This window comes from Gymnodraco acuticeps, unplaced genomic scaffold (assembly GCF_902827175.1).
Source record: "Gymnodraco acuticeps unplaced genomic scaffold, fGymAcu1.1, whole genome shotgun sequence".
In the NCBI taxonomy this organism is placed as follows: Eukaryota; Metazoa; Chordata; class Actinopteri; order Perciformes; family Bathydraconidae; genus Gymnodraco; species Gymnodraco acuticeps.
In genome coordinates this window covers 278-72,366 of record NW_022990159.1, presented here as the reverse complement: position 1 = coordinate 72,366, position 72,089 = coordinate 278, and the positions used below count along the sequence as shown (strand labels likewise).

Here is a 72,089-nt window from a genome sequence, read left to right as displayed (position 1 = left end):
CCTCTTCCAGCTGTTACTAAGGACATGTCTCTGAAGTGTCCTGCTCCACACCCCAAACAGATCCTTGTAGCCCCCCCCCCCCTCTTCCAGCTGTTACTAAGGACATGTCTCTGAAGTGTCCTGCTCCAAACCCCAAACAGATCCTTGTAGCCCCCCCCTCTCTCTTCCAGCTGTTACTAAGGACATGTCTCTGAAGTGTCCTGCTCCAAACCCCAAACAGATCCTTGTAGCCCCCCCCCCCTCTCTCCAGCTGTTCCTAAAGAGCTGACTCTGGGTCAGTAGCTTCAGAGAGAGAGTAGATCTCATCAGGAGAACTCTCCCAGCAGAAACTCAGCTAAATGCTGCCGTGATGAAACTCCACATCATGTTCCAAACCACATCAAGGATTCTCTCTGAAACAGGATGGAGCTCAAACTCTCTCTCTCTCTCAGGTTTACCACAAGGTGACTTCCTTTTGATTTCCTGCTTCTTCACACAGACTCTCTCCAGTACAGGTTAGCTCTGAATGTTAGCATGCTAATGTAAACACAGACCATATTACTTCCAGAACACGACTCATTGTTTCTGACAGCAACGTTTCTGATTGGCCCGTGGGGGTAAAGCCCGCCCACATTTTTGTAATGTGGTCATGACGCAGCAAATCTGGATCAGCTCCGTTGTTCCCTGTTTTTAGAGATGTGGGTACGGAGGAGAAGAGAGAGGGTTTATTTCTGACACTTTGAGAGTCTCCTGACACACGGGGGACACACGGGGACACACCGGGACACACCGGAGACACACACGGGGACACACTGGGACACACAGGGACACACCGGGGACCCACCGGGGACACGCCGGGGACACACGGGGGACACACCGGAGACACACACGGGGACACACCGGGACACACCGGAGACACACACGGGGACACACTGGGACACACCGGGGACACGCCGGGGACACACGGGGGACACACGGGGGACACACCGGGGGGAGCGCGCCACAGCGTAAAGCATAAACTCCCAGACATTTATTGATTTGCATAGTTAGGTCTGGAACCGACATGAGGGCATAACACCGGAGCCCTGCTGCGGGGAAACTTTGGCGCTGTTCTGAGTTTCTAATCCGTCAAAATGACGGACTGCTTTCAGATTTTTCCGTTATTGTCAAAGGAATTGCGTCATAGACGGAATATATTCGGTTAACGCGACCTCTGCTTCAGACACACCGGGGACACTTAGTGATGTAGAGAAGACATAAAAAAGTGACTTTTGCAGGATAGGAGACCTTTAAAGACCTTTATATTCGATCTGTGCACATTTCGTTATTTGTATGAATAGTTTGACATGTCTGGAATCAGTTGTGGTTTTATGGGCTCTATATGCCGGGTGTCTGTTGGTGCTAAACTAAGCTAAGCTAAGCACCAAAGTGATTTCAAAGTGTTCCTTTAATGATCAGCTGTTTGATTAAACCCGGTTCTATAAGGTGCTGTCAACCTTCAGATCCCATCTGCACATTTCACTCACATCAAAAGAAATAATTTAAAGATGTTCTGAACAAAGTTATCATTTTGAATTTTTCAGAAAAAAGTAATAATGTTGTGATTTTTTTTGGAAAAAGTTAGAATTTTGAAGCAAGTTAGAATTTTACGAGGATTTGAAAAAAAGTTAGAAGATTGAGATTTTCTGAAAAAAGTAAAACATTTAAGATTTTGTGAACAAAGTAAGAATTTTGAGATGTTCATAAATGTCTCCTGAAGCTGCTGAGTGTTCTCTAGACGCTGCATGTGTTGCTGCTGACGATGTGTCTTCATGTGGAAACTTGTGTTCTGCATCCTTTCTCCTGATGGAAGAGCGATTGATCGTTGTGTGATCCTTGTGTTTCGTAACTCTTCATTCAAAGGACATGTCGACCACATTTACCACAACGTCAAGAAAGAGGTGCCATATTTGAAAGTCACTGCTCATGGAGAACATTTAGAAACACTGTAAGTGTGAATATAATGCAATCAGACACTCTTCACTTTGACTCCAACTGATTTGTGTGAAAATCAAATCTTTGAACATTTGATGATAAAAGTTTAACAAACTATTTCTGTTGATTCTTGAGAAAAAACAAAGATGTTTTCTTCTTGGGCCTCACAGATGATCTGATGCTTTCTGCTCCAGTGCTGTTGGTCTCTGGACCATGTGATCATCTCTATTGATATTAAAGGAATACCGATTAATTTCTCCTTCCATTCAATCTTTCCATATTAATGATATATTCTGATATGAAACACAACAAATACTGCCATATTGTATTTTTATTATTTGTAATGTTATAGTTTTCCATCTGTGTTATTTAATTTCAGTTTTACTTTTATGCACCACGACATCAAGTCACATTCCTCGTAAGTGGAGCATCCACTCTGGGCCTACATCAAAGGATAACCCCCCCCCCCCACACACACACAGACACACACACGCACAAACAGACACACACACAAACAGACACACACACACACAAACAGACACACACACAAACAGACACACACACAGACAGACACACACAAACATGCACACACACACACACAGACATACACAGCACACACACAAACATGCACACACACATACACACACACACACACACACACACGCACACAAACAGACACACACACACACAGACACACACGCACAAACAGACACACGCTCACACAAAACAGACACACGCTCACACACAAACATGCACACACAGACACACACACACACACAAACATGCACACACACAGACACACACACAGAAAACACACACACACAGTCACACACACAGCCACACACACACACACATTTTATACCAGCTGATAGCAACAGGTGTTTCTGCTCCATATAGAACACAGGATAGAATTTAAAATTCTTCTTCTCGCCTACAAAGCCCTTAATGGGCAGGCGCCATCTTATCTTAAATAACTCATTATACCCTACTGTCCTACTAGGGCATTGCGTTCCAAGAATGCAGGGTTGTTGGTTGTTCCTAGAGTCTCTAAAAGTACAATGGGAGCCAGAGCCTTTTCTTATCAAGCTCCACATTTGTGGAATCAGCTTCCAGTTTGTGTTCGGGCGGCAGACACCCTATCCGTTTTTAAGAGTGCGCTTAAGACCTTCCTTTTTGATAAAGCTTATAGTTAGGGCTGATTAGATCCAGCCCCTAGTTTTGCTGATATAGGCTTAGTTTGTCGGGGGACATCTTACTTCTTCCTTCTCTCTGTCTATACCTGTGTACTCTCATGTTCCGATTAACCCAGCTTCCCCAAATGTCTTTCTTTTTGGTGTCTATATACGCCGGGATCCGGAGTCATGGATGATCCTGCGCTCCTCTGTCCTGGATCGCAAGCCCTGGATCTTGAGTCGTGGCTGTGGTCCTGGATCATAGGTCCTGGATGGATATCCTCGTGGATTCATCTTCCTATTATACACACATGCATTTCCAAACATTTGGACTACCTATGTTGCAAATGTATTATCTTTTCAATTTACACACAGCATCTATTGCACGTCTGTCCGTCCTGGGAGAGGGATCCCTCCTCTGTTGCTCTCCCTGAGGTTTCTCCCATGTTCCCTTTAAACTGTGGGTTTTCTCCAGAAGTTTTTCCTTGTACGATGTGAGGGTCTAAGGACAGAGGGTGTCGTATTGTCATACTGATATTTTGTACAAACTGTAAAGTCCACTGAGACAAATGTAACATTTGTGATATTGGGCTATATAAATAAACATTGATTGATTGATTGATAAGCAAACTTGAGTCAAAGATTGCTGCAACTCCACCTCCTTGGCCCGTGCCTCGGGCAATATGAGTATTGATATGGCTGGGTGGAGTGGCCTCATTTATGCTGACATATTCTTCATGTCTCAACCAAGTTTCAGTGAGACAGCATATATCAATATTATAATCTGATATTAAATCATTTACCAATATTGCTTTAGATGCTAGAGATCTTATGTTTAAGAGACCACATTTAATATTCCTGTTTTGTTGCACTGTAGTAGTTGCTACATTTACTTTTATTAGGTTATTATGTATGACACCTCTATTAGGTTTTACCTTAACTTGTCCTTGGGCAGACACACACACCGCTAATACTGGGTATTGTATTGGGTTCGGGATTCCTATGGATGACTGCCTAGGAGAGAGCGCAGAGAAGCGTGTAAGACTGCGACTCCGCCTCCTGGTCTCAACTCCAGTTTGTCATGGATTAAGTCCACAAAGCCCTGAAATGTTTGCCGAAATGAGATGTGCACCTTCCAAAGTAGGATGAATGCCGTCTCTCTTAATCAGACCAGGTTTTCCCCAGAAGGCTGTCCAATTATTTACGAAGCCCACATTGTTTGCTGGGCACCACCAAGACAACCAGCGCTGAAATGATGACATGCGGCTATACATGTCATCATTGATCAGATTGGGGAGGGGACCAGAGAAGATTACGGTGTCCGACATTGTCTTAGCATAACTACACACCGACTCCACATTAAGTTTGGTGCATTCTGATTGGCGTATACGAACATCATTACCACCGACGTGAATAACAATCCTACTGTATTTACGTTTATTTTTAGCCAGCAGTTTAAGATGCGCCTCAACGTCGCCCGCTCTGGCCCCCGGAATGCATGTGACTGTGGAGGCTTCGGTCTCTAATTTCACGTGTCTCATAATAGAGCTACCAATAACCAGAGTTGGCTTCTCAGCGGGTGTCTCGCTGAGTGGGGAATATCTGTTAGATACGTGAACGGGTTGGTGGGGACCTGCGGGTTTCGCGTTATGCCCCTTCTGAACAGTCACCCAGTCTCCCTGCTGCTCAGGAGTTGCCGGGGGACGGCTAATAGGAGCTACCTTTTGCCGGTCCGCACCGGCTAACTGCTAGCTGAGTTAGGCTACTTTCTAAGTTAGACAGTTAGAGCAGGAAATAGCACCCGAGGGTGGGGAAAGAGCCATGGCTAGCTATCAAGCTAAAGTAGCTACCGTTAGCAAACCCGAAAAGAGTGTAGGCAACTGTGGAGTTACAGTCGCTAAGAGAAGAAGAGTTGTGAGAGCTTAAGTTATAGTAACGTGTGATTACAACGTCAGGCAGTTGCCGTGATCAAGAGTTTTAAAACGATCGATTAAGTTAAGATAATAAGCTATCAGCAACAGAACAGGCACACGGGATACCCGGAGATGACAACAACCGGAAGTTACAACATGCTTACCGCAATAGTGGTCCGTGTAGAAACAACACATCAACACATCCTGTGTGCATTGCATTAAGGCATACTAGTGTTCTTTCCTCCAGCATTTATTCCACTATGTTTCCGTTACTGTCTGTCTGGTTGCTGCCCCATAGACTGTTGTGTGCATTGAAATCACCACACCAGACTTCCTTCCTATGTTTATATTCTGCTATTTCTTTAAATATATCAGTGGTTAGAGTTTGGACATGGGTTGTATACATTGATTATCCTAATGTTATCTTGTTTTCTAGGGTTGCAGAAGTCCACTATAATACAGTCTATACCATCAGGAGATTGCACCTCCCTATATGCCACACCATCTTTGAGAAATGACTGCAGGATCTCAGGTCTGCAAAGTGGACAGGTAGGCGAGAAAGGCTTTTTTGAGTCTCAGAGACCAAGGTCCTGTACACTTCGCATACATATACTGCACGACTTCAGGTCTGCGATGTGGACAGTACACCTCAAATACATCACTACACAACCTGGGGTATTTGAAGATAAGGGAATGACATGTTTATAATATGCTGCAAAACACAACAAATATGCAGGGTTACGAGTCTGTTTCAACAAGTCCTCCAACTCATACGACCAATTATGCCGATTGTTCAGGCCCAATTATTACGACCAAATATGTCGTTTGTTCAAGCGCTTAATACGTCCTGCTCCCGTTGAATGCAAACGTTACAGATGGTTGTTTATTCACAATCAATCAATCAATCAATCAATGTTTATTTATATAGCCCAATATCACAAATGTTACATTAGTCTCAGTGGACTTTACAGTTTGTACAAAATATCAGTATGACAATATGACACCCTCTGTCCTTAGACCCTCACGTCGTACAAGGAAAAACTTCCAAAGAAAACCCACAGTTTAAAGGGAAAAATGGGAGAAACCTCAGGGAGAGCAACAGAGGAGGGATCCCTCTCCCAGGACGGACAGATGTGCAATAGATGCCGTGTGTAAATTGAAAAGATAATACATTTGCAACATAGGTAGTCCAAATGTTTGGAAATGCATGTGTGTATAATAGGAAGATGAATCCACGAGGATATCCATCCAGGACCTATGATCCAGGACCACAGCCACGACTCAAGATCCAGGGCTCGCGATCCAGGACAGAGGAGCGCAGGATCATCCATGACTCCGGATCCCGGCGTATATAGACACCAAAAAGAAAGACATTTGGGGAAGCTGGGTTAATCGGAACATGAGAGTACACAGGTATAGACAGAGAGAAGGAAGAAGTAAGATGTCCCCCGACAAACTAAGCCTATATCAGCAAAACTAGGGGCTGATCTAATCAGCCCTAACTATAAGCTTTATCAAAAAGGAAGGTCTTAAGCGCACTCTTAAAAACGGATAGGGTGTCTGCCGCCCGAACACAAACTGGAAGCTGATTCCACAAATGTGGAGCTTGATAAGAAAAGGCTCTGGCTCCCATTGTACTTTTAGAGACTCTAGGAACAACCAACAACCCTGCATTCTTGGAACGCAATGCCCTAGTAGGACAGTAGGGTATAATGAGTTCAATCATGAGAGACGTGATGTATGAAATACATGTTTAATACCAGACACGTGGTATAGAAAATTATGATTGACAGATTACAACAATGAATCAACTGATGTTTGGAGATTAGGCCCCGGTTTGTAGGATATCATTCAGGAGGGGAAAACCGCTCCGATGAACCCCCCGGGGTCTAGACACTGGTGGTGGTGATAATGGTTCGGTCTGGTCTGGAGGAAGAAGGATTAGCTTGGCCCTGAATTAGGAGACAGGAGGCGAAGGGGTGGAGGCGGGTTGTGCGTTGACACCTGAAATGACAACTGACAGAGAGGGAAGAGCAGATTTAAAGGGTTTAGCAGGTGCAATGATTGCTAGCTGGGGAGTACCGCCCCTGATTACTTAATGGGAGAAGAGCTTGCAGTGACGTGTAACACCAGGGGGTATGGTCTTCCTTCTTGAACTTGCGCTAAGCTTCATTTCTTTAAGGTAAGATGGCGCCTGCCCATTAAGGGCTTTGTAGGCGAGAAGAAGAATTTTAAATTATATCCTGTGTTCTATAGGGAGCCAGTGTAAGGCAGCCAGAACAGGAGTAATGTGGTCCCTTTTCCTAACTCTGGTTAGTACACGAGCTGCAGCATTTTGAATCAGCTGAAGCGACTTGACTGACTTCTTGGTACACCCTGATAATAAAGAGTTACAATAATCCAGCCTTGAAGTAACAAATGCATGGACTAGTTTCTCTGCATCGTTTTGAGGCAAGATATGCCTGATTTTTGCAATGTTACGTAGATGGAAGTAGGCGGTCCTTGAAATTGATTTTATGTGGGCGTTAAAGGATAAATCCTGATCAAATATAACACCAAGATTCCTTACAGTCTCACTGGAGGCCAAATTAATGCCATCCATAGTTAGTATATCCTTAGATAATTTGTTTCGTAGATTCTTCGGGCCAAGTACAATAACTTCAGTTTTGGTCGTGTTTAACATCAAAAAGTTTAAGGTCATCCACGTTTTTAAGTCCTTAAGGCAGTCTTGAATTTTATTTAGATGATTAATTTCATCAGGCTTGATTGATAAATATAGTTGAGTATCATCCGCATAACAATGAAAATGTACAGAATGATTCCTTATAATATTGCCTAACGGAAGCATATATAATGTGAACAAAATAGGTCCGAGCACTGAGCCCTGTGGCACTCCATGGCTAACTTTGGTTTGCGTGGAAGATTCATCATTGACACGTACAAACTGAGAGCGTTCAGATAGATAGGACCTAAACCAGTCTAAAGCAGTTCCCTGTATGCCAACTAAGTGCTCTAGTCTTTGCAATAGGATATCATGGTCGATAGTATCAAATGCAGCACTGAGATCGAGCAAAACAAGAATAGAGACACGTCCCTTGTCAGAGGCTATTAGAATGTCATTTGTGACTTTAACCAGAGCTGTCTCTGTGCTATGATGTGTTCTAAAGCCAGACTGAAAATCTTCAAATAAATCATTGTTTTTTAAGTAATCACACAACTTTTTTGCGACCGCTTTCTCAATAATTTTTGAGAGGAACGGAAGATTAGAAATAGGTCTATAGTTGGCTAAAACCTCTGGATCGAGGTTGTGCTTTTTAAGAAGCGGTTTTATCACTGCTACTTTGAATGATTGTGGAACATAGCCTGATAATAAAGACATATTCATAATATTTAATAAAGAAGTGCTAATTAATGGAAAAACTTCCTTCAACAGCTTAGTTGGAATTGGGTCTAACATACACGTTGATGGTTTAGAAGAGAGAATCATTGAATTTAATTGTTCAAGGTTTATGGCTGAAAAGCATTCTAGTTTACTATCTAGTGTAATATTAGAACTTACGTTTCCGGGAGCTGTTGATAACACTATACTGGTCAAAGGCAAGAGGTCATTAATTTTGTTTCTAAGAGTAACAATTTTATCGTTAAAAAAGCACATAAAATCATTACTACTGAGTGCTATGGGAATAGAAGGCTCAATCGAGCTGTGGCTCTCTGTCAGCCTGGCTACAGTGCTGAAAAGAAATCTTGCATTATTCTTATTCTCATCTATTAATGAAGAGTAGTAGGCTGCTCTCGCTTTACGCAGTGCTTTCTTATATTCATTGAGAGTAATATGCCCAATTAAACGAGATTCTTCAAGTTTAGTAGAACGCCATATCCTTTCAAGTTGTCTCGACTTTTGCTTTATTGTGCGGGTTTGGGCATTATGCCATGGAGCTAATCTATGTTGTTTTATTTTCTTCTTTTTCAAAGGAGCAACAGAGTCTAATTTTATTCGCAGCGCATCTGTAGCACTATCAACAACATGATCAATTTGGGGTGGTGTACATTTTGTATACGTTTCCTCCCTTACATGCAGACATGCTATCGAGTTAAGTATTGGTGGAATCTCTTCCTTAAATGTGGCTATAGCACTAACAGATAGGTTTCTGCTGCAGGAGCCTTTGACTAATGCTTTGTAGTCTCGTAACAGTACTTCAAAAGTTACTAAGAAATGGTCGGATAAAGCAGGATTATGCGGTTCGACTAATAGTTGCTCAATTTCAATACCATAAGTCAGAACAAGGTCGAGAGTGTGATTATAGCAGTGGGTTGGTTTATTTACACTCTGACAAAAACCAACATAATTTAATATAGAGTTAAATGCAACAGTAAGGCTATTTTTATCATCGTCAACATGAATATTAAAGTCACCTACGATAATTACTTTATCTGTTTTAAGAACCAAAGTTGATAAAAACTCAGAATTCAGATAAGAATTCTATAAGAATACTAGTGTTCTTTCCTCCAGCATTTCTTCCACTATGTTTCCGTTACTGTCTGTATGGTTGCTGCCCCATAGACTGTTGTGTGCATTGAAATCACCACACCAGACTTCCTTCCTATGTTTATATTCTGCTATTTCTTTAAATATATCAGTAGTAGTAATGATGCCCCTTCAATCACATTAGTATGCAAGAAAAGTGACAGGTGGTGTGACAGGTCACACCTCTCCCTACTTATGTTAATGAGCTAAGTCCCGCCTCCCATTGTTCGTGGTGGATGTCACACCTAGGTGTGAATTCACACGTAGGTGTGAGATCCTTTGATGTGAGGGGTGAGGTACATCACACGTAGGTGTGAAATGCCCCCCTGTGTAGTGCCTTTGTTAGAGATCCTTTTGTGTCATGTGAAAAGCCCCGGGCTAGCGCCTTTGTTGTCTAATTATTTGATGTGTTGATTAAGTCTCTTTGTGTTGTCTGGCCCCTTGTCTCCTCAGGGTTGTATAATCTAATTATGAAGTCTAGTCCTTTGACGGGAGGTGTTATAACACACCGGTGTGACTTCACACTGGTGTGTTATAAGCCTCTGATGTTAATTTAGGTGTTGATTAAGTCTCTTTATGCTGTCTGGCCCCCTGCCCCCTCAGAGTTGTATAATCTAATTATGAAGTCTAATCTATGAGGTGTTGTAAGCCTCTGATGTTAATTTAGGTGTCTCTTGAAGTGAGGTGAGACTGTCTACCAGCCCCCTCCTAGCCTCTCCCCCCTTCCGGGCTATGACGCAGGCAGATAGTGGGGGGTGGTGGAATTAGAAATATGCTCAAACTAATTAAAAAGACAGCAATTCCATTTACCTTTTCAAAAAGAAAAATGGCCAAGAGAAGCCTCGAATGGGTTTAATCAGTGAGACTCCAGTGTCAGCTTACCGTATCCGTCCTGAGCGTCAAGAAACGAATGCATCAGCAGCAATGCGGGGGTCTCTGTGCACAAACTTATCTCGCGCCCCCTTTTGGTCATGCGCGTTCATGTGTTTTGGAGGAGGGGCTCTGTGAGGAAGTGACAGACTTTCCCTGGTTTGACTGCAAATTCTCCAAATTATCTAACCCCTACCTTAAAGAACAATTCACACACACACACACACACACACACACACACACACACACACACACACACACACACACACACACACACACACACACACACACACACACACACACACACACACACACACACACACACACACACACACACACACACACACACACACACACACACACACACACACGTTAATTAAGACACTCTCTGTGAGTTAGTTTTTAAAAAAGAAAGAAACTCTAATTAAATAAAACAGCCATTAATTTTCACTCACCAAGACATCTAAAAACGTTATTATCCTCTCTATATTTGATTCAGGGTTTTGTTTTAAATGGTGTGTGCTGGCTAAGGATGTTTCTTTTCAAGTTTTTGTGAAACTGCTAAAGAAGTATCTGTTTTGCAAAGAGGTTATTTTCAAAAGATCTTATTTAGGTTTTAATAGTGATACCTAAGGGTATTCTCTTTCAGTATATGGATTTGTGAACTAATGTGTAATTACTTTTATTAACTATAATTGCACAGGATCATTCTAAGAAGAGTGAGAGGGCTAATGAGCCAGCACCATACCTCCTCTATGCATTTTCTTGACCTGTATCTGATCTTGAAAAACTTGACTCTTTTAAAAAAAGTTATTTTTCATCCATCATTTTCAACCATGCAGCAAGAGATCAAATTTAAGAATAAGTAATAGTTTGTCACGATTTTACGGGAAATAGTCAGTGCGCAATGTCACATCTTAAAGACAGCTTGAACTGGATAAATGGTTAGTCTTTTTTCAAACATACCGTACGTTCTGCATGTTAGTATATCTGGCCAATGGATTTAGACCCTACTGCCTAGACGCATGCCCTCAATAGGGAAGTCACGCTTTGGGAAGAGGTGTTTCATTTCACAGATCCACCTTGATTGTTGTGTGTGGGGTGAAGGAAGAGGGACGGGGGAGGACAATTCAGAGGATGAAGAAGCAGAAAACATAACTTGTTTTGTAAAACGGACAGCACGTCAGTTTCAAGAAAGACGACACCGTGTTTATGCATGACATGCAAAATATCTTGAAGCCCTGTAAAAAAAAAAAAAGGTACAAGTATATTGTGTTGAAAATATCGCAAAAAGTCGTAATTTTGTATAATGTATTAGTTGCATGTTGTATTTTGCTAGAAATCACTATGTAGTTTTTCAAAAAATATAACGGAAAAAGGAGAGAAAGACAAAAACAAAATATCACAGTATGTTGAAAAATATGAAAAAGTAATGTGTTTAAAATAACATGAAGAAATCAAAGTAACGCTTCTAAAAAACATATATTTTAGAAAAGTAATGTGAGTCATGTCAAGTTATCAAGACTGCTGTGTTTCATCGAAACAGTGTTAAAATCACAAACATAACGAAAACGAATTCCTTACAAATTAATGAATATTTTACCCGGTTAAAAAGGTTTGCATCCATTAAAGTGTAACTAAAGTATCTTAGTAACACAAGAGAAGAGAATAAAGCATTAATGTCAACAAAATTGATTGCTCCATTGAAATAGGGTTAAAATCAAAAAGTGCCTCTAAAGAAAATGTATTCAGATAAAGTATTTTATTTTCAGAAATGTTTAAGGTTTTGCATACATAAAAAGTGTATCTTACAGTTCCTTTTGTGAGAGAATTACACACAAATCTGCAGAGTGTCACTAAAAAAGTTTTACACAGGGACTGACATTCTGTATGGGGGTTTCACACGGACACAAAGTACTTCATGATCTACTTTTTCAGCTTTTATACACAAAAGTGTATCTTTCAGTAACTTTCTCAGAGAATTTAAGCATAAATCAAATGTTTCAAAAACAACCTTGTTTCACTGAAATAGCCTCAAAATCACAAACTGCCATTAAGAGCCAGATGCTTTACGGAATCTAATAAAAACAGAGTACTTTCATGGTAGTGGTCAGCTTTTAAAAAAGAAAAGTGTATCCTTCAGTAAAGTATAATGGAAAAGGAGAGAAAGACAAAAAAACAAAATATCACAGTATGTTGAAAAAATATGAAAAGTAGTGTGTTCAAAATAATATGAAAGAAATCAAAGTAACGCTTCTAAAAAACATATATTTTAGAAAAGTAATGTGAGTCATGTCAAGTTATCAAGACTGCTGTGTTTCATCGAAACAGTGTTAAAATCACAAACATAACGAAAACGAATTCCTTACAAATTAATGAATATTTTACCCGGTTAAAAAGGTTTGCATCCATTAAAGTGTAACTAAAAGTATCTTAGTAACACAAGAGAAGAGTATAAAGCATTGATGGAAAACAAAATGGATTGCTCCATTGAAATAGTGTTAAAATCAAAAAGTGCCTCTAAAGAAAATGTATTCAGATAAAGTATTTTATTTTCAGAAATGTTTAAGGTTTTGCATACATAAAAAGTGTATCTTACAGTTCCTTTTGTGAGAGAATTACACACAAATCTGCAGAGGGTCACTAAAAAGTTTTACACAGGGACTGACATTCTGTATGGGGGTTTCACACCTGAGCTGCTGGGGGGGAGGGCGTTGAAAAGGGGGGTGAGTATGTTTGGCTCTCGGGGGATGGTGTGTTAAGAGTCACAGTCTTAAAGAAAATCTGGTCAGAAAAAAGTACCTAACTTTCTACCAGTTGCAAGTTGTCATACATATAAAAAAAGTAAGAGACTTACTGTTTCCTTTGTGAGAGAATTACACATAAATCTGCAGAGTGTCTGTAAAAAGTCTCAAAATCACAAACTGTCATTAAGAGTCAGATTCTTAACAAAATCTACTGATACAAAGTACTTAATTATCTACTTTTTCAGCTTTTATACACAAAGTGTATCTTTCAGTAACTTTCTCAGAAAATTTAAGCATAAATCAAATGTTTCAAAAAACAGCCTTGTTTCACTGAAATAGCCTCAAAATCACAAACTGCCATTAAGAGTCAGATGCTTTACGGAATCTAATAAAACAGAGTACTTTCATGATAGTGGTCAGCTTTTTAAAAATAAAAGTGTATCCTTCAGTAAAGTATAATGGAAAAAAGAGAGAAAGACCAAAAAAAAACATACATTTTGTTTGTTTTTTGTCAACACTAGGCCAATAGATGGGAATTGTTTATTGTAAACTGTGAAAAAAACAAAATATGCTTAATTGCGGCTCCTACACTCTTAAACCCACTATGGGTTTTCTCCTGAGTGAACACGAAGATGTCTTTTGAGATCACTTGATGTAGTGAACGTTTTCCCACACTCTTCACACCAGTAAGGTTTTTCTCCAGTGTGAATACGGTGATGTGATTCTAGAGTACCTGATGTAGTGAAAGTTGTCCCACACTCTTCACAGCTGTAAGGTTTTTCTCCAGTATGAATATGTTGATGTATTTTGAGAGCACCTGATCTAGTGAAAGTTGTCCCACACTCTTCACAGCTGTACGGTTTTTCTCCCGTGTGAATATGCAGGTGGCTCTTTAAAGGTCCAGATGCTGTAAAGGATTTGTCACATTGCTGACAGCTGTGACGTCTCTCTCTTCCTTTCGGTTTCTAGAACAGACGGACAGAGAAAGAGAGAAAGTCAATCTAAAAAGCATAAATATACAAGTTAACACAATAAAAACTCACTTAATATAAACCTTGAGTTAACAAAATACTACTTATCAACTGTTTGTCTTTATTATATTTGATACAGTAATACAGCCATATTCTAACCAAAGTATATACCAGAGGTGGGGGACTCGAGTCACATGACTTGACTCGAGTCACATGACTTGCCTATATTTTGACTTGAGAGTTGCTTGACTAACATTGATAAAAGACTTGACTTTGACTTGGTATTCATGACTTGAGACTTAGGCTTGAGACAGATGACTCGAAAGGACTTTACTTTTTAAAATAGAATATTTGCATTTGTATTGTACGAAGCACTTAGAGGGCAATGAAAGAAAAAAAAGAGAGAGAAAGTCTCTTCTCGTTCGCAGGAGAAAGTAGGAAGTGGAGCGCACAGGAGACAGCCGTTTCATTGCAGACTGTTATGTTTATGTGGGGAAATACATACATTATTTGAGATATATTTCAAACTCGGACTTCATTTTAGGGACATTTCGGCCAGGGGTGTAGAGTTATTTGTTCAAGCACCGGATCGGCAAAACAGGAGAGTCTGTGAACCAGTCTGCCTTGACCTATGTATTCATGTCTGTGACTCTCTCAGTATCTGCTGCCCACAGCTGCTTCATAGAAGAAAACCCTCTGCAGCACCAGGAGGCAGCTGATGTGTTTTAACCACACACACGATTTAAATGCAGACTTCTGTTCCTCCATGTTTCGTTATCGTTTCACTGAGCGGACCCGCCCCTTTTTCTTTTTCAAACGCTCCCTTTTCCTTTTCCTGTCCATCTGCGGCGGTAACAGGTTTTGACCTATGTATTCATGACCTATGTATTCATCACACACACACACACACACACACACACACACACACACACACACACACACACACACACACACACACACACACACACACACACACACACACACACACACACACACACACACCACACACCACACACACACACACACACACACACACACACAACACACACACACACACACACACACACACACACACACACACACACACACACACACACACACACACACACACACCACACACACACACACACACACACACACACACTACACACACACACACAACACACAACCACTGTCTTTTAACTGATTTAAACTGGGGTTATTCATCAGGATTTCGTAGGACTTGACTTGCTTGACTCTCACCCCAGTAACTTGAGACTTGCACAAGTATGACTTACTCCCACCTCTGGTATACAGGAGACAGAGGGAGACGGCATCCTGTCACTGCGAGTCTCAGTATGCTCCGTTCCTCTTGTGTTTTGTTTTTTTGTCTAAACTTTGTCGTGTCTGTATGAAACGTCATTTTGAGAGATCATGCTTTTGATCCTGTGGATTACGTTTGCCTTCTGCAGACCATGTCTGGCCATTCAACTTTCCAAGACACACCTGAGTGACAGCACGAACAGGTATGGTGAGGAGCCCCGGCCTCTACGCTGCTACAGACGCGAGGCAATGCTAGAGCTACAATGCGATCGGCCTCCTACGAATACACCAAGCCATCTGTGCTCTTCGTTATTGGATGAAATCCCTCGGGAGCCGCTTAGAAACACCAGGAAAAAGAGACGAGGAAGGAGGGGAAGCGTTCAGAATACGGCGGAGATTCAGCCGGCCACCACTTCCATCCATCATTCTCACAAACCTGCGCTCATTGAGCAACAACGTGGACACACTAAGGACATACACAAGGTACTGTCATGAATTTCTCGAGGCCTCTTTATTGTGTTTCACGGAAAGTTGGCTCCAATCTACGATGCCTGAATCTCTCTTTGAAGTACCCGGACTCACCCTTGTTTGAGCAGACAGGGATGCGAACTCGGGGAAAACCAGAGGAGGCGGTATTTGTGTGTATATTAATGATCTGTGGGTAGATCATACTCAGTAAAATGTAAAACCTGCAATCCCAACGTAGAAATTCTCGGCATGACGTTAAGACCCTTTTATCTGCCTAGAGAATCCGGGTGTATTTGACTGTTTGTTGTTTACGTGCCTCCCAGCGGCAGAGGACACTGTGTTCACGAGCTGCAACTCAGCCACCCCGATGCACCGGCAATAGTGCTCGGGGACATGAAGCAATGTCGCCTGGAGACTGTGTTACCTGGGTTCCAGCAGTGTGTTAGGGATCACAGCAGGAAAGACAATATCCTGGACAAATGCTTTGTTAATGATAAAGGAGCCTATGTGTCTAAATACAGACCACCAATACTGAACTCTGATCATAGTGCTGTGAATATGATACCAGTGTATAAGACCAAACTCAAGGGAACCAGAAAAGAAAGTAATAAATCATATGTGACTAAGGACATAAAACAAAGACTATGGAGCACTTGAACAGACAGAGAAAGAACTGAAAGTCAAATTGAGGGAATCAAAACACACAGAGAGCTTTTGGGAAATGCTTTTGAAGCCAAAGACCCCAAAAAAGTGTGGGACACCATGAGAACCGTGACAGGAATGACCTCTTCAGCTAAACCTATTGTGAAGGACAAGACATACTTGATCCATACCAATTTGCCTATAAGCAAGGGGGTGGTACTACAAGGGACTGAAAACTCATCTCTTTCGACTCCACTTCGAGCGATAGAACTATTAACAAAGCACTTATGGCGCATTTCCACTGCAACGGGGTAGCCCCGTGTAAGCGTCCCTAAGCGTCCTCGCTCAGGCCTCGGGCTGCCTCGCTGGCCGTGGCGCATTTCCATTACAGTTTAGGACCTGGGGTAGCAACGCAGTGTAGGCGGGGCGATCGGCTTTTTTTTTGTTCACATTTCGAGGTTGTTCCGTTGAGCTCCCGCTGGATTTGATCATCCCCAATGAGATGTAGGAACGTCGTCACCTCCTCGGTCGACCACGGTGTGCTTTTCTTATTAGACGTAGCCATTTTTGTAGCTCATCTGTTTACAAAATGCTGTTTATAAAAATGCTGCAAGCTTGCTTCTAAATATATGCGACGCTAGGGATGAACTCGCGCGCGATCTTGTGACGATTCTCTCTGACCAATCAGCAGTCGAGAGTGTTGACGTCACTAGTTCAGCCCTGGCCCTGGTCTTATAGAACCACGATTTTATGGGGCCGGAAAAAGAGGGAAAAAGTACCCGCTAGCCGGTACTAGGCTATATGGAAAGGCCACTAAAAATTGTCCTGGCCGCTTGAGGACGGTTAAGGACGCTTAAACGGGGCTACCCGCTGCAGTGGAAATGCGCCATTATATACTAATAAAGGGCTGGCTTATCTAAAGCCAGTTGAGTAGCACTTGAAATGTTTTTGCTCTATGAAGCCTGATGTACTTTATGATTCTGTTTTCTTCAAGTTTGTATTTTGTTGGTCGAACGCACTTATTGTAAGTCGCTTTGGATAAAAGCGTCAGCTAAATGCAATGTACTGTAATGGTACTGCTGCTACTCTGGTTCACATCATCACTAAACATTTAGATAAACGTCACACCTATGCAAGAGCCCTCTTCCTAGACTTCTCAGCAGCAACACAATACAAGCAGACATCTTGGTGTCAAAAATGGAAGTAAATCCATACCTGATTTAGTGGTATGCCGCTTTCCTCACCAGTAGAGAGCAACTTGACCAAACCCTGTCATCTGCCATCACAACCAATGTAGGGACCCCCAGGGCTGCAGGAGTTCAGCTGTGCTCTTAGCTTCATTTGATGACTTTACTGAACTGCTGTCTGTAGTAGTGTTGCATGGTGTACGGATACTTGAAAGGTACCGCGATACCCTACCGTTAAAAACGGTACGATTCCTCCGTTTCATTAGTATCGGTACTTTAAGAATGACGGGGAAAAGTACTCCGGTGAGAAAGCGCTGTTTTAATAAGAGCCGTGTGTGTTCAGCGCTCTGCTTCCACTCCCTGCACTGCAGCCGTGCCTGCAGTCCCTCCCCTCTCAAGCACGTTCTAAGTCCCTCCCCTCTCTCGTGCATTCGGCCACACGATAGCTGCCAGAGCATTTGAGAAAACGAGAAGCATGGCTGCAAGTGGGAGTGTCAAGTCCTTCAGGTTTTTGGCCTGTACCAGTGCTTTAGCCTGACTTGAGAGGCTGGAGGGCAACAGAGGATGCTTGGACAACTCAGATGTTGTTCTTTTTGTCTATATTTATTTAAGAGAGCTCCAAGAATTCATCAGGTTGAAAACCTTCAAAACACAAAGTACAAACAAATGTTAGCACACATGCTACACAAATTACACATATTTTGCAGGCCTCACTGCATTCTCAATAATAATAATAATAGCAACACAAACCATGTTTTCATTAAAAGGATAACTTGTTATTTTAAAACCACATCATTAACTTAAATGAATTAATAAGAGTGTTTCTCTCCTTGGAGACAAGCACCAGAGAAAACCTCATCTGAACACCTGCGCTGTAATTACACAGCAAACAAACGGAGCACAGGCAGACCGCGCTGCGTAAAAAGCAGTCGATTGCGCAACAGCACTCTCGCAAAGTGAGGCAACAGATCAAGTACATAAACCACAATAAACACAATAAACACCGGAGAAACATACCAACGGCGTCTCCGGAGCCTCACACACACTGTCGCCTGGTTCTCCCTCCGTGGCTTTGGGAACAAGAGACCGGCCACCACAAACTACGCCCCTTATGTTGCCGTGTTACCGGAAGCGGCATTCATATTTTTTCAATACAGCTCACTTATAAAAGGTAGCCTTGGTCCAAAATAAAACGAATACCCTCTCCTGGTATTGAACAATACTATAATAATAATACTCTAAATGAAACCACATAATTATTTATTAGTCTGTTTTTCACAGATATTACTTTTTGACTTTCGTCTCGACAGGGAGTGCAACTTGCGCTGCGCCTCGGCTTGTTGACAAAAAAGACGCCAGAAGCGAAATGTGGAAGTATTTGAGCTATATCTCTGACAGTGAGGGCAAGCCTGCGGACACCACGAGGCCTGTCTGTCAGACATGTTTTAGATCCCTGCAAACCAAGGGAGCCAACACATCAAACTTGGCTAAGCACCCGCCGACCGGCATCCAGAGCTGTTTAAATAATTTAAAGACAGACAGGTTAGCGAATGTGATAGATAACATAATTACATCATGCTCAAGCCCATGCCCTCAAATCTAAGTCAAACAAGTGTAATTTATTTTGTGACAAACGAACGTTTTCGTAGTTTGACGAGGCAATTAATGGCAATGATAACTGTCTAATATGGTTATCTTTTTAGCTAACTTACCAATGTGGCTAACATCTGCAATATACATTTTGTCAATAATTATTTATATTACTGTACTATTACATGTTAATAAAATAAAAAAATTATATTTTATAAAACAAAAAAGTAGTTTTGATGCTTAATTTTATTTAATACGAATTATTGTCATTTATTTTGTTTATTGTTCTCATTGTTTAAAAGTTTGTGTTATGGTTCTGGTGTGAATAAAGCACAATAATTACATTTAAGACTGTTTCCCTTTTTTTAAGAAAAGTATCGAAAAAGAATCGGAATCGCAATTCTTGACTTGGTATCGAAACCAAAATGTTGGTATCGTGACAACACTAGTCTATAGTGTGTATTGACTTTGACCGTCTAGTCATTGTTGGTGATTTTAACATCCATGTTGACAACCCCCAGGACAGAGTGGCTAAATAACTGTTTTGTGTTCTTGATAACTATGGTGGGGACCCTCTCATGACATCCAACTATAGGCCCATCAGTATCTTACCCATAGTATCCAAGGTATTTGAGAAATTGATTGCCAAACAAATCATCAATCATCTCAACAACAGCTCCTTTCCACTGCATCCAATGCAATTTGGATTCAGGGCTAATCACTCAACAGAAACAGCGACATGCTTCTTCATGGAGAATGTTAAGGCATCAATGGACAGGGGTGGGGTTGTGGGGGCCCTGTTCCTTGACTTACGGAAAGCTTTTGACACTGTTAATCACAACATCTTATTGCAAAAAATACTCAACTTAAATGTTTCTATAGAATTCACGAACCTCTTTAATTCGTATCTTTCATCCCGCTCCCAATGTGTTCAAATTGAGAACCATAAGTCTAGTGTTTGTCAACTGGAGTACCGCAGGGCTCTGTATTGGGCCCAATCCTGTTTAGTATGTACATATATGATCTGCCTTCTGTGTGTGGAGAATGTGATGTATTAATGTATGCTGATGATACAGTTGTTTTTACTCATGGCAAAACCGCAGAAGAGGCTGCTACCAAGGTCACTGATGTGTTGGAGAATATTACATCCTGGCTTAACAATAATTGTTTGCAACCAAATGTCTCAAAGACAGTGTGTATGTTCTTCTCCAAGGGCCACAGCATTATAACAGAACAAGATGTTTTATTTTCTGGAAGGAGACTTCAGGTTGTCTCGGAGTACAAGTACTTAGGAGTACATATTGACACAAACCTCAATTTCAAAACCCATATCAAAAAGGTCTGCAATAAAGTAAAGTTCAATCTGTCAAATTACAGATACATTAGAAACTTCCTATCATCTGCAGCAGCTAAGCTATACCTTCACTCAATGGTCCTCTCCCACATCTACTACTGTCTGATCAGCTGGTCTAATGCACACTCTACAGCTCTAAGGCCACTGAACTAACTCCATGGTCCTCTCCCACATCTACTACTGTCTGATCAGCTGGTCTAATGCTCACTCTACAGCTCTAAGGCCACTGAACTAACTCCATGGTCCTCTCCCACATCTACTACTGTCTGATCAGCTGGTCTAATGCACACTCTACAGCTCTAAGGCCACTGAACTAACTCCATGGTCCTCTCCCACATCTACTACTGTCTGATCAGCTGGTCTAATGCACACTCTACAGCTCTAAGGCCACTGAACTAACTCCATGGTCCTCTCCCACATCTACTACTGTCTGATCAGCTGGTATAATGCTCACTATACAGCTCTAAGGCCACTGAACTAACTCCATGGTCCTCTCCCACATCTACTACTGTCTGATCAGCTGGTCTAATGCTCACTCTACAGCTCTAAGGCCACTGAACTAACTCCATGGTCCTCTCCCACATCTACTACTGTCTGATCAGCTGGTCTAATGCTCACTCTACAGCTCTAAGGCCACTGAACTAACTCCATGGTCCTCTCCCACATCTACTACTGTCTGATCAGCTGGTCTAATGCTCACTCTACAGCTCTAAGGCCACTGAACTAACTCCATGGTCCTCTCCCACATCTACTACTGTCTGATCAGCTGGTCTACTGCTCACTCTACAGCTCTAAGGCCACTGAACTAACTCCATGGTCCTCTCCCACATCTACTACTGTCTGATCAGCTGGTCTAATGCTCACTCTACAGCTCTAAGGCCACTGAACTAACTCCATGGTCCTCTCCCACATCTACTACTGTCTGATCAGCTGGTCTAATGCTCACTCTACAGCTCGAAGGCCACTGAACTAACTCCATGGTCCTCTCCCACATCTACTACTGTCTGATCAGCTGGTCTAATGCTCACTCTACAGCTCTAAGGCCACTGAACTAACTCCATGGTCCTCTCCCACATCTACTACTGTCTGATCAGCTGGTCTAATGCTCACTCTACAGCTCTAAGGCCACTGAACTAACTCCATGGTCCTCTCCCACATCTACTACTGTCTGATCAGCTGGTCTAATGCTCACTCTACAGCTCTAAGGCCACTGAACTAACTCCATGGTCCTCTCCCACATCTACTACTGTCTGATCAGCTGGTCTAATGCTCACTCTACAGCTCGAAGGCCACTGAACTAACTCCATGGTCCTCTCCCACATCTACTACTGTCTGATCAGCTGGTCTAATGCTCACTCTACAGCTCTAAGGCCACTGGAATCACTGTATAAACAAGCACTCAGAACACGAGACAAAAAGCCATTCCGGTATCATCACTGTCACATTGTTAAAAAGTATAATCTGGTCAGCTGGGAAAATCTCATAGTTTACAAAAACATCTGCTTAGTTTATAAGATCACTCGTGGGTTGGCTCCTCCTCCTCTGGCTGGCTGCATCAGCCTAAAGTCCACCTCAACCAGGGCTACTAGAGGTGCGGCTAGGGGAGACTGCACCATCCCATTTAGGAAGAGCGCATTCAGCCAGGCTGTCTTTCATTAATTACATATTTACATTATTAATGTACACTGTCCCTTGTTTTAAATAAATCAATTCAATGGACTGACTCAGCATGTGACGGAGCCCACGCACAATAAGGGGCACACTCTGGACTTAATGATCTCAAAGGGTCTGAATATCTCTGAGGTTGTGCTGACTGATGTTGCGCTCTCTGATCATTCCTTTGAGAGCTCTATTTCTGTTCACACAAATGTTCAGAAAGAGGTAACCACAAAGCCATATTTAACTGAAAACACTAGGGAAATGTTTACTCAGGATGTTTCTTCCACACTTGCCCCTGCTAACATCTCAGTAAATGAGCTAGCAGATCATTTTAATTCAAAAATAAAAATGTTATAGATGCCATTGCTCCAACTAAGGTAAAGGAAGTGACTGGCAGGAAAAGATCTCCATGGAGAAAGGCCATGACCGTGAGAACAGAGAAAAGAGAATGTCGAAAAGCTGAACGTAAAAGTCCTGCATTCAAAATGTTCCTCAAGTGAAAGTAGAAAAGTATTCTCATCAAAATATAGTTAAAGACAGTAAAAGTATTCATTGTGCAGATTGGTCCATCTCAGAATAATATATATGATGTGTTTTATCGCGGATACAAGCGGCCGAGATGGGTTTTCTCCGCAGGGTGGCTGATGTCTCCCTTAGGGATAAGGTGAGAAGTTCGGTCATCAGGGAGGGACTCGGAGTTGAGCCGCTCCTCCTTCGCGTCGAAAGGAGCCAGTTGAGGTGGTTCGGGCACCTAGTTAGGATGCCACCTGGGCGCCTCCCTAGGGAGGTGTTCCAGGCACGTCCAGCTGGGAAGAGACCAAGGGGTAGACCTAGGACCAGGTGGAGGGATTATATCTCTTCGCTGGCCTGGGAGCGCCTCGGGATCCCCCAGTCAGAGCTGGTTGATGTCGCCAGGGAAAAGAAAGTTTGGGGCTCTCTGCTGGAACTGCTACCCCCGCGACCCGACCACGGATAAGCGGGAGAAGATGGATGGATGGATGGATGTGTTTTATAATGATTGATCATGAAAGTGTTCTCAAAGCTGGTGAAGGTGCAGCTAGTCTGAATGACTTTGTATACTGCAGGGTAGCTGGTGGATTTACTCCAGGTGGAACTAAAGTCTGATTCAACACTTGATTAGATTTCACATCATTCATCCACATCTGTGAAGTAACTAAAGGTATTAAATACATGTAGTGGAGGAAAAGTACACCATGTACCTCTGACTTATGTTCACTGCCAACCTAAAAGTACCTAAAAGAATAGTAATCAATAATGTATTGAAAAGTTATTTGGCTGATTGTTTTTATATCGGCTCAGCCAGGTTATATGGGAGGCCCAGTCTACGTACACTCTAAAAACAAATGCCTGGCTTAACAAAGAGAATCAAGGCAATAGGTTGCATCGATGGTTATTGAGTTAAGACAACTTCTAATGAAATGTTGTTAAAGCAACAAAGTTATTTGAGTTAGGGGAGAAGGCGTCTCCTCTACAATCAGGTGTTTTCAATTACCACTTACTTAATCATTGGTAGCATAAACACAAGTTTTAAGTTGATTACTCCAAACGTTCAAACTTGTTTTACCGTAGGATTTAAATGTAATCTTAAGTTGTATGTACTTAATTACCACATGTTGAACATGAACACATGTTTTTAAGTTGACAGCCATTTGTAAATTAAGTTGCTCCAAATAATATTTTATTCAATAGTTTTTCTCTTAGCTTTTTCATGTTTTGCCTTTAAAGAAATACATTAATTGATTCCACAACAAAAATATTAGGCAATTCACTTTTTATTTTTGAACTGCAGTTGTTTATTTCAACGCATGATGTTTCAATCAGGAGAGTTTGAATTTCAAGTTGTATTTGAATGACAAAAGATGACACTCACCTTAAAATGTCCTTTGTATATTTCTATTTGTCTTAACTGTGGGAACTTGTCCAGGCATCTTAAGTGGGAGTTGACTTGAAATCCTTAACTCAAGGTGTAGAACAATAAGTTATCAAGCCAATTGCATTACTTACTTCAACTTGAATTTAGTTTGAAGTCAATTAACACAGAAATCAGAGTTCAAATGACACACAATATTAAGTTGATGTAATTACCAACATTATTACGTCAACACAACTTATAAATTAATGTTGTTAAAATGTTTATCTAAATCAATTAACTCGCATGTTTATCTTGCAACCAGTGCATTTAATTAAGTGGAGGTGAAAGGCCGCCTGAATTCGGTTTTTAGACGTACAGATCACTCATTTTGAAATACTAAACACGAAACACTGTTGAGATCTTCATATGAAGTGAATACTTAAAACGAAAGTTAATTGAGATCATGGTATGAAGTGAATACTTAAAAAACGAAAGTTAATTAATAAATCATACATGATCAATCATATTCTTGTATAAACCCATAATGAGAATGCTTCTTGGCGGTTTTTGAATATGTATGTGCTTACAATTTTTTCTGTTGCTATTTTGATAACTTTGCGTTTTGAAAAGAGGGTGTTGTGAGTTTTCATAGTATGTTTAATACTTAAAAACGAAAGTTAGTTATAATCAAATATAATCAATTATATTCTTGTATAACCCACAATGAAAATGCTTCATATTTTAGGTTTTTCTATAGTTACAGTATAAACAAAACAAAGTGGTTTGTTTAGGTTGAGTTTTCTTCCTCTCCTGTGACAGCAGTCCACAGGGAGGGGGGGCTCCAGGCTTAAGGAGACACATTAAGAGGCCAAAAAGAGTTCATGTCCTTTTCACCCTAACATGGGAAGGTGTGTCTCATGTCATAAAGCTATGGAACATGTTGAGGCATGTTTCAGACTTGTACATTATGGGCATGCGCAGTTTTCAACTGAATTGGGTGTAGAGGAGGAGTTTGTTTTTTTGGGTTTTCGATCCAGTTTTTTTAGCATAAAGAGACTGGTTTTTTGAGAGAGCGCGAGAGAGAGGGGGGGAAACCCCTGGTAGACTCTCTCCCGGTAGGCTGTGTGCTTCAGAGCTGGGTAACTAGCTCTCGGTAAAGGTTCCGTCAGACGGGTTAAATATATCTCGAATTTCTTGGTTGTTGGCTGAGTGGAATGATTTGATGAGAGATGTGTTTGTGAATATTATAAATACCGCCATCTGTGAGGAAAATCTCCCCTCCGAATTTGCGGATAGGTATGGGTTTTTAAATGATATACCCGCCGTCTGTGTCGGAAAAAAGGTATGAAAACTGATGTAAATGAAGTTGGTGAAATGAAAAAGTTGAATGCGCTTTTTATGGTCACCGGTCTTTTTACGAGGAAATACCTCTAAATTCTATCGGGAGAATTTTAAAATGTCACAACTGAAATGGGCAGTTGAAATTAAAACATTTTGGTAATAAATGTAAGACTGTGAATTAAAGTTTCATTTGAACATGATCACAGCACGGTTTTTTTTTTAGTATGATTATAATGTTGTAAAGAGAGAAGGTAAAAACCCTGTATTAGTTTGGACCTATTTTTCTTCAAATAAACTGAATCCCACCAGTTGGATTGGGATAATTTAAAAGACACCTGTGCCCTCCTCTCCTGCGTCAAAGGTAAGATTGCACCCTGCCACACACACTTAGGTAGGAGCACACTCCATTTACTGATATCAAAATCCTTCGGGATCGCTTAAACAGATTAAAAAAGAGTTGTCTGAATTGAAACAGCAGTTAATTGAACCTGGTTCTTCGGGGGGGTTAGGAAGAGGTGAGATCTTGCTGACGTTGGTGGATCTGAGCCAAGCAGCAAACTTACATAGACTCAATAACTTCGGAAAGGTCAATTAGGAGGTCAGAGTAATTTACCGGAATAAATTATCAGGACCTCTCCGACTCTAAACACACACATTTGGTTGTTTATAGCATAAAGAACATCTGAGTTAATGTGAGGTAGGGAAATAATCATTTGAGTATGTGCATATAAATATGTAATTTACAACAGCTGTAAGATACTTGAAAAGCTTGAAAATGCACCTTGAAAATGCTTGAAAAGTGCTTGAATTTGACTTTGGAAAAGGTGTAAGAACCCTCTTATGCCTTTGCCTGAAGACGGTGACGAACTTCTCATGGTGTGCACACCTAGACCGGACTTATAAGACGTTCCTCTGACCAACGCTGACCTCATTTTGTATGTTGATGGGTCTGCCTCTCGCGACCAAGGGGGCACTAATCGGGTGGGTTTTCCTGTTGTTTCAGATTCTGCTGTACTCCGTTCCGGACCAATCCCATGTCTCAGCACAAGCAGCAGAGCTCATCGCACTAACTGAAGCCTGCACGTTTGCAGAAGGCAAAACCGTGACTATTTACACTGACGCTATGCTATGCTTTTGGGGTAGTACACGATTTTGGGGCTATTTGGAAGTGTAGACAATTTCTGAAATCTGATGGCAAACCAGTACTTAACCATGTACTGGTTGCAGGCTTACTAGACGCCACTCTGCTCCCATCTGAAGTTGCAGTCTGTAAATGTGCCGCACACGCAAGCAGTACAGACCCAGTTTCCCTAAGAAATTGGGTCCGCTAATTTACCTGCTGACTCAGCCGCAAAGGCAGCTGCTCTGATTCCTCTCGCACAAATGAAACCACATAATTATTTATTAGTCTGTTTTTCACAGATATTACTTTTTGACTTTCGTCTCGACAGGGAGTTCAGCTGTGCTCTTAGCTTCTTTTAGCTTCTTTTGATGACTTTACTGAACTGCTGTCTATAGTGTGTTTTGACTTTGACCGTCTAGTCATTGTTGGTGATTTTAACATCCATGTTGACAACCCCCAGGACAGAGTGGCTAAATAACTGTTTTGTGTTCTTGATAACTATGGTGGGGACCCTCTCATGACATCCAACTATAGGCCCATCAGTATCTTACCCATAGTATCCAAGGTATTTGAGAAATTGATTGCCAAACAAATCATCAATCATCTCAACAACAGCTCCTTGTGTTCAAATTGAGAACCATAAGTCTAGTGTTTGTCAACTGGAGTACCGCAGGGCTCTGTATTGGGCCCAATCCTGTTTAGTATGTACGTAAATGATCCGCCTTCTGTGTGTGGAGAATGTGATGTATGCTGATGATACAGTTTTGAGCTCACAGCTCCTCATATCTGTTCAGAAACTAGACAGAAGTTAAACAAGTACAAACCACAGACTGTCTGTGTCATGGCGAATACAGTCGCTGCTTTATTTATGTCTGTATAGGGCGTTCCGAGCTGAATAAGGGCGTCAAATGAAGGCAAGACGCCCGCCTGGCGGAAACGCTGGAATTAGGAATATATTGTGATGAAGTGCACACTGACCTGAGCTCCAGGGGTCTCTTTCTTCTCCTCCATGCTGCTCATCAGCTGTCCTGATGAAGACCACAGAGCTGCTTCATTATTAATATAATACAAGTATTTAGATATAATTCATCATAAACTGTCAGCAGTGAAGAGGAGGAATTCAAAGAGTTTATTCAATGATATGTTCTATTTCTAGATGCTTATATGTAGTGTTTTATCACACCATGTGCAGTGCCTTGTCTTATCTATGCTGCTGTGACGTAAACATGGTCCAAATTGATCCATTTAGTCAATGTGATGCTAAGCAGAGGAGAACATGATAGAAAGGTCAGATAGTTATTAACGTTACATGCACATTACTTTAACCATTACGATAACAAGTTGGTTTTCTGTGTAAATTATTATTAATATAATACAAATATTTAGATATAATTCATCATAATCTGTGTAGCAACTTACATTGTAACTTACAGCTCACAGTTTGTTCACTTTTATTTCATTAAAATGACTTTATTCACATAGAAAGTGACATTAATGGTTGTTTGAACCACTGTTATAGCGCTATCCGTGTGTAACTATCACTAAGTTAACACAGAAAGCAAACATTAGCTAGTGAGACTGTTTAATGTACTCCATGTATACAGTATTTTCTGTATATTGTGTATTCTTTAGATACTCTAGTGATATGTGTCCTGTGTGTATACTTGCTGCTAATGCTTCATTTTTATTATATCTTATTGCATCTTTTAAATATGTTTAACTCGTGTAATGCCTGAAAACACTTCTGCTGTGACACAATCATTTCCCACTTTAAGATAAATCATTATGTAAATAAAGTATATCTATTTATCTAATGAGCTAAACCGTCGCTTAGCTTAGCGTTAGCTGCTAACTGAAGAACCCCATTCATTTCAATGGGGAAAATGCTACGTCACGTGAATGGTGATAATAATAAGCTAGTTAGCATATATTTAAAACCATATCTATGGTAAAGAGCACCAACACAACAACTCAAACCGTCTTAAAGACAACTGGTGTAATAAATAACTAGCATAAAGTCAGCTGAGCATTACAAATCAACTGTTACTCCCCCAGAGCCGAACTGGAATAATAACTGTAGCTGTTAGCCGATAGCCGTTAGCTGTTAGACTGTAGCTGTTAGCCGTTAGCTTTCAGAATTTAGCTTTCAGACTGTAGCTTTCAGACTGTAGCTGTTAGCCTTTATTTAAAGATAGTTTGAGACTATTTTTGTCGCACATTTTAAAGTTTTTTTGTGAGTTTCTTTCTACCAAGATTACAGCTGTTGTGTTAAATAAGATAACTTCTGATTCGTGATTAACTGTAAACTAAGAGGTTTAATCCACTCACCTCTTCTTCTGTCCTTTGTCCTTTGTCCTTCTTCTTGTCCTTCTTCTTCTTCTTCTTCCTCTTCTTCTCCCTCTTCTTCTTCTTATTCTCTTGTTTTCTTCTTCTTCTTCTTCCGTGTTTATTGGCGGTTGGCAAACCAACTTGTAGGCGCATTACCGCCACCAACTGGACTGGAGTGTGGACAAGAGACTATGCAGAAAACAAGAAACAAAACAAACAAAACAAAGAACCAAAACTCTAGATTATTTTTAATGTATCAATTTCTCTTAGAAACTTAATAATCTCACAATATATATTGCCTGATGTTTTCCCTAACAGCCCTGATAGCGACAAGTCATGGAATGTTGCTTTCTTCAGTGTCTGGAAAAGCACATTTCTCTGAGTACTATATTTCCTGCAAAGCAGTAAAACATGCTCAACAGTTTCTGGCTGGCTGCAGTGTGTACACTTTCCGGTTGGATGCTTTCCTATTATACTTAAAGTATGATTGAGACCTGTATTATACTTAAAGTATGATTGAGACATGTATTATACTTAAAGTATGATTGAGACCTGTATTATACTTAAAGTATGATTGAGACCTGTATTATACTTAAAGTATGATTGAGACCTGTATTATACTTAAAGTATGATTGAGACCTGTATTATACTTAAAGTATGATTGAGACCTGTATTATACTTAATGTATGATTGAGACCTGTATTATACTTAAAGTATGATTGAGACCTGTATTATACTTAAAGTATGATTGAGACCTGTATTATACTTAATGTATGATTGAGACCTGTATTATACTTAAAGTATGATTGAGACCTGTATTATACTTAAAGTATGATTGAGACCTGTATAATACTTAAAGTATGATTGAGACCTGTATTATACTTAAAGTATGATTGAGACCTGTATTATACTTAAAGTATGATTGAGACCTGTATTATACTTAATGTATGATTGAGACCTGTATTATACTTAAAGTATGATTGAGACCTGTATTATACTTAATGTATGATTGAGACCTGTATTATACTTAATGTATGATTGAGACCTGTATTATACTTAATGTATGATTGAGACCTGTATTATACTTAAAGTATGATTGAGACCTGTATTATACTTAATGTATGATTGAGACCTGTATTATACTTAAGTATGATTGAGACCTGTATTATACTTAAAGTATGATTGAGACCTGTATTATACTTAATGTATGATTGAGACCTGTATTATACTTAAAGTATGATTGAGACCTGTATTATACTTAAGTATGATTGAGACCTGTATTATACTTAAAGTATGATTGAGACCTGTATTATACTTAAAGTATGATTGAGACCTGTATTATACTTAAAGTATGATTGAGACCTGTATTATACTTAAAGTATGATTGAGACCTGTATTATACTTAAAGTATTATTGAGACCTGTATTATACTTAAAGTATGATTGAGACCTGTATTATACTTAATGTATGATTGAGACCTGTATTATACTTAAAGTATGATTGAGACCTGTATTATACTTAATGTATGATTGAGACCTGTATTATACTTAATGTATGATTGAGACCTGTATTATACTTAAAGTATGATTGAGACCTGTATTATACTTAATGTATGATTGAGACCTGTATTATACTTAAAGTATGATTGAGACCTGTATTATACTTAATGTATGATTGAGACCTGTATTATACTTAATGTATGATTGACACCTGTATTATACTTAATGTATGAATGAGACCTGTATTATACTTAATGTATGATTGAGACCTGTATTATACTTAATGTATGATTGAGACCTGTATTATAATTAAAGTATGATTGAGACCTGTATTATACTTAATGTATGATTGAGACCTGTATTATACTTAAAGTATGATTGAGACCTGTATTATACTTAATGTATGATTGAGACCTGTATTATACTTAATGTATGATTGAGACCTGTATTATACTTAAAGTATGATTGAGACCTGTATTATACTTAAAGTATGATTGAGACCTGTATTATACTTAATGTATGATTGAGACCTGTATTATACTTAAAGTATAATTGAGACCTGTATTATACTTAATGTATGATTGAGACCTGTATTATACTTAAAGTATGATTGAGACCTGTATTATACTTAATGTATGATTGAGACCTGTATTATACTTAAATATGATTGAGACCTGTATTATACTTAAAGTATGATTGAGACCTGTATTATACTTAATGTATGATTGAGACCTGTATTATACTTAAAGTATGATTGAGACCTGTATTATACCTTAAAGTATGATTGAGACCTGTATTATACTTAATGTATGATTGAGACCTGTATTATACTTAAAGATAATGAGACCTGTATTATACTTAATGTATGATTGAGACCTGTATTATACTTAAAGTATGATTGAGACCTGTATTATACTTAAAGTATGATTGAGACCTGTATTATACTTAAAGTATGATTGAGACCTGTATTATACTTAAAGTATGATTGAGACCTGTATTATACTTAAAGTATGATTGAGACCTGTATTATACTTAATGTATGATTGAGACCTGTATTATACTTAAAGTATGATTGAGACCTGTATTATACTTAAAGTATGATTGAGACCTGTATTATACTTAATGTATGATTGAGACCTGTATGACCTATTCTCATCCGAGAAATGACATGTTCCTCCCTTCTTTTAAACCCCACCTTCCTTCCATCCCCCACATACCTTTGAATGTGATAAAGATGTCTTCCTGTATCACTAAGGTCCCAATGATCTTGCCATGTTGTTTGTGCATATTTCTGAATGAATGTTTGAACCTCTGCTTTGCTGAGTGGAACTTCTATGTCTATGTTCATACTTCTGAGTGTTTGTTTGGCCAGAATATCCACCTGTTCATTTCCCTCCACACCAACATGAGCAGGAACCCAGATGAAACGATTGCTATGCCTTTGATTTGCATTTGATATACAATTATACATATTTCATTTATGATGTCCATTCTAGATGAAGATCTGCCTGATCGTATACTTGATAATGCTGAAAAGCTGTCAGATGCAATTACACTGTTATATCTGGCTCCGCCCTCTACTGGACTCTATGGGTACTACCTTACCCTGCGAGCATTCTCCCACTGAGACTTCTTTAGACGTAGCCGGCCTTGGGCAGGGCCTACCTGAATGCGCGCGCATCACACCGTATAAAAGGAGGCCTCACCTCCTGACTATCATCCTTTTCTCTTCAGCGGCGGAAGTGGTTTCACGGAGCTTAAAAAGACGAGAGAATAGAGAGTTATGGAGTCAGTTCTTGACCACAGGACCTGTCCGAAATGTCCTAACCTGATCGCGGGAGCGGATCCACACCCCTTCTGCTTCCTATGTATGGGGCCTGACCACGCCGTGAGCTGTATGGGCCCGACACCGGTATGCTCAGCCTGCCAGATGCTTCCTCGGCTCACACGTGAGCATCGTGGGCAGCATTTCCTGTCGGCGGAGGCCCCGCAGGAGGAGGTGGAGGATTCGGAGCTCGACGTCGTCGAGATGGGCGAGTCAGGAGAGGAGGAAGTGCCGTTCCGGTTCTCCCTTCCGTGGGGCCAGTCAACCCCGATTCCGGAGGAGGAGGAAGAGGACGCCTCGGTGTCTGGAGGTCCGACTCTCAGGTCTGCGCGGAGGGATTTCCCAGCGGTGATGACCCTGGCGGCGGAGCGTGTAGGCCTACAGCTCCCCCCACCGCTGCCACCGAGGCCTATAGGCCGCCTGAGACCGGGTATTACGGCCCGGTGCATCCAGCGCAGCCGACCTTCGTTTCGCCCCAGCTGCCTGATATATGGCGGTGTGTGGAGGCGACATGGCAGCAGCCATTTAAAACTAAGGCCCCAGTAGCCGCTATGGCAGGCATCATCAAGGTGGAGGGCCGCGCGGAAACAGCGTGTTCGGGTGTGCCCCCCCCTTGATGAGAGCCTGGCCCATCTGCTTCCGGGGGCGGCTGGTTGGGCGGAGGGTAAGCAACCGCTGCCCCCGCTGCCCCGGGACCGAGACATACTGGAATATCTGGACAAGATGTTCAAGCTCGGTACGCAGATGGCGGCTGCAGCAAACAATCTCGGCGTGTTGGGCGTCTCCCTGATCACCCCTCAGGCAGTCGCCCCCGCCCTCCTCTCTCAAGAGGGGAGCGATTATTCGGGCCGCGCTATAGGTCAGATGAACAATCTGATTCATGGCGTGGCCGCTGCAGCAGGGCGGGTGATTTCCTTGGCCACAGTGGCGTCTCGTCACGTGTGGTTGGGACTCACTGCCCTTGCTGCTGCGCCCTCCACCTCTACGGCCCATCCCGTGGTGCCGACATATCGGCAGCCACGGGCAGGGCCGTATCCAGGATTTCCTAAATACCGAGGTCCAAACATGTTTGGGGGGTTCGGGGGATACCCCCCAAGATTTTTGGAATTTTCATGATCTAGTTGGGTGCTTTTTAAGTCCTGTGGGGGGTCACACATTGGATAATATATTGATTTCAAACCATGTCAGTGGGCTGACACATCAATTATTTTTGGAAGTGTGATGCATGAGAATCAGTTGATTGTTACTATTAATGATCTGGACATGCAGAAGAGGCTAAAATGATCACAAAACATTGTCATCATTCATTTTCCATGTCTCTCTCCTTTCCATAACCTGCACCCTCTCTCATCGTCTTTAGTCTCTCTGTCTTCTTCCTGTTCATTACTCTCTCTGTCCTCTTCTCTCTCTCTTTGTTCAATCTCTCCCTCGTTGCTCACTTTTTGCTCCTCCTCACTTGTCGCTCCTGCCAGTGAATTAAAAGCAATTCAGCCATTTAGTTCATTTCACTTGTTTGTTTGAACTTTTTGTTTTATTTAAATCTGTTTTGTTTGATTCTCAAAAGAGAACAAAGATGTAAGCAAATTGTGTTTTATAAAATGGTATGTTATGACATAACTGCACCTTTTTTTTTTTTTTTTACAATTATGCCTATTGTCTATATTGTAAATGAAGACTATTGTTATAAATAGATGGGCTTATTAAGCCTACATTATTTTGTGAGACTGTCCCTGCAGTTCCTCCCTGACTTCCATCTCTTTCTCTCTCTGCCTGTCCTGTCTCTTCCTTACCAAAGCTGAGCTTCGACTGACGTAGTCTTTTCATTATATCTGAGTCAGTGTAAAAAGAAAACAATACAATTTTATATCTCCAATGTTTTACTCAAATTGAAATGAAAAAAGCATTACAACGTTTGTTAAAAGGTAATCCTTTTGACATTGGATGAATGTAATTAACTTTAGCTCTCTAGCTAGTTTATTCACGCAATTTAAATTAAAGTATAGCCTATAGCTGCAATATAAGTTAGTGTGCATGTTGTCGGACGTCCACTGACTAACGTAGAGCGTTCACACAGGATCTGCTGGTCATATGATGTCCTGTGAGGAACAGAAACACAAGCAGCCCGCTGGACTCAGATCTCTAGATACCTCATCACTCCTCCGCTGATCCTGTTCAAGTCCGGTCTGCGGTGGTTTGTTGATACATGTCGTCTTCTTCTGTTTGCTTTAATCGAGGCTACGTAGTTATGCAGCGCCCCCATCGTCAGTAAATGGAAGTACTACAAAGAATCCCGTTTAGTGCAATTATTTCACAAGTTTTGTTACACAGCTCGAAAAATATTACCGAGGTCCGGACCTCGGTGACCTCAATGGTGGATACGGCCATGCGCGAAACCCGGACATTTTCATGAATTTATAAACCCCCCCCCCCCCCGGACGACCCGGACAGGGCGTGAAAAGAGGACATGTCCGGGCAAAAGAGGACGTTTGGTCATCCTAAACTACACCATTGTTTGGTTTCCATGGTAGCACGTCCCTTTAGTAGTGCGCGCAACTGAAAGTCTGAGAGGGTGAGGAAGATATATCACAGAAAACTGAACAAGAATGGACAACTCCACCCTCTGCTCACTCCTTTCCTGTAAAAGGAGTGAGCAGAGGGTGGAGTTGCCCAATTCTTGTTCAATGTCAATTATACAGCTCCGGCGATCCACTAGCAGCACCCCCGCACCCCCCCCCCCACACGGTTTTGAAATGCTCCCGATTTCTGAGGTCTCAATGTTGGCAAGTATGGTTGTACATGAAACCACTTGGTAATATATAAATATGTATATGTTGAAGCCTGTTATGATCAATTGTGATTAAAACTTTATCTAAAAAGTAAAGCTGATGATGGATTACTGTGGTGGAGTTAAAATAACAATAGCCTATTTCTTTTTGAAATGTGATGGAGTAAAAGGATAGTAACTGTGATTATTCATGTTAGCCCACAAGTAACTAAAACAACTGCAAGTGCAATAAGAAGCTACAGGAACGTTAATCTACGTCCAGATGCCTTGTCCAGACAAGGCATCGACGTTTTTGTTGTATTTATTAGCTTCACCTTGCGGGAACAATACAGCAAAAGGTGTTGAAATGTTTACTCAGCCCTGACACTGGTAGAAAACCAGAGACCTTCCCGGTGCCCACTGACTGCTGCTGTGCCCTGATTGACTTAAATAAACCCAGCTGTGTGCCCAAATTGACCCATCACCTTCAAAATAAAAGCATCTTAGCTGGAACACAACTTAACTTAAATAATATGGCTGTAAATCAATTAATTCTACAAAACAAAAAATAACAAATAAATGTGAAAATACTGAATAGCTTCCACATGCCGGCCCCTAATTGTGAGAATCACAATTACCCTTATGTAAAACATATAAGGGAGCTATTCTCTCTATCCATGAGCCATAGTGTCTTCTGTGTCACCTTCTCTGTATCCACTGAAAGATAAACAGATGGTAAGAAGACAGGAAGAGAAAATAGATAGAATTGTCCATGATCTTATTCTGTGGCCTCCACCAGCAGGCAGATCTTCGTCACAGGTCTCTCCAAGACGCTGGTTTTGGTTTGGATGCACACAGAGCGGATTGGTCCGCTCTGTGTGCATCCAAACCATAACCAGCTTCACTGGCATCAGAACAATTATGAATGTGTGCTTTCACAGATGTTTTAAAGTTCATGGTTTTGATACAGCGTTCCACCTTGAATACACTCATCCTTTGGAGGTTGCTCAGCCAATCAGACCACTGTTTGGAGAAGGAGGGGGACATGTGTTCATCCCACTTCAGGTTTTGCCGGCAAAGCTCCTGCAACAGTAACTTGGCTGGCATTGTAAAAGGAGCCAAAAATCCTATAGGGTCATACAGAGAGATGACCACCGACAAGATACCTCTCCTGGTCTGTGGTCGTGGCTGTAATGAAGTCCTAAAGCTGAACTGGTCAGACTCCACGCACCATTGCAGTCCAAGTGCTCTTTCCATAGGCAGGTGATCTCTGTCCAAATCCAGCTCTTTCATCTCTGTTGCTCTGATGTCACCTGGGATTGACGTCAAGACACAACGGCTGGTTGTCACCCATTTTTGGAGGTTGAATCCTCCCTGACTACAGAGCAGAGTCAAATCCTTTACAAGCGTAATTGCATCTCCCTCCGAGGCTGCAGACTTCAGGCAGTCGTCTACATAAAAGTTGTGATTGAATGTTTTGATCACTTCAGGAGGGAAGTGAGCTGCATTGTCCTCTGCAGTTCGCCTCAAGGCGTAATTGGCGCAGCTGGGGGACGAAACAGCTCCAAACAAGTGTCCTCATTCGATATTCTGCTGGTTCCTGGTCAGTGTTACCCTGAGGCCACCAAAGAAAGCGAAGAAAGTTCACATGTTTATCAGGCACCCGCACCTGATGAAACATGGCCTGGATGTCAGCCATGACTGCGACAGGCTCTTTTCTGAAGCGAATGAGGACCCCCATAAGAGTGTTGGTGAGATCGGGGCCCTGCAAGAGCTGACAGTTCAGAGATGTTCCTTTGTATGAGGCTCCACAGTCATATACAACCCTCAGCTTTCCTTTGGTGGGGTGATGTACTCCATGGTGGGGAATGTACCACCTTCATCTTGTTCCAGCTGTTCAATGAGTACAACTTCAGCATAACCTTGAACCAGCATATCATTGATGAATGAGGTGCACTCCTCTTTGAACTTGATGTTCTTTTCAAATGTCCTCTTCAGGCCTTGAAGTCGCTGCTCTGCAACACAGCGGTTATTTGGCAAGACCGGTTCCTCTTCTCTGAAAGGTAAGTCAATGTAATAATGTCTATTTTTCAGTTCTGTAGTACTTCTCATTATATTCATGAATGTAATGTCCTCTCTTGACATTTCCAATTGCCCCTCTGATGTTTTTTCATTACAATCATGGTTGTATTGCTTAATGAGCATCTCTTCCAGATGTTCCACAGATATGCGGTTTGTTGTGACAACAGAGCAGCCAGTCTTAACTCTGCCGTTACTTCCACTCCTAAGTGGTCCATTAATGACCCAGCCGACTCTTGTTCTGACTGCGTATGGGCCTTCATCTTGGCTGTTGATCAGCTCCCATGGTTCCATCACTTTTGCTGCATCAGTTCCGATGAGCAAATCCACATCTGCATTCAAGTCGTGCAGCTTTATGTTACTCAAGTAAGGCCACTTTCCACATCATCCTGTCGTGGAATGTTCACACGTGACACTGGCATAACTCTTTGGGTTAAGACATTGGGCCATTCAATAAAATCATCCGTATCCATGCCAGACACTTCCAAGTGAGACAATACATTGGTACTCACAATTTTCTTTTGCCCCATTGTTTGCAATAGAATACTGGCTGGCTGGCCACTTAGCCCCAATCTCTTTGCAAGGCTATAAGTGCAAAAGGTACCGGAACTCCCCGGATCCAAAAATGTATAGGTCTGTACAACTCTGTCACTCATTTGGCTTTTCACTTGAACTGCAACAATCGAAAACACAGCATTGCACTCGTCTCCGGCCCCTATATGGCCACATGTTTGAAGATGAAGAAGAGTTTTGAGCCAATCAGCACCTCAGTGCTAATCTATACAGTATCAGGATGCCTTTACACACAAGACATTCTGTGTCATAAAGAGAGGAGGAGAACGAGTCAGGAGGACATGTTCTTCCAGCTCTCGTACAAAGATAACATTTGAATTGAATGACCAGATGGTTACAGATGTACAATTAATGATTGTTTTTATATTTCCGATGAACAGACATGTGTTAAATAGTGGTGATAAATGTATTTTGTCAGATCAGATTACACTTTCACACTAAACAAAATAAATTGATATTTTCAGATTATAAAGGTATTGAACAATAAGATATTTCTAATATTATAACAGCTAATGTTACTATCCTTAATTGTCCAGCAATCAGGCTTAACAACACTACTCTTCAACGTATTACCCATGCACAGACAGACCTAAAATGATGGTTCAAGTTGTAAACGTTTAAACATTCCTTTCCAGGTTTTTACAAAAGTCTTTGAATATTTGCCTAACTTTTCAGATTGTTAAACATTTTGAGAATTGTTTAATTTTCCCTTCAGATTTTGAAATGAAATAATGATTGATAGTTGAAGTAATGTAATTATGTTATCATGCCATAGTCTTTTGATTTAATATATAATGAAGTCAACGTAAAGTAATCCTAAAATTGAAGACACTGCAATTTTGCAGATTCCAGATTGATCAAAATCACAACTGTGAATCACAACCTTCGCTGGCTCTCTTATGGTCCTGAGTTTAAAATGCTTTTGACTAGTGATTGCCTTAAAGTACATCTTTAAACTGCTAGCTGCTTTTGATTTTGTAGTTTAATAAGTGAGATTAACTAATGAGTAAATGTTAAAACATATTATTTTAAAGTAGATGTTTTTGCTATTATGCATCTGTGTTTTATGTGTGTTCATTGTTGTGCTTTTGACAACAGATGATCCAAACATTGATGAGATGATTTTTTATTATGATGGCTGAGCAATCATTGTGATTGAATGTTTCAGTCTTATTCTACTTTGTGATGTAATTGATGTACGGTGAGACCACATTCAAATCTGAAGACACCTATTGATTTAAGTATTGACCAAATTATTATTAGACTAGTTATTATCAAAGATGATAAAAAGAGAGCACTGTTAGAAAGAGAGAAGAAATATTCTCTAAGTGTCAAATAATAATTCTTCCTTACTCCTAAGATATTTAACATTTACTGTGTGTTTACATTTACGATCAGCCCTGCTCCTTATCTTCCGTAAGGAATGTGATAATGCAGTCGTATGTTGATACTAGATTTTACAGCTTGACCTACAGGGCATAGGGAGGTTTTGATAGTGTGAGAACGCTAAGCTCCACAGATGAGAGACATCTCTTGTGTCTCCAGATGTTAACGCCCCATCTCCCCAAATATGTTGTTTACTCTCTCTGAACTAGTTAAAAGGTCTATAGAGAGATATGCTGATCAGAATTGACATGACAACCCACCCGTGCAGTCAGAACCTTTTGCTGCTGTGACTTGTGATATGAAGTCCCCGGCCATTGACTTGTAATAAACTAATAGTGTTTGACATCAAAGCTCCAACTCTCCTCGTGTCTCTCTGAGTCCTGACTCTCCATTGCTGCAGAAGTTTCCCTTACAAAATGTAGTGGAGTAAAAATACCAGGTTAACCTCTGAATTGTAGTGGAGTAGAACAAAGTAGCATGCTGCTGTAACAAAAACATTTCCCAACTTGGGATCAATAAAGTATATCTCATCTTAAGATGATCGATGGATGCTGCCATATTTGCTAAATGTGCTGTCCAATTCCAGTTTTGGAAAGTCTGCCGTGGCTCCATTCCATTTCAAAGAGCTGTGACGCTCAGCGTAACCTTGCCGCACTGCCACTCCAACATCCAATCACAGGGCTTGATGACTAATCACGAGGTTTGTAAAGCAAGGCGGATGTTGTAGTCCCAAACGATAGCTGGGGATTCTGGGTAGTGTAGTGCCTTCAGAAACTGTAGTGTCAAAACTCCTATTTGTTTCTCTGAATCGAAGGTTAAAAACACAAAAGCATTGTACACCATTTAAACCAATCAATATTGTGTAATTAACAAGGATAAACTGATGTTGTTCTAGTGGATGAGTAATGCAGATATCACTGTGTAATCATTTGACAGTGAGGGGAATACTTCCGGTTTTATTGTGAAAACTTAGAGACCGGAAAAACAGTTTTCACCCACGCTAACTTTACATGGAAGCTGCATACACGTTATCCTGATGAGACCTCAGATCATCTTCGTAATATCTATCAAACTATAGATCCTACACATCCACTGGACGTGGATTCTAAGAGTACAATATACACTTCTCGCTAGAAATCTAATCAAAAAGCATTTTAATGGCCAAACTATTCCACAATTTAGGATTTTCCAGAGAGGGTTATTTGTGAATAAACGGGAGCATGTTGTTTCTTACACGACCACACTTTAAAACGTGGCTCTGGGTCGTAATCTAAGGTGCTTAAACAATCGACCTATTTGGTCGTTTTTTGTAGGAGGGCAGGCTGGTCTGTTTCTAAGGCCATTTTATTTTTGGTAGTCTGATCATTTCAACAAGAGAATAGAATCAAACTGAAAACATCGTAGATATGTTCTAGATACATGAAGCAGATTAATGAACAGTGAAACTCGCTCATGGACTTTAAGGTGAATACTTTAAGAAACCACGAGGACGCATGACATTTTAAGACCTCATTGCAACTTCGAGTTCTAACCGGTTACCTTGGCGACACTTTACCTCACATTTATATATTGATTAGCTAAACAGAGTGCAGACAGACGACTGAAGCCTCCTCTCCATGAACTTCAACCTCTCTGTGAAGGTCAGGGTTAATGCAGTATGCTCTTTGTTGCTTCTGTACTCTGTGCTCTTTCATTCCAGTCAAACTCCTCAGAAACCAGTAGAAACCAGTATTTGACCAATAAACAAAACAATTGACAAAACTTTGAACTATGAAATATATGAAACTTTGGTGAGCTTCAGCGGGGTAGTGCCATATAGGAGCTCCCTCACAAATACCCAGGGGTTCAATTGGGCTGGGGCTGTCCGGGGCTAAGCCCGGCACATAGGACGATGCTCTGACGTCATCACCCTCACACATTTGTCTACAAAAAACGATATATATGTTAAGACTTTTCTCGTTCTTAATATAGACTATATTTAGGGTCGATATGTGTTGACCTCACTTTAATATAGCAGATCTCTGTGACCGGATATCGTTTGGCTTAGACCCCGGCCCCACGAGGACATATACAGTAAAACGCAAACGCAAAAAAGTCTTCCGTTCACACGCATTCGATTCATTAACGCGTCCGTTCACACTAGACCGCTGGAAATGCTGGAAACGCTGTAGTACATATGCCAGGCCTGTAAGTGGCGCTGCTGCCGCCACAAAATACACCAAAAGCAGCGAAGAAGACCCCAGAGCATGGTTGCCCTTCTGTTTATTCTCCGCGGTGGACGGCGTGTTCTCCTGCTGTATATCTCTCAGGTATACCCCCCCCCCCCCACCGAGCGGAGCAAGGCAACGAAACTTAAAATAAGAAGCAGCATTTTATGGCACGCTATGCATGGGGCCACCTTGAGGGGGACATGTTGTTTCAGTAAATTAAAGGGTGTTTCTTGTTGTCGTTGCTGTGGACCTTCTTAATACCTTGGAAAATGCCATCTAATACTTTTTAATAGCCTTAATTTTCGCTAAATTGATTTATCAACTTTTAATACTTTTTAAGACCCCGCGGACACCCTGAATGTTATTTTGAACACTTGGTGGTGGGGTGTATAAAAGGGGTCATAGGTGACAGGAGAGGAAGTGGACACAGGAGGAAGAGCATACCGATTCTACCAGACGGCCAGCCCAGACGATGCTCATACTACAACTATTGACACAGTGTACTTAAACCTTGGTATGTAAAGCAATGAAACAGCGCGCTGTCGGCAGACGGACATAAAACGAAACTTAAAGGAACAGTGAACATTATGCCTGTAAATTCTGACGTTACGTCAACAGATGGCGCTGTTCTCACAGAATCAGCCCATGCAAAGACAGTGTTAAATTCAGCGAAATGAGGAATGGCTAAAATGCATGATCTGTTTGGTATTTTGAAAAATAAAAAGTATAAATATGCCTTATATAGGTTTGGTCCTACACTATATTATTCAAATATAGCATGATAGGTCCACTTTAAAGGAACAGTGAACATTATGCCTGTCAATTCTGACGTTACGTCAACAGATGGCGCTGTTGGGATGGGATCTGTAATGGAAAAAAGGATTACCCAACACAAGGCCAATAGATGGGAATTGTTTATTGTAAACTGTGAAAAAAACAAAATATGCTTAAGTGCTCCTACACTCTTAGAACCACTATGGTTTTTCTCCTGAGTGGACACGAAGATGTGTTTTGAGATTACTTGATGTAGTGAAAGTTTTCCCACACTCTTCACAGCTGTAAGGTTTTTCTCCAGTATGAATATGGTGATGTGATTCTAGAGCACTTGATTGAGTGAACGTTTTACCACACTCTTCACAGCTGTACGGTTTTTCTCCAGTGTGAAGGTGATGTGATTCTAGAGCACTTGATTGAGTGAAAGTTTTCCCACACTCTTCACAGCTATAAGGTTTTTCTCCAGTATGAATAGTTGATGTGTTTTGAGATCACCTGGTTGAGTGAAAGTTGTCCCACACTCTTCACAGCTGTACGGTTTTTCTCCAGTATGAATACGTTGATGTGTTTTGAGACCACCTGATTGAGTGAAAGTTTTCCCACACTCTTCACAGCTGTAAGGTTTTTCTCCTGTATGAATACGTTGATGTATTTTGAGAGTACCTGATTGAGTGAAAGTTGTCCCACACTCTTCACAGCTGTACGGTTTTTGTCCTGTGTGAATACGCAGGTGGCTCTTTAAAGTTCCAGATGCTGTAAAGGATTTGTCACATTGCTGACAGCTGTGACGTCTCTCTCTTCCTTTCGGTTTCTAGAACAGACGGACAGAGAAAGAGAGAAAGTCAATCTAAAAAGCATAAATACACAAGTTAACACAATAAAAACTCACTTAATATAAACCTTGAGTTAACAAAATACTACTTATCAACTGTTTGTCTTTATTATATTTGATACAGTAATACAGCAATATTCTAACCAAAGTATATACCAGAGGTGGGGGACTCGAGTCACATGACTTGACTCGAGTCACATGACTTGCCTATATTTTGACTTGAGACTTGCTTGACTAACATTGATAAAAGACTTGACTTTGACTTGGTATTCATGACTTGAGACTTAGGCTTGAGACAGATGACTCAAAAGGACTTTACTTTTTAAAATAGAATATTTGCATTTGTATTGTACGAAGCCCCTAGAGGGCAATGAAAGAAAAAAAAGAGAGAGAAAGTCTCTTCTCGTTCGCAGGAGAAAGTAGGAAGTGGAGCGCACAGGAGACAGCCGTTTCATTGCAGACTGTTATGTTTATGTGGGGAAATACATACATTATTTGAGATATATTTCAAACTCGGACTTCATTTTAGGGACATTTCGGCCAGGGGTGTAGAGTTATTTGTTCAAGCACCGGATCGGCAAAACAGGAGAGTCTGTGAACCAGTCTGCCTTGACCTATGTATTCATGTCTGTGACTCACAGTATCTGCTGCTTTATAGAAGACAACCTCCTTCACTTCATGAAATCTCTGCAGCACCAGGAGGCAGTAACGTGTAACTCAGCAGAATATGAGAAGAGCAGCAGCAGCTGCAAAGAGCTGTGCCTTCACTGTGTTTACCTTCATTAGAACAGCTAACGAGCGACCGCAGGCTGCTACGTTTTAACCCCCACACACAATTATTCCCCCTATTACCTGTTTTATGATTTCAGAGTGACAGCACGAACAGGTATGGCGAGGAGCCCCGGCCTCTACGCTGCTACAGACGCGAGGCAATGCTAGAGCTACAATGCGATCGGCCTCCTACGAATACACCAAGTCATCTGTGCTCTTCGTTATTGGATGAAATCCCTCGGGAGCCGCTTAGAAACACCAGGAAAAAGAGACGAGGAAGGAGGGGAGGCGTTCAGAATACGGCGGAGATTCAGCCGGCCACCACTTCCATCCATCATTCTCCCAAACCTGCGCTCATTGAGCAACAACGTGGACACACTAAGGACATACACAAGGTACTGTCATGAATTTCTCGAGGCCTCTTTATTGTGTTTCACGGAAAGTTGGCTCCAATCTACGATGCCTGAATCTCTCTTTGAAGTACCCGGACTCACCCTTGTTCGAGCAGACAGGGATGCGAACTCGGGGAAAACCAGAGGAGGCGGTATTTGTGTGTATATTAATGATCTGTGGTGTTGATCATACTCAGTAAAATGTAAAACCTGCAATCCCAATGTAGAAATTCTCGGCATGACGTTAAGACCCTTTTATCTGCCTAGAGAATCCGGGTGTATTTGACTGTTTGTTGTTTACGTGACTCCCAGCGGCAGAGGACACTGTGTTCACGAGCTGCAACTCAGCCACCCCGATGCACCGGCAATAGTGCTCGGGGACATGAAGCAATGTCGCCTGGAGACTGTGTTACCTGGGTTCCAGCAGTGTGTTAGGGATCACAGCAGGAAAGACAATATCCTGGACAAATGCTTTGTTAATGATAAAGGAGCCTATGTGTCTAAATACAGACCACCAATACTGAACTCTGATCATAGTGCTGTGAATATGATACCAGTGTATAAGACCAAACTCAAGGGAACCAGAAAAGAAAGTAATAAATCATATGTGACTAAGGACATAAAACAAAGACTATGGAGCACTTGAACAGACAGAGAAAGAACTGAAAGTCAAATTGAGGGAATCAAAACACACAGAGCTTTTGGGAAATGCTTTTAAAGCCAAAGACCCCAAAAAAGTGTGGGACACCATGAGAACCGTGACAGGAATGACCTCTTCAGCTAAACCTATTGTGAAAGACATACTTGATCCATACCAATTTGCCTATAAGCAAGGGGGTGGTACTGCTGCTACTCTGGTTCACATCATCACTAAACATTTAGATAAACGTCACACCTATGCAAGAGCCCTCTTCCTAGACTTCTCAGCAGCAACACAATACAAGCAGACATCTTGGTGTCAAAAATGGAAGTAAATCCATACCTGATTTACTGGTATGCCGCTTTCCTCACCAGTAGAGAGCAACTTGACCAAACCCTGTCATCTGCCATCACAACCAATGTAGGGGCCCCCCAGGGCTGCGGGAGTTCAGCTGTGCTCTTAGCTTCTTTGAGCTTCTTTTGATGACTTTATTGAACTGCTGTCTATAGTGTGTTTTGACTTTGACCGTCTAGTCATTGTTGGTGATTTTAACATCCATGTTGACAACCCCCAGGACAGAGGGGCTAAAGAACTGTTTTGTGTTCTTGATAACTATGGTGGGGACCCTCTCATGACATCCAACTATAGGCCCATCAGTATCTTACCCATAGTAGCCAAGGTATTTGAGAAATTGATTGCCAAACAAATCATCAATCATCTCAACAACAGCTCCTTGAGTTCAAATTGAGAACCATAAGTCTAGTGTTTGTCAACTGGAGTACCGCAGGGCTCTGTATTGGGCCCAATCCTGTTTAGTATGTACATAAATGATCCGCCTTCTGTGTGTGGAGAATGTGATGTATGCTGATGATACAGTTGTGAGCTCACAGCTCCTCATATCTGTTCAGAAACTAGACAGAAGTTAAACAAGTACAAACCACAGACTGTCTGTGTCATGGAGAATACAGTCGCTGCTTTATTTATGTCTGTATAGGGCGTTCCGAGCTGAATAAGGGCGTCAAATAAAGGCAAGACGCCCGCCTGGGGGAAACGCTGGAATTAGGAATATATTGTGATGAAGTGCACACTGACCTGAGCTCCAGGGGTCTCTTTCTTCTCCTCCATGCTGCTCATCAGATGTCCTGATGAAGACCACAGAGCTGCTTCATTATTAATATAATACAAATATTTAGATATAATTCATCATAAACTGTCAGCAGTGAAGAGGAGGAATTCAAAGAGTTTATTCAATGATATGTTCTATTTCTAGATGCTTATATGTAGTGTTTTATCACACCATGAGCAGTGCCTTGTCTTATCTATGCTGCTGTGACGTAAACATGTTCCAAATTGATCCATTTAGTCAATGTGATGCTAAGCAGAGGAGAACATGATAGAAAGGTCAGATAGTTATTAACGTTACATGCACATTACTTTAACCATTACCATAAAAAGTTGGTTTTCTGTGTAAATTATTATTAATATAATACAAATATTTAGATATAATTCATCATAATCTGTGTAGCAACTTACATTCTAACTTACAGCTCACAGTTTGTTCACTTTTATTTCATTAAAATGACTTTATTCACATAGAAAGTGACATTAATGGTTGTTTGAACCACTGTTATAGCGCTATCCGTGTGTAACTATCACTAAGTTAACACAGAAAGCAAACATTAGCTAGTGAGACTGTTTAATGTACTCCATGTATACAGTATGTTCTGTATATTGTGTATTCTTTAGATACTCTAGTGATATGTGTCCTGTGTGTATACTTGCTGCTAATGCTTCATTTTTATTATATCTTATTGCGTCTTTTAAATATGTTTAACTCGTGTAATGCCTGAAAACACTTCTGCTGTGACACATTCATTTCCCACTTTAAGATAAATCATTATTTAAATAAAGTATATCTATTTATCTAATGAGCTAAACCATCGCTTAGCTTAGCGTTAGCTGCTAACTGAAGAACCCCATTCATTTCAATGGGAAAAATGCTACGTCACGGCGAATGGCGATGCTAATAAGCTAGTTAGCATATATTTAAAACCATATCTATGGTAAAGAGCACCAACACAACAACTCAAACCGTCTTAAACACAACTGGTGTAATAAATAACTAACATAAAGTCAGCTGAGCATTACAAATCAACTGTTACTCCCCCAGAGCCGAACTGGAATAATAACTGTAGCTGTTAGCCGATAGCCGTTAGCTGTTAGACTGAAGATTACAGCTGTTGTGTTGAATAAAATAACTTCTGATTCGTGATTAACTGTAAACTAAGAGGTTTAATCCACTCACCTCTTCTTTTGTCCTTTGTCCTTCTTCTTCTTCTTCTTCTTCTTCTTCTTCCGTGTTTATTGGCGGTTGGCAAACCAGCTTGTAGGCGCATTACCGCCACCAACTGGACTGGAGTGTGGACAAGAGACTATGCAGAAAACAAGAAACAAAATAAAAAAAACAAAGAACCAAAACTCTAGATTATTTTAAATGTATCAATTTCTCTTAGAAACTTAATAATCTCACAATATATATTGCCTGATGTTTTCCCTAACAGCCCTGATAGCGACAAGTCATGGAATTTTGCTTTCTTCAGTGTCTGGAAAAGCACATTTCTCTGAGTACTATATTTCCTGCAAAGCAGTAAAACATGCTCAACAGTTTCTGGCTGGCTGCAGTGTATACACTTTCCGGTTGGATGCTTTCCTATATATATTGAGACCTGTATTATACTTAAAGTATGACTGAGACCTGTATTATACTTAAAGTATGATTGAGACCTGTCTGAAGAACCAGCACCTTACCGTGGTAGAGAGGTTTGTGTGCCCTGATGAACCTGGGGGCTGTGTTGTCTGGAACCTTGTGTTCCTGGTAGGGTCTCCCATGGCAAATTGGTCTCAGGCAAGGGGCCAGACTAAGATTGGTTCAAAAGACCTCATGAAAGAACAACAAAGAAGTGAGGATACCCGGCCCGGAGGAAGCCCGGGGTCCCCTTCTGGAGCCAGGCCCAGAAGGAGGACTCGTCGGCGAGCGTCTGGTGGCCGGGCTTGCCACGGAGCTCGGCCGGGCCCAGCCCGAAAAGGCAACGTGGGCAACACCTCCGCTTCTCCGTCCCGCGGGCCCACCACCTACGGGAAACATCGATGGGGTCGGGTGCGCTGCCAGAAGGGTGGCAGTGAAAGCGGAGGGTCTCGAAGGACCAGACCCGGGCGACAGAAGCTGGCTTTGGGGACGTGGAACGTCACCTCTCTGGGGGGGAAGGAGCCGGAGCTTGTGCAGGAGGTGGAGCGTTACCAGTTGGATCTGGTTGGGCTCACCTCTACGCACAGCGTCGGCTCTGGAACCTTACTTCTGGATAGGGGTTGGACTCTATTCTTCTCCGGAGTTGCTCAAGGTGTGAGGCGCCGGGCGGGTGTGGGGATACTCACAAGTCCCTGGTTAGGTGCTTCGTTGTTGGAGTTTACCCCAGTGGACGAGAGGGTCGCCTCCCTACGCCTGCGGGTTATGGGGGGGAAAACTCTGACTGTTGTGTGTGCTTATGCACCCAACAGCAGTTCAGAGTATACGGCCTTCTTGGAGACCCTGGAAAGAGTCCTGTATGGGGCTCCTGAAGGGGACTCTTTAATCTTGCTGGGAGACTTCAACGCACATGTGGGCAATGATGGAGACACTTGGAGGGGCGTGATTGGGAGGAACGGCCCCCCTGATCTGAACCGGAGTGGTGGTTTGTTACTGGACTTCTGTGCTAGTCATGGATTGGCCATAACAAACACCATGTTCGAACATAAGGATGCTCATAAGTGTACGTGGTACCAGAGTACCCTAGGCAGAAGGTCCATGATCGATTTCGTTATCGTATCATCGGACCTGAGGCCGTATGTTTTGGACACTCGGGTAAAGAGAGGGGCGGAGTTGTCAACTGATCACCATCTGGTGGTGAGTTGGGTCGAGTGGCGGGGGAAGCCTCTGGATAGACCTGGTAAGCCCAAACGTGTAGTTCGGGTGAACTGGGAACGTCTGGAGGAGGCCCAAGTTCAGGAGGCCTTCAACTCACACCTCCGGCGGAGCTTTTCGGGCATTCCTGTGGAGGTTGGGGACATTGAACCAGAGTGGTCGGTGTTCAAAGCCTCTATTGCCAAAGCCGCGGCGGGGAGCTGTGGTCTCAAGGTCCTAGGTGCCTCAAGGGGCGGTAACCCTCGAACCTCCTGGTGGACACCGGTGGTCAGGGAAGCCGTCCGACTGAAGAAGGAGGCCTTCAGGGATTTGTTATCCCGGGGGACTCCCGAGGCAGTTGCAAGGTACCGACAGGCCCGAAGGGCAGCAGCCTCATCCGTGGCCGAGGCAAAGCAGCGGGTGTGGGAGAAGTTCGGAGAAGACATGGAGAAGGACTTTCGGGCGGCACCAAAGTTGTTCTGGAAAACTGTCCGACACCTCAGGAGGGGGAAGCAGGGAACCATCCAAGCTGTGTACAGTAAGGATGGGACGTTGTTGACCTCAACTGATGGAGTGTTAGGGCGTTGGAAGGAACACTTTGAGGAACTCCTGAACCCGACAACTCCGCCCTCTATGTTAGAGGCAGAGCTGGAGTATGACGGGGGATCAACACCAATCTCCCGGGGGGAGGTCACTGAGGTCGTCAAACAACTCCACAGTGGCAAAGCCCCGGGGGTGGATGAGATCCGCCCGGAAATGCTGAAGGCTCTGGGTGTTGAGGGACTGTCATGGTTGACACGTCTCATCAACGTTGCGTGGAAGTCGGAAACAGTACCGAAGGAGTGGCAGACCGGGGTGGTGGTCCCCCTTTTTAAAAAGGGGGATCAGAGGGTGTGTGCCAATTACAGAGGCATCACACTACTCAGCCTCCCCGGGAAAGTTTACTCTAAGGTACTCGAAAGGAGGGTCAGGCCGATTGTCGAACCTCAGATTGAGGAGGAACAATGCGGATTCCGTCCTGGTCGTGGAACGACGGATCAGCTTTTTACTCTCGCAAGGATCCTGGAGGGGGCCTGGGAATACGCTTATCCGGTCTACATGTGTTTTGTAGACTTGGAGAAGGTGTATGACCGAGTTCCCAGGGAGTTACTGTGGGAGGTGCTGCGGGAGTATGGGGTGAGGGGGTCTCTACTCAGGGCCATCTAATCTCTGTACTCCCAAAGCGAGAGCTGTGTCCGGGTCCTCGGCAGTAAGTCGGACCCATTTCCGGTGAGGGTTGGCCTCCGCCAGGGCTGCGCTTTGTCACCAATCCTGTTTGTAATATACATGGATCGGATTTCGAGGCGTAGTCATGGGGGAGGGGGTCTGCAGTTCGGTGGACTAAGGATTGCACCACTGCTTTTTGCAGATGATGTGGTTCTAATGGCTTCATCGGTCTGCGACCTTCAGCACTCACTGGATCGGTTCGCAACCGAGTGTGAAGCGGCTGGGATGAGGATCAGCACCTCCAAATCTGAGGCCATGGTTCTCAGCAGGAAACCGATGGACTGTCCACTTCAAGTAGGGAATGAGTCCTTACCCCAAGTGAAGGAGTTCAAGTATCTCGGGGTCTTGTTCTCGAGTGAGGGAACAATGGAGCGTGAGATGGGCCGGAGAATCGGAGCAGCGGGAGCGGTACTGCAGTCGCTTTACCGCACCGTTGTGACGAAAAGGGAGCTGAGCCAGAAGGCAAAGCTCTCTGTCTACCGGGCCATTTTCGTTCCTACCCTCACCTATGGTCATGAAGGATGGGTCATGACCGAAAGAACGAGATCGCGGATACAAGCGGCCGAGATGGGTTTCCTCCGCAGGGTGGCTGGTGTCTCCCTTAGGGATAAGGTGAGAAGTTCGGTCATCAGGGAGGGACTCGGAGTTGAGCCGCTCCTCCTTCGCGTCGAAAGGAGCCAGTTGAGGTGGTTCGGGCACCTAGTTAGGATGCCACCTGGGCGCCTCCCTAGGGAGGTGTTCCAGGCACGTCCAGCTGGGAAGAGACCAAGGGGTAGACCTAGGACCAGGTGGAGGGATTATATCTCTTCGCTGGCCTGGGAGCGCCTTGGGATCCCCCAGTCAGAGCTGGTTGATGTCGCCAGGGAAAATAAAGTTTGGGGCTCTCTGCTGGAACTGCTACCCCCGCGACCCGACCACGGATAAGCGGGAGAAGATGGATGGATGGATGGATGAGACCTGTATTATACTTAATGTATGATTGAGACCTGTATTATACTTAATGTATGATTGAGACCTGTATTATACTTAATGTATGATTGAGACCTGTATTATACTTAAAGTATGATTGAGACCTGTATTATACTTAATGTATGATTGAGACCTGTATTATACTTAAAGTATGATTGAGACCTGTATGCTTTACCACATTCCATGTACTTATACCTGCTAAAGCATTCGATACAAATGTCAGATCGAGTACTGTTTCTATATTCTTCGTGCAATTATATCGTGTTCCTTCTCCAGTGTTAATGCACACTAGCCCGAGGTCATCTATAAATTCCTCAACTACTGCCCCATTTGCATCTGTGCTACTGCTTCCCCATAGCGAGCTATGTGAATTAAAACCCCCACACCATATTACTTTGTCTTGCAGTGAACCCCCAGCATCCTCTAATATACTTTGATCTAATTTCCCACATTATAATAATTTACGATATCTATAGGTCCTCTATCATTCCATACCCTTATAACTATTGCTTCATGATCTGTACTTACATGCATAACGTTGTAACTTATCCCACTCTGTATGAATGTTGCAACTCCTCCCCCTCTGCCAGAGTCCCTATCTCGTCTAACTGCAGTTTATCCCTTCACAATAAAATCCAGTTGTGCTTTCAGCCATGTTTCCTGAATACAAAGAACATTAGGTTTCTCTCCCAGGTTGTCAATATATTTTTTGAACTCTTGTCCATTTGAAATTAAACTTCTAGCATTTCACTGCAGTGCAATTACCACCATCAGGATGATCCAGTCCATGTCTGATGTTGTTGGACGTCATCATTTAGGATATCTTTCACGTGTCCCCAGTGCATCCCTTTCACATCAAGGTACTTTTCAGCTGATTTGACAATTATTTTTGATTCTTTCATTCCGGCTTGTAGTCTGCGCTGAACAGTTGAGCATCTCTGCCATAAACAGTACAAACTCTCTTTTACTCACTATCAGAGTGTCCTCCTTCAACTTAACTTCCTGCCTCGTCACTTCCCTCTGCCATCTCTCGTCCAGTCACAGTCCAGTGTTGCCACCACCCCCTCTACCGCTCTACCGTAGACCGGAAGTTTACAAGCGCACGCTCAATGAACCGGAAATGGAAATACGTCATCCCGTGCAACTAGCCTATTGTAGTGGATTCAATATTAACACATGTGAGTGTGAAGGTCCAGAGTCAGAGACCCGCCCCCTGCTTCCTGTCTGTTGCTCAGCAACATGGAAATGTTCCACTCTGACACAACGTCTGTTTCCTTCTCATCATTACTCTTCTTTCCTGAGAAGTGATCAACGTTTCTGGGAGTGGACAGACTTTGTCACTAAGATGGAGTTGGAGAGATATAAAACTTGAATTGTGTGAATTTAAAGATTAAGTTCCTGTTTTAAGGTCCAAGCGAGGGGGGGTGTCTTTGTTTGTGTCACCAAATCTACTTTCAGTATTTTTGCATATTTTTTAACACTTTTTCTGTATTTATGTGATCGTTCTAAGTCTGTTTTGATCCCCTTTAAGTCCTTTTGCTTTCTAAGTGGTTGCTTTGTGGATGTTTTAGTACTTCCTCCTCTCCTTGCAGTAATTCAGCTTCTCTCTGATGTTTCTTTAGTCATTTGATCATGGACGTGGGAAGGGGGGGTGCTGAGGGGGCTGCAGCACCCCCACCTGTTGGTGGAGAGTTGTAACTGCAACGCCAAAAAGTTCACTAATCAAATCAATACAAAAGTTTTATTTTGAGTATGTTTGAGTTAGCATTTTAGTGTAAGCAGTCTCTAAAAAGCTTCACTATAAGAGAAAGTGATAATGCAGTGTGCTTCTTCTGTTGCTCTGCTATAGAAAAGAAGCTCGTCAGCGCAAGATCAGGGATGGGAGTTTTGTGAAAGCACGGTTTAAGAACTGGCGAAAGGCAGAGGAAACATTTAGGGAGCATGAGAAGTCCCATCAACACACAGGCCGTCAACAAACTGGCAGCATGACAACGAACACCGATGAATGCGCTGCTCTCACAAGCTGTTGCTAAAGACCAAATGACTGCATTTAGTGTGACGTTATTATACCGGACCCTCCCTCCACGCAGATCACGCAGACTGCGTGGGGCCTCGTTTTGCAGAGGGAGCCTTATCTGAAGCGCAAACGCAGTGTAAGCGCCACAGTTTCGCCGCTGCAAGGCACCCGCACCCCCCACCCCGCACCCCCCGCCCCGCACCCCCAACTCTGACTGACTTCCCGCGTCCCTGCATTTGATGTTTCTTTTTGGTTGTTTGAAGTATATTTTTAACCTGTTTGCATTTCCTTGTGGTCATGTTTGGTTGTTTAAAGTCATGTGTTTGTTTTTAGTAGAGAGTCACAGGTGAGAGTCACAGGTGAGAGTCACAGGTGAGCTGCAGAGAGTCACAGGTGAGAGTCACAGGTGAGAGTCACAGGTGAGCTGCAGAGAGTCACAGGTGAGAGTCACAGGTGAGAGTCACAGGTGAGCCGCAGAGAGTCACAGGTGAGAGTCACAGGTGAGCCGCAGAGAGTCACAGGTGAGAGTCTCTGGTGAGCTGCAGAGAGTCACAGGTGAGCTGCAGAGAGTCACAGGTGAGATGCAGAGAGTCAAAGGTGAGAGTCACAGGTGAGAGTCACAGGTGAGAGTCACAGGTGTGAGTCACAGGTGAGAGTCACAGGTGAGCCGCAGAGAGTCACAGGTGAGCTGCAGAGAGTCACAGGTGAGAGTCACAGGTGAGAGTCACAGGTGAGAGTCACAGGTGAGAGTCACAGGTGAGCTGCAGAGAGTCACAGGTGAGCCGCAGAGAGTCACAGGTGAGCTGCAGAGAGTCACAGGTGAGAGTCACAGGTGAGAGTCACAGGTGAGCCGCAGAGTGTCTCAGGTGAGCTGCAGAGAGTCACAGGTGAGAGTCACAGGTGAGCCGCAGAGAGTCACAGGTGAGCCGCAGAGAGTCACAGGCGAGAGTCACAGGTGAGAGTCACAGGTGAGCCGCAGAGAGTCACAGGTGAGCCGCAGAGAGTCACAGGTGAGCCGCAGAGAGTCACAGGTGAGCCGCAGAGAGTCATAGGTGAGCCGCAGAGAATCACAGATGAGAGTCACAGGTGAGCCGCAGAGAGTCACAGGTGAGCTGCAGAGAGTCACAGGTGAGAGTCACAGGTGAGCCGCAGAGAGTCACAGGTGAGCTGCAGAGAGTCACAGGTGAGCTGGTGAGAGTCACAGATGAGAGTCACAGGTGAGAGTCACAGGTGAGCCGCAGAGAGTCACAGGTGAGCTGCAGAGAGTCACAGGTGAGCCGCAGAGAGTCACAGGTGAGCTGCAGAGAGTCACAGGTGAGGCGCAGAGTCACAGGTGAGAGTCACAGGTGAGCTGCAGAGAGTCACAGGTGAGCTGCAGAGAGTCACAGGTTAGCCGCAGAGAGTCACAGGTGAGCTGCACAGAGTCACAGGTGAGAGTCACAAGTGAGCCGCAGAGAGTCACAGGTGAGAGTCACAGGTGAGAGTCACAGGTGAGAGTCACAGGTGAGCCGCAGAGAGTCACAGGTGAGAGTCACAGGTGAGCCGCAGAGAGTCACAGGTGAGCCACAGAGAGTCAAAGGTGAGAGTCACAGGTGAGCCGCAGAGTCACAGGTGAGCCGCAGAGAGTCACAGGTGAGCCGCAGAGAGTCACAGGTGAGAGTCTCAGGTGAGCTGCAGAGAGTCACAGATGAGCTGCAGAGTCACAGGTGAGCCGCAGAGATTCACAGGTGAGCCGCAGAGAGTCACAGGTGAGAGTCTCAGGTGAGCTGCAGAGAGTCACAGGTGAGCCGCAGAGAGTCACAGGTGAGAGTCACAGGTGAGCCGCAGAGAGTCACAGGTGAGAGTCACAGGTGAGCCGCAGAGAGTCACAGGTGAGCCGCAGAGAGTCACAGGTGAGAGTCTCAGGTGAGCTGCAGAGAGTCACAGGTGAGCTGCAGAGAGTCACAGGTGAGAGTCACAGGTTAGCCGCAGAGAGTCACAGGTGAGTCACAGGTGAGCCGCAGAGAGTCACAGGTGAGCTGCAGAGAGTCACAGGTGAGCTGCAGAGTCACAGGTGAGCCGCAGATTCACAGGTGAGAGTCACAGGTGAGAGTCACAGGTGAGCCGCAGAGAGTCATAGGTGAGATGCAGAGAGTCACAGGTGAGAGTCACAGGTGAGCCGCAGAGAGTCACAGGTGATCTGCAGAGAGTCACAGGTCATCTGCAGAGAGTCACAGGTGAGAGTCACAGGTGAGCTGCAGAGAGTCACAGGTGAGCTGCAGAGAGTCACAGGTGAGCCGCAGAGAGTCACAGGTGAGAGTCACAGGTGAGTCACAGGTGAGCCGCAGAGAGTCACAGGTGAGCTGCAGAGAGTCACAGGTGAGAGTCACAGGTGAGAGTCACAGGTGAGAGTCACAGGTGAGCCGCAGAGAGTCACAGGTGAGCCGCAGAGAGTCACAGGTGAGCCGCAGAGAGTCACAGGTGAGAGTCACAGGTGAGTCACAGGTGAGCTGCAGAGAGTCACAGGTGAGCCGCAGAGAGTCACAGGTGAGAGTCACAGGTGAGTCACAGGTGAGCCGCAGAGGGTCACAGGTGAGAGTCACAGGTGAGAGTCACAGGTGAGCTGCAGAGAGTCACAGGTGAATACGCCTTTATGGTAGAACACAATTCTCTCCATGTTCTCTTTCATGTGTCCTTCCTAACATACCTGCCTTCTATAGTATATGTTGCGTTATGTGGCTTGTAATGACCTCTATGCTTCCCTCTGATGTTAGCAGGTGGACCGACTCCTCACACCATATCCTACATTTCCCCCAATCAGCTTTAGCAAAGCACCACCTGGTTATCACACCTCCTTCCTGCATATATACATTATTATTCATTTTAGTAAGCACTGGATAATGGTCACTTCCTACAGTGGAGTTATTCAAAACAAACCATTCACATGAACCAAACAGTTTGACACTAATGTCAGATCCAGGCATGAGACTTTCCCCCTGTGAACATCTACTCTTGTGCCATGTCCATCATTAAGGCATACTAGTGTTCTTTCCTCCAGCATTTCTTCCACTATGTTTCCGTTACTGTCTGTATGGTTGCTGCCCCATAGACTGTTGTGTGCATTGAAATCACCACACCAAACTTCCTTCCTATGTTTATATTCTGCTATTTCTTTAAATATATCAGTGGTTAGATTTGGACATGGGTTGTATACATTGATTATCCTAATGTTATCTTGTTTTCTCGGGTTGCAGATGTCCACTATAATACAGTCTATACCATCAGGAGATTGCACCTCCCTATATGCCACACCATCTTTGAAAAATGACTGCAGGATCTCAGGTATGCGGACAGTGGACAGGTAGGCGAGAAAGGCTTTTTTGAGTCTCAGAGACCAAGGTCCTGTACACTTCGCATACATTGACTGCACAACTTCAGGTCTGCGATGTGGACAGTACACCTCAAATACATCACTACACAACCTGGGGTATTTGAAGATAAGGGAATGACATGTTTATAATATGCTGCAAAACACAACAAATATGCAGGGTTACGAGTCTGTTTCAACAAGTCCTCCAACTCATATGACCAAATATGCCGATTGTTCAGGCCCAATTATTACGACCAAATATGTTGTTTGTTCAAGCGCTTAATACGTCCTGCTCCCGTTGAATGCAAACGTTACAGATGGTCGTTTACTCACAAATAACCCTCTCTGTAAAATCCTAAATTGTAGAATAGTTTGGCCATTAAAACGCTTTTTGATTAGATTTCTAGCGAGAAGTGTATATTGTACTTTTAGAATCCACGTCCAGTCGATATGTAGGATCTATAGTTCCATAGATATTAGGAAGATGATTTGAGGTATGCGGCAGCCTCCATGTAAAGTTACGGGTTGAAAACAGTATTTCCTGTCTCGACGTTTTCATAATAAAACCAATGATCAAATGAACATTTGATTTTTATATTTGATGTTGTAATTTATTCTGTTTACATCGGTAGGAATGTGTTATTTATTATCTGCATGTGCAGCACTTTGGCTCGACTGAAAATCGTTTTTAAATGTGCTATAGAAATAAAATTTGATTTGATTTGATCATCTAATATTCATTACTAAAGGTACAGCCGAATCATCACAGCGCACAAAACCTATTACCGCCGCAGATGGAACAGAAAAGGGAGCGTTTAAAAACAAAAAGGGGCGGGTCCGCTCAGTGAAACGATAACAACGAAACATGGAGGAACAGAAGTCTGCGTTTAAATCGTGTGTGTGTGTGTGTGTGTGTGTGTGTGTGTGTGTGTGTGTGTGTGTGTGTGTGTGTGTGTGTGTGTGTGTGTGTGTGTGTGTGTGTGTGGTTAAAACACATCAGCTGCCTCCTGGTGCTGCAGAGATTTCATGAAGTGAAGGAGGTGTTCCTTCCATAAAGCAGCTGTGGGCAGCAGATACTGTGAGAGTCACAGACATGAATACATAGATCAAGGCAGACTGGTGCACACACTCTCCTGTTTTGCCAATCCGGTGGTTAAACAAATATAGCTCTACATCCCTGGCCGACATGTCCTTAAAATGAAGTCAGAGTTCGACATTTTAATTCATTCATTACCTTTCCAGCTCCTCATGCAGTTGACTGTTACAGGTCTATCCAGGTTCATGGTACAATGCATAAGCTTCACATCGAGAGACTGAAACTGTGTTTTCCTTTACCGTTCTGTTTTCATTTCACAATAAAGTTAATAGTCACATTATGTTTGATATTATTATGTTTTATTAACTACACCACTGGTTTTTTAACCCGCGCCGCCTAGTGGTTAAAGCACGTTATTGAATTTTGAGAGTAGCCTACATACACAATATAAAATATCAAGAAGACACTGTAGTGATCTCTAAAACAGTTGAGTGCAGGACGTCCAAAGATATTAACAGGAGGATGCAAAACAGACCAACTAGGCTTTATTTAAACATTAAACATTACTTTAAGTTAAGGTCTTCTTGAATAAGAAAAAAACGTTGGGGTTATCCACAGATAAATATGAAGTCTGACAAAGTACTTAACGTCCAATATATTGCATAGTTTATTTTGGCACTTGACAATCACCTTCCCTGAATTTGAGTCAGGTGTAACTAAAGTCTGATTTAAGGGTTGTTTATATTTCACATCATTAATCACAATCTGCAAAGGAACTAAAATAAATGTAGTGGAGTAAAAATACTAGGTTAACCTCTGAATTGTAATAATAATAATAATAATGCATTTTATTTATATAGCGCTTTTCACAACTCAAAGACGCTTTACAGTATGAGGGAGGGTAGACAAACAAGGACAGGCAAACAAGTAAGTAAAAAATAAAAAGCCAGTCAAGGGGAAGTTGATTGAGAGGGGGGGGGGGGGGGGCTTATGGGTAGACAGAGTTGAAAAGATGTGTTTTGAGGCGGGACTGAAAGACTGTGAGGGACTCAGAGTCACGGAGATCTTGGGGGAGGGAATTCCAGAGCCTAGGAGCTGCCACTGAGAAGGCTCTGTCCCCAAAGCTGCAGAGTGTGGATGTGGGAATGGATAGGAGTCCGGCTGCGGTGGATCTGAGGGACCGTGGAGGTTGATAAGGAGTGAGAAGGTTTGTGAGATAAGGGGGGGGCAGATGGTGGAGGGCTTTGTAGGTGAGGACCAGAATTTTTGTAGTTGATGCGATGGGAGACAGGAAGCCAGTGGAGGTCTTTGAGGACTGGGGTGATGTGATGCCATGATTTGGTATGCGTGAGGAGACGTGCAGCTGCATTTTGAACCCGTTGGAGTCTGTTGAGGGATGTAGTGCTGATGCCGTAAAGAAGTGAGTTGCAGTAGTCGAGGCGGGAGGAAATGAAGGCATGGATTAGTTGTTCGGCTGCGGGGCGGGTGAGAGAGGGTAGGATTTTTGCAATATTGCGGAGGTGGAAAAATGAGGTTTTGACTGTTTGGCGGATGTGAGGTTCGAGGGAGAGGGTGGGGTCAAAGATTATGCCAAGGTTGAGTGCCTGATTGGAGGGGGAAACAATGGTGCCATCGATGGTGAGAGTTATGTTAGTGACCTTGCTGAGGGTGGATTTGGAGCCGATTAGGAGGAGTTCTGTTTTGTTGCTGTTCAGTTTGAGGAGGTTATGTTGCATCCAAGTTTGAATAGCTGTCAGACAGGAATCGATGTGGGTAAGGGGTGGGTCATGGAGGGATTTGGTGCTGAGGTAGATCTGAGTGTCATCAGCATAGCAGTGGAAGTCGAGGTTGAAGTGGCGGAGTATCTGACCGAGGGGGAGGATGTAAATGATGAAGAGGAGGGGGCCAAGTACTGATCCTTGAGGAACGCCTTGGGTGACTGAAGCTGTGGCAGAGGAATGGTTTGGGAGGGAGATGAAGTGGGATCGTTCAGTGAGGTAGGACTGGAGCCATCTGAGTGCAATACCTTCAATACCAATGTCCCTGAGTCGGGTGAGCAGGATGTTGTGGCTCACGGTATCGAAGGCTGCACTCAGGTCGAGGAGGATGAGAATATTGAGGGAACCAGTGTCAGCAGAGGTGAGGAGGTCATTGAGGACTTTGACGAGTGCAGTTTCTGTACTGTGGTAAGGACGAAATCCAGACTGAAGGGGTTCATAAAGCTGGTTTGTTTGGAGATGGCAGTGAATTTGTTTGGCTACAATGCGTTCAATAGTTTTTGAGAGGAATGGTAGGTTGGAGATAGGGCGGTAATTAGTGAGGGAGGAGGGATCAAGACCAGGTTTTTTGAGGATTGGAGTAACGGCAGCAGTTTTGAAGGCAGAGGGGACGGTTCCATGGGACAGCGAGGAGTTGAAAAGGTTAGCAAGATAGGGGCAGAGGACGGGGAGGCAGGACTTCAGAAGAGGAGTGGGTAGAGGGTCAAGGGAGCAGGTTGTGGGATTTGAGGAACCGATCAGATGGAGTATTTCAAGTGGGGTCACCAGGTTGAACTGGGAGAGGCGGCGCTGGGGAGGAGTCAGGAGGTCGAGGGAGATGGGGGGAGAAATGGTCGTGGTGGAGGTTGGGGGATATACTTGTATATCAGATGGAGCTGAGAAGGAGTGGTTAATGGCGTTAATTTTGTCTGCGAAAAACTGGAGGAATGAGCTGCAAGTAGCGGAAGTAGAAGTAGGGAGGTTATCAGCACGGGGTTTGAAAAGCTTGTTAACTGTGGAGAAGAGGGTCCTGGGGTTACGGGAGGGGTCAATGAAGATGTTGGAGAGGTAGGCAGATTTAGCGGCAATAAGAGCATCTTTGTATGCATTGAGATGGAGTTTGTAGCTTATGTAATGGACTGTGAGGGATGATTTATTTGAAAGACGTTCAAGTTGGCGGCCTCGCTGATTCATTTTACGCAGTGCGGGTGTGAACCAGGGTGAGGAGGTCTTGAAACAAACAGTTTTATTTTTGAGGGGGGCTAAAGTGTTGAGGGAGGTGAGTAGGGTGGAGTTGAGGTGGTTGAGCAGATCATCAGGTGAGCTGAGGGTTGCGTCCAGGGGGAGATTAGATGATAGCAGTTCGGAGAGATGGTTATGGTCAATGGAGTGTAGATTACGGAAGGTGATGTTTCTGGGTGGGCAGGGGTTTCGGGTGGGGGGGGCAATGGTGAATTGTATGAGTTTGTGGTCGGAGAGGGGAAATGGGCAAGGGTGGAGGTCAATCACTGGGAGGTTGGTAGAGCAGACGAGATCAAGAATGTGTCCTTTGTCATGGGTGGGGAAGGTGACATGTTGGGTGATAGAGAAATTGTCCAGTAGGGTTGTGAATTCGGATGCCAGCTTGCAGGTGGGTGAGTCAATGTGAATGTTGAGGTCACCAAGTAGTAACAGACGTTGAGAGAGGGATGAGGCAAGTGTGAGGAATTCAGTGAAATCGGAGAGGAAGGAGGGATGAGGTTTAGGAGGCCGGTAGATGAGGATGACTGTCAGTGAGGGAGGGGCTTTGAAGGCAATGAATTCAAAGGATGATACTGAGGGGAGGGTTAGTTCTGTGATCTGGATGTTCTGATTGTGGATTACAGCAAGGCCGCCACCACGGCGGGAGGGGCGGGGTTTAGTGATGTATTTAAAGCCAGGGGGGGATGTTTGGTTGAGGGAGAAGAAGTCATCGGGCTGTTGCCAGGTTTCGGTGAGCAGAAGGAAATCAAGGGATTTTTCCAAGATTAGTTCATGGAGGATGAGGGCTTTCTTGTTGAGTGATGGGATGTTAAGGAGGGCAATGGTAGTTGAGTGGGAGGGGCGTGGTGTGGTCACAGACTGAAGAGGTAAGAGGTTGTCCAGGTTGACAGTGCGGGGAGGAATGAGGAATGTGAGAATTGTAGTGGAGTAGAACAAAGTAGTATGCTGCTGTAAGAAAAACATTTCCCAACTTGGGATCAATAAAGTATATCTTATCTTAAGATGATCGATGGATGCTGCCATATTTGCAACATTTGCTGTCCAATTCCAGTTTTGGAAAGTCTGCCGTGGCTCCATTCCATTTCAAAGAGCTGTTGACGCTCAGCGTAACCTTGCCGCACTGCCACTCCAACATCCAATCACAGGGCTTGATGACTAATCACGGGGTTTGTAAAGCAAGGCGGATGTTGTAGTCCCAAACGATAGCTGGGGATTCTGGGTAGTGTAGTGTCTTCAGAAACTGTAGTGTCAAAACTCCTAATTGTTTCTCTGAATCGAAGGTTAAAAACACAAAAGCATTGCACACCATTTAAACCAATCAATATTGTGTAATTAACAAGGATAAACTGATGTTGTTTAGTGGATGAGTAATGCAGATATCACTGTGTAATCATTTGACAGTGAGGGGAATTATGTGTACCCCTGCTTATAAACACACTTTATAAAGTCAGGCAACACTAACCAGGCTTCGTGTGATTCTGTTTATTTGTACCTTACTTTGACCATCCGTTCACTGTTATTGATCATTGTGGAGAGAGGCAGACGTGTTGTTTTGTATTATAGCAGCTATCGGATGGAATCAATACATGGGCTGCACAGGTTGTGTCATGTCTAGGAAACTAATAGTGAAAGTGTATTCTTTATGTTAGTTTTGTCATGTCCCTTTGCCCTGTGCTTTATGTTTATTCCCTTAATTAATCATCCCTCTCATTTCAGGCCTCCACGCTCCCCGCCCCCTTCTGTCTCCTGCGTCCTTGATTGTTTTCCCGCCCTGATTGTTTCCACCTGTGTCCCCTTTACCTGTGTATATATTGTGGTAGCTTCCTCCTGTTCATTGTCAGTTCGTTGTCTTACTATGACCCACGTTCCTGATTACCTCACGGACTTCCCACGGATCTACCTCATTGATCACTTGCTAGTTTTCCTCGAAAGAGTATATTTGTTTTCCTTGTTTTGATTACTGTGCTAAATTCCAGTAAAGTCTTTATTTTTTGAGAACACTATCTGTGTCGTGCAATTGAGTTCATGCCTCAGAGTCTCTCCTTGACATTAAGTATAATACAGGTCTCAATCATACATTAAGTATAATACAGGTCTCAATCATACATTAAGTATAATACAGGTCTCAATCATACTTTAAGTATAATACAGGTCTCAATCATACTTTAAGTATAATACAGGTCTCAATCATACATTAAGTATAATACAGGTATAATATGGGACACTGTTTCTACACGGACCACTATTGCGGTAAGCATGTTGTAACTTCCGGTTGTTGTCATCTCCGGGTATCCCGTGTGTCCGTTCTGTTGCTGATAGCTTATTATCTTAACTTAATCGATCGTTTTAAAACTCTTGATCACGGCAACTGCCTGACGTTGTAATCACACGTTACTATAACTTAAGCTCTCACAACTCTCCTTCTCTTAGCGACTGTAACTCCACAGTTGCCTACACTCTTTTCGGGTTTGCTAACGGTAGCTACTTTAGCTTGATAGCTAGCCATGGCTCTTTCCCCACCCTCGGGTGCTATTTCCTGCTCTAACTGTCTCATGTTTGGTTACTTCCCTACCTCCTTTACTGGTACCGATACATGTGTTAAATGTAGTATAGTTGTTAGGTTGGAGGCGGGAATCATAGCCATAGAAGCCCGGCTCCGCATCTTAGAAAGAAACTCAGCTACAGTAAAGCCCATGTTAGCCGGTGCGGACCGGCAAAAGGTAGCTCCTATTAGCCGTCCCCCGGCAACTCCCGAGCAGCAGGGAGACTGGGTGACTGTTCAGAAGGGGCATAACGCGAAACCCGCAGGTCCCCACCAACCCGTTCACGTATCTAACAGATATTCCCCACTCAGCGAGACACCCGCTGAGAAGCCAACTCTGGTTATTGGTAGCTCTATTATGAGACACGTGAAATTAGAGACCGAAGCCTCCACAGTCACATGCATTCCGGGGGCCAGAGCGGGCGACGTTGAGGCGCATCTTAAACTGCTGGCTAAAAATAAACGTAAATACAGTAGGATTGTTATTCACGTCGGTGGTAATGATGTTCGTTTACGCCAATCAGAATGCACCAAACTTAATGTGGAGTCGGTGTGTAGTTATGCTAAGACAATGTCGGACACCGTAATCTTCTCTGGTCCCCTCCCCAATCTGATCAATGATGACATGTATAGCCGCATGTCATCATTTCAGCGCTGGTTGTCTTGGTGGTGCCCAGCAAACAATGTGGGCTTCGTAAATAATTGGACAGCCTTCTGGGGAAAACCTGGTCTGATTAAGAGAGACGGCATTCATCCTACTTTGGAAGGTGCCGATCTCATTTCGGCAAACATTTCAGGGCTTTGTGGACTTAATCCATGACAAACTGGAGTTGAGACCAGGAGGCGGAGTCGCAGTTTTACACGCTTCTCTGCGCTCTCTCCTAGGCAGTCATCCATAGGAATCCCGAACCCAATAAAATACCCAATATTAGCGGTGTGTGTGTCTGCCCAAGGACAAGTTAAGGTAAAACCTAATAGAGGTGTCATACATAATAACCTAATCAAAGTAAATGTAACAACTACTACAGTGCAACAAAACAGGAATATTAAATGTGGTCTCTTAAACATAAGATCTCTAGCATCTAAAGCAATATTGGTAAATGATTTAATATCAGATTATAATATTGATATATGCTGTCTCACTGAAACTTGGTTGAGACATGAAGAATATGTCAGCATAAATGAGGCCACTCCACCCAGCCATATCAATACTCATATTGCCCGAGGCACGGGCCGAGGAGGTGGAGTTGCAGCCATCTTTGACTCAAGTTTACTTATCAATACTAAACCAAAATTAAATTATACCTCCTTTGAAAGTCTCGTTTTTAGTCTTACGCATCCGACCTGGAAAACTTTGCAGCCAATCTTATTTGTTACAGTGTACCGTGCACCAGGTCCTTATTCAGAATTCTTATCTGAATTCTCTGAGTTTTTATCAACTTTGGTTCTTAAAACAGATAAAGTAATTATCGTAGGTGACTTTAATATTCATGTTGACGATGATAAAAATAGCCTTACTGTTGCATTTAACTCTATATTAGATTCTGTTGGTTTTTGTCAGAGTGTAAATAAACCAACCCACTGCTATAATCACACTCTCGACCTTGTTCTGACTTATGGTATTGAAATTGAGCAACTATTAGTCGAACCGCATAATCCTGCTTTATCCGACCATTTCTTAGTAACTTTTGAAGTACTGTTACTAGACTACAAAGCATTAGTCAAAAGCTCCTGCAGCAGAAACCTATCTGTTAGTGCTATAGCCAAATTTAAGGAAGAGATTCCACCAATACTTAACTCGATAGCATGTCTGCATGTAAGGGAGGAAACTTATACAAAATGTACACCACCCCAAATTGATCATGTTGTTGATAGTGCTACAGATGCGCTGCGAATAAAATTAGACTCTGTTGCTCCTTTGAAAAAGAAGAAAATAAAACAACATAGACTAGCTCCATGGCATAATGCCGAAACCCGCAAAATAAAGCAAAAGTCGAGACAACTTGAAAGGATATGGCGTTCTACTAAACTTGAAGAATCTCGTTTAATTTGGCATATTACTCTCAATGAATATAAGAAAGCATTGCGTAAAGCGAGAGCAGCCTACTACTCTTCATTAATAGATGAGAATAAGAATAATGCAAGATTTCTTTTCAGCACTGTAGCCAGGCTGACAGAGAGCCACAGCTCGATTGAGCCTTCTATTCCCATAGCACTCAGTAGTAATGATTGTATGTGCTTTTTTAACGATACAATTGTTACTCTTAGAAACAAAATTAATGACCTCTTGCCTTTGACCAGTATAGTGTTATCAACAGCTCCCGGATACGTAAGTTCTAATATTACACTAGATAGTAAACTAGAATGCTTTTCAGCCATAAACCTTGAACAATTAAATTCAATGATTCTCTCTTCTAAACCATCAACGTGCATGTTAGACCCAATTCCAACTAAGCTGTTGAAGGAAGTTTTTCCATTAATTAGCACTTATTTATTAAATATTATGAATATGTCTTTATTATCAGGCTATGTTCCACAATCATTCAAAGTAGCAGTGATAAAACCGCTTCTTAAAAAGCACAACCTCGATCCAGAGGTTTTAGCCAACTATAGACCTATTTCTAATCTTCCGTTCCTCTCAAAAATTCTTGAGAAAGCGGTCGCAAAACAGTTGTGTGATTACTTAAAAAACAATGATTTATTTGAAGCTTTTCAGTCTGGCTTTCGAACACATCATAGCACAGAGACAGCTCTGGTTAAAGTCACAAATGACATTCTAATAGCCTCTGACAAGGGACGTGTCTCTATTCTTGTTTTGCTCGATCTCAGTGCTGCATTTGATACTATCGACCATGATATCTTATTGCAAAGACTAGAGCACTTAGTTGGCATACAGGGAACTGGTTTAGGTCCTATCTATCTGAACGCTCTCAGTTTGTACGTGTCAATGATGAATCTTCCACGCAAACCAAAGTTAGCCATGGAGTGCCACAGGGCTCAGTGCTCGGACCTATTTTGTTCACATTATATATGCTTCCGTTAGGCAATATTATAAGGAATCATTCTGTAAACTTTCATTGTTATGCGGATGATACTCAACTATATTTATCAATCAAGCCTGATGAAATTAATCATCTAAATAAAATTCAAGACTGCCTTAAGGACTTAAAAACGTGGATGACCTTAAACTTTTTGATGTTAAACACGACCAAAACTGAAGTTATTGTACTTGGTCCGAAGAATCTACGAAACAAATTATCTAAGGATATACTAACTATGGATGGCATTAATTTGGCCTCCAGTGAGACTGTAAGGAATCTTGGTGTTATATTTGATCAGGATTTATCCTTTAACGCCCACATAAAATCAATTTCAAGGACCGCCTACTTCCATCTACGTAACATTGCAAAAATCAGGCATATCTTGCCTCAAAACGATGCAGAGAAACTAGTCCATGCATTTGTTACTTCAAGGCTGGATTATTGTAACTCTTTATTATCAGGGTGTACCAAGAAGTCAGTCAAGTCGCTTCAGCTGATTCAAAATGCTGCGGCTCGTGTACTAACCAGAGTTAGGAAAAGGGACCACATTACTCCTGTTCTGGCTGCCTTACACTGGCTCCCTATAGAACACAGGATAGAATTTAAAATTCTTCTTCTCGCCTACAAAGCCCTTAATGGGCAGGCGCCATCTTACCTTAAAGAACTCATTATACCCTACTGTCCTACTAGGGCATTGCGTTCCAAGAATGCAGGGTTGTTGGTTGTTCCTAGAGTCTCTAAAAGTACAATGGGAGCCAGAGCCTTTTCTTATCAAGCTCCACATTTGTGGAATCAGCTTCCAGTTTGTGTTCGGGCGGCAGACACCCTATCCGTTTTTAAGAGTGCGCTTAAGACCTTCCTTTTTGATAAAGCTTATAGTTAGGGCTGATTAGATCCAGCCCCTAGTTTTGCTGATATAGGCTTAGTTTGTCGGGGGACATCCTACTTCTTCCTTCTCTCTGTCTATACCTGTGTACTCTCATGTTCCGATTAACCCAGCTTCCCCAAATGTCTTTCTTTTTGGTGTCTATATACGCCGGGATCCGGAGTCATAGATGATCCTGCGCTCCTCTGTCCTGGATCGCGAGCCCTGGATCTTGAGTCGTGGCTGTGGTCCTGGATCATAGGTCCTGGATGGATATCCTCGTGGATTCATCTTCCTATTATACACACATGCATTTCCAAACATTTGGACTACCTATGTTGCAAATGTATTATCTTTTCAATTTACACACGGCATCTATTGCACGTCTGTCCGTCCTGGGAGAGGGATCCCTCCTCTGTTGCTCTCCCTGAGGTTTCTCCCATTTTTCCCTTTAAACTGTGGGTTTTCTCCGGAAGTTTTTCCTTGTACGATGTGAGGGTCTAAGGACAGAGGGTGTCGTATTGTCATACTGATATTTTGTACAAACTGTAAAGTCCACTGAGACAAATGTAACATTTGTGATATTGGGCTATATAAATAAACATTGATTGATTGATTGATTGATTAAGTATAATACAGGTCTCAATCATACATTAAGTATAATACAGATCTCAATCATACATTAAGTATAATACAGGTCTCAATCATACTTTAAGTATAATACAGGTCTCAATCATACTTTAAGTATAATACAGGTCTCAATCATACATTAAGTATAATACAGGTCTCAATCATACATTAAGTATAATACAGGTCTCAATCATACTTTAAGTATAATACAGGTCTCAATCATACATTAAGTATAATACAGGTCTCAATCATACTTTAAGTATAATACAGGTCTCAATCATACTTTAAGTATAATACAGGTCTCAATCATACATTAAGTATAATACAGGTCTCAATCATACTTTAAGTATAATACAGGTCTCAATCATACTTTAAGTATAATACAGGTCTCAATCATACTTTAAGTATAATAGGAAAGCATCCAACCGGAAAGTGTATACACTGCAGCCAGCCAGAAACTGTTGGGCATGTTTTACTGCTTTGCAGGAAATATAGTACTCAGAGAAATGTGCTTTTCCAGACACTGAAGAAAGCAAAATTCCATGACTTGTCGCTATCAGGGCTGTTAGGGAAAACATCAGGCAATATATATTGTGAGATTATTAAGTTTCTAAGAGAAATTGATACATTTAAAATAATCTAGAGTTTTGGTTCTTTCTTTTGTTTCTTTTGTTTCTTGTTTTCTGCATAGTCTCTTGTCCACACTCCAGTCCAGTTGGTGGCGGTAATGCGCCTACAAGTTGGTTTGCCAACCGCCAATAAACACGGAAGAAGAAGAAGAAGAAGAAGAAGAAGAAGAAGAAGAAGAAGAAGAAGAAGAAGGACAAAGGACAAAGGACAAAAGAAGAGGTGAGTGGATTAAACCTCTTAGCTTACAGTTAATCACGAATCAGAAGTTATATTATTTAACACAACAGCTGTAATCTAGGTAGAAAGAAACTCACAAAAAAACTTTAAAATGTGCGACAAAAATAGTCTCAAACTATCTTTAAATAAAGGCAAACAGCTGCAGTCTAACAGCTACAGTCTGAAAGCTACAGTCTGAAAGCTAACGGCTATCGGCTAACAGCTACAGTTATTATTCCAGTTCGGCTCTGGGGGAGTAACAGTTGATTTGTAATGCTCAGCTGACTTTATGTTAGTTATTTATTACACCAGTTGTCTTTAAGACGGTTTGAGTTGTTGTGTTGGTGCTCTTTACCATAGATATGGTTTTAAATGTATGCTAACTAGCTTATTAGCATCGTCATTCACCGCGACGTAGCATTTTTTCCCATTGAAATGAATGGGGTTCTTCAGTTAGCAGCTAACGCTAAGCTAAGCGACGGTTTAGCTCATTAGATAAATAGATATACTTTATTTAAATAATGATTTATCTTAAAGTGGGAAATGAATGTGTCACAGCAGAAGTGTTTTCAGGCATTACACGAGTTAAACATATTTAAAAGATGCAATAAGATAATAAAAATGAAGCATTAGCAGCAAGTATACACACAGGACACATATCACTAGAGTATCTAAAGAATACACAATATACAGAAAATACTGTATACATGGAGTACATTAAACAGTCTCACTAGCTAATGTTTGCTTTCTGTGTTAACTTAGTGATAGTTACACACGGATAGCGCTATAACAGTGGTTCAAACAACCATTAATGTCACTTTCTATGTGAATAAAGTCATTTTAATGAAATAAAAGTGAACAAACTGTGAGCTGTAAGTTACAATGTAAGTTGCTACACAGATTATGATGAATTATATCTAAATATTTGTATTAATAATAATTTACACAGAAAACCAACTTTTATCGTAATGGTTAAAGTAATGTGCATGTAACGTTAATAACTATCTGACCTTTCTATCATGTTCTCCTCTGCTTAGCATCACATTGACTAAATGGATCAATTTGGACCATGTTTACGTCACAGCAGCATAGATAAGACAAGGCACTGCACATGGTGTGATAAAACACTACATATAAGCATCTAGAAATAGAACATATCATTGAATAAACTCTTTGAATTCCTCCTCTTCACTGCTGACAGTTTATGATGAATTATATCTAAATACTTGTATTATATTAATAATGAAGCAGCTCTGTGGTCTTCATCAGGACAGCTGATGAGCAGCATGGAGGAGAAGAAAGAGACCCCTGGAGCTCAGGTCAGTGTGCACTTCATCACAATATATTCCTAATTCCAGCGTTTCCGCCAGGCGGGCGTCTTGCCTTCATGTGACGCCCTTATTCAGCTCGGAACGCCCTATACAGACATAAATAAAGCAGCGACTGTATTCGCCATGACACAGACAGTCTGTGGTTTGTACTTGTTTAACTTCTGTCTAGTTTCTGAACAGATATGAGGAGCTGTGAGCTCACAACTGTATCATCAGCATACATCACATTCTCCACACACAGAAGGCGGATCATTTATGTACATACTAAACAGGATTAGGGCTGTAGCGATACACTAATCTCACGATACGATACACGATATTCAGCCAACGATACGATATATATCACGATATTCAGCCAACGATACGATTCAATACGATTCGATATAATTCGATACACTTATATAATTTTTGAAAGATTTTAAAGGGACAGTGTGATTTTGGTGACATGTGAGTGACTTGGATTGAATTAATTCAACTGAAAACTGAAAGCATCAATTATACAATATATGGCTCTGACAGAGAGTCTACAGCTTGCAAATGCTGGACAAAATGAATCAAAAGATGTGGTGAGAAAATTAGTTTCATTTATTGAAACAGTGCAAACTGTAGCTTACAAGCCTTTGAAACGTAAGTACATAAAGTGCAGTATCACAATGGAGAATTAAAAGGTGCAGCAGGTGGCGGAACACGGGGGATTTGAATGGGACTTGTTAGAAATTAAAATCAATGTTTTGATTGCATAAAGTACCTTAAACATACCGTCAGTTTAAATGCTGTTTTATACTGAAAACCCAGAAGTTCTTGTGCACAACCAGTTGTTAAGCTTTTATTCTGAAAATCCTTCATCTCTGGTTAGCATTTAGCATGTGGCTAATATACCATTTACTATAGAGGTGAATTTAGTAGCGATATGACACGGAGTGTTGCACACCGAAACCTACTGATTTCAACACTACAACTATAGACGTCGAGATATTATTATTACTGAATATTAAATGAAGGTACAGTTTATTTGAATACGTTTGTTTACAGACGTGGGTAGCATGAGACAACATTCGGAACTACCGGAAATGATACCAGCCGTGAAGTATTTTTAGAGTATTGATTACAGCGTTTAAAATGTATTAAATGAAAAGTCATGAAAGAGATAAGGAGAAGAAAAGGCGTGTTTAGTTATATATTTAATGTACAATGTCTGAATCCTCTGTAATGCGCAACAACGAACATTGGAGACGTGGAGGGCCGGCCCCCAGCAGCGCCAACCGGCCCACAGGGAGGAGCCAAAAGAGGATATTTAACAGCTGGAAAGGTGGAGCTCGCTCTCTTCCCTTTGCTCACGAGAGCCAGAACACAGCTGTTTTTCTGACTGAACCATCTTCTGCTTGTAACATTACCGCGCTTTTTATTAATTAAAGTATACATTTGAACCTTCTCAGAGACTCAATTAGTCTCCTTTTTAACCTCTTAAGCCCCAAGCCTGTTTTTCAGGTTTCAGGCTCGAAAATGACATGCCCAAAACAAAGGACTATAACTTAACTTCTAAAAGGGTTATATGAATAATTTCTTTTATCAAAGCAAGGTCACATCTGTGAGTTGGATGTAGAAGTGTCAGAATCAATAAAGATGTTTCAGTGTCAGAGTAAATCCAGATGGAACATAGTCAAAAAGTGTACATTTTTGTCTCCGCCCAAATAAAACCCATTACTTATAGTGAAAACCACCCTTGAATGATGGGTTAGTAGCCTAAAAGCTTTAGGAATCCAAAGTATAACATATAATAAGTACCCTGTATCAAGATTGAGGCAAAACAAGTGAGAATTGACCTTTTTAGAGAGATTTAGCAAAAAAAAGTCCAAGCGGACTAAGCTTTGGGCACATTTGGGTACATTTGGTTCCATCAGTGCCATTTAACCTTTTTCAGGTACCAGACTGTAAAAATCATTGTACAACATTTAATTATCACTATAGGTATTCATTCCATAAAAAAAAAAATTATTGTTAAAAAAAAAAAAAAAATTAAGTGGGTGTGTGTGTGTGATGTGTGGTGTGTGTGGGAAGTTCCCTCTTTGCATGAGATGCATGTTACTTGCACAATACAAATGAGGAAACTTAGGAAACATTTGACTCCAACTGGAGCAGATTTATTAAAAAGAATTAGCAACACACTATACAACAAGCATTTTTTGGGTAAAAAAAAAACTTTATACAAACCCTGAATGTTACAGTATTACTCCAGTAAGTCATGCCATGCCCTGTACAAGTTATTTTTGGTAGTGAAGCACAGAGGGACCTGACACTTCCTGCAGTACACAGGTGTCTTCACTCTTCTGTTGCCAGCATCAGAGCACCTCCTGCAGTACCTCCTGACCTTGGTGGCATCTTCCCCATAATACTTGGGCATCCAGAAGCCATATCCTCATCGCCTTCCTCACTGTGAAAACAAATGTGGAAAAAACAAATAGATTAATTCTCTGGCTTGTACTTTCAAAAATGTAACT

The 72,089-nt window shown here is 42.3% G+C and overlaps 1 protein-coding gene and 1 pseudogene across 1 annotated transcript; both read right to left on the bottom strand.

Annotated features, from left to right (window-relative positions):
* Nucleotides 1-13,704: 13,704 nt before the first annotated feature.
* On the bottom strand, nt 13,705-29,071 carry LOC117546984 (protein krueppel-like). Its single transcript, XM_034217435.1, has 3 exons — nt 29,019-29,071; nt 27,669-27,718; nt 13,705-14,145 (listed from the first exon to the last, which is right to left on the bottom strand). The coding sequence occupies exons 2-3, from the start codon at nt 27,708-27,710 to the stop codon at nt 13,783-13,785; spliced, it is 405 nt and encodes a 134-aa protein (XP_034073326.1). The 5' UTR covers nt 27,711-27,718; nt 29,019-29,071; the 3' UTR covers nt 13,705-13,782.
* Nucleotides 29,072-42,252: 13,181 nt separating this feature from the next.
* LOC117546983 lies at nt 42,253-51,739 on the bottom strand (annotated as a pseudogene).
* Between the last annotated feature and the right edge of the window lie 20,350 nt (nt 51,740-72,089).

Coding starts and splice junctions, on each gene's coding strand:
- LOC117546984 (XM_034217435.1), bottom strand. CDS start 27,710: ATGAGCAGCATGGAGGAGAAGAAAGAGACCCCTGGAGCTCAG. Junction 14,146..27,668: donor AAGAGACCCCTGGAGCTCAG/GTCAGTGTGCAC, acceptor CGTCTGTTCTAG/AAACCGAAAGGAAGAGAGAG.